Here is a 72,089-nt window from a genome sequence, read left to right on the forward strand (position 1 = left end):
TGCCTTTTTCAGTACCAAGGAAAATATGCACCGGCTAAAGAACAACACAATGCCAGGAAATCAGGTTGTGATTAAATAAAATAACCTGAATGTTATTCACATTATATCATTATTGGTTCTTAAAATATGGCCAGTCATAAAAGGCAAGGCGAAATGCCACCATGTAAAATGAAAACATGTTCGAGCCAGGAAGCAAGGGATATTTTCTTTAATGCTTACAGCTAGTGAAGCGAGTGGGGAAAAGTGCTGAAAATCAATTTGTTTGGCGAAGAACATAGTGGGCTGATTATGCGTCCCTTGGTTCCACCAACAATGTTTTTGGATGCAGTATTGATTTCAATGCATATGCACTTCATCTGTTCCAGGAGGGAAATGTAGTGTTTGCAAAAGGAAAATATTACTTCAAGTGCCAAGAACCCTGTAGCCAGTCATGAAGAGTGTATCCTGCATTTGTGAATTTTCCTCCTTATGTAACACCCCCTGTGAAATCCCTTGATAGTCATGCTATCACCGTTAGATCACTGTTATTATCTTTACTGTTACATCTCTAAAACTGTGCATGACTTGACCTCTGAGAAGGACTCATTCTGAGGCTAAAATAAAATACACATACCTGAGAGGAAAGCTGCAATCCAACCCCCACCCCCTGCACCAGCAGGGCTGTACACAGTGACAGCACCACTGCCACATCTACATCCCTGCTGCACGTGGCAGCCAGTGAGGGGGGGGGGGGAGATAAGAATGCTCAGACCTGGATTGTGAGAGATTGCAATGAAATCCACTTGGAATCCCATTCAAACCTTCCATACCCCCCTTCTGCATATTTGGCAGCCAGTGGGAGGCCATCTTAGCCAGGAGAGATGGGTGCAGAGACATTTCTGGATATTCTTGTTGAGAATTCCATTCCTCCCGTGCTGCAGATGTGTGTCATTGTTACAAGCCACATGTCTGTTTACATTCCAGCACTGATTATTGGATTCTTGTGAGTGGAAAGGGAGATACGCTGTTCCGCTCTGTATTAGCTATTGCTTTTGCCGTTCTCTCTCCAAGGAAGACAGAGAGAGAAGCCATGTTTTTCTTTGTTCTGTTACGTTTGATTTAATTTGCAATTAAACCACAGAACCTAGGGCTTGCTGATCAGAAGGTCGGCAGTTCGAATCCCCGTGACGGGGTGAGCGCCTGTTGCTCGGTCCCTGCTCCTGCCAACCTAGCAGTTCGAAAGCATGTCAAAGTGCAAGTAGATAAATAGCTACCACTCTGGCGGGAAGGTAAACGGCGTTTCCATGCGCTGCTCTGGTTCACCAGAAGCGGCTTAGTCATGCTGGCCACATGACCTGTACGCCGTACGCCGGCTGTACACTGGCTCCCTCGGCCAGTAAAGTGAGATGAGTGCCACGACCCCAGAGTCGTCTGCGACTGGACCCAATGGTCAGGGGTCCCTTTACCTTTAAGCTTAGATGTTACTCCTCAAGGCTGAGCTTCTGTTTGGACTATGGTAGTTGTGTGCTCAAGTCCTTGGATATGGGTCACATCAGTGTGACAGGAGACTGGAGTGAGGAATCCCGGGTGACGCTGTGTTGTGGGGGAGGCACCGGCCTCGGCGTTATCACCCAACAATTCCACCCCCACCACAGCTTGGTGTAAGGTAGGTAGTTTGCTTTAGAAGTCCAGTAGCACTTAGGACTTTCTTCTGAATGGACACACGTAGGATATTTTATATAATTAGAAGTGGCTCTTCAGTAAACACATTTTACCTAGGTGGTGTGCAAAAAGCATAATAAAAATAAGGTCTGTCAACATTAAAAATGCAAAACATACCAGAACAATAACTTTTTAAAAGCAGCAAAAGAACAATCAAGTTGTTTCAAATTAGCCAGTCAAGTGAGCGTAAAAACTAAACAGGGTGAGAGACCCTGGATTTAGGATTCCATCCAAAATGTCAACAGCATAGAGATGTATTATGCGCACACAGATGGAATACAAATTCCCTTTCAGATGATTTACAATTTTAAAGTGATAACACTTTGGAGGAAGAGAGATTGGGCAATATGGGTGCCGGAGTGGAGAGTAACATGATTGCTCTTAACAGGAAAGTCTGGGAAACAGAACATGGCTTTACATAGTAGCCTTAAGATAGCCACAAATTGTTTTGCATCATTTATTACTAGCCCTTACAACCAAAATATCTGAAGAAGTGTGCTTGCACACGAAAGCTCATACCAAGAACTAACTTAGTTGGTCTTAAAGGTGCTACTGGAAGGATTTTTTTATTTTAACCAAAATAAAGTTCTGCTAAATTTTGACATTCAAATTTGGCTCATGAAATTCTGCTTTAAGAAAATGTTATTCTGTTTTCATTATAAAGAGTTGTTACCTGAGGGAATATTTAAATATATGATAATTGCCCCCACTTGCAGTCCAGAATTCTAGAACCACAGCCTACCATGCTTTGAGCATCATGTAAATATTATCTTTCAAAAGGTGGCTGGGGAGCTTGTAAGGCAAGGCTCCTTTCTGCTGCCTGCTCTTAGGGACTCTTGCATGTCCGTACACCAAAGAAATAGACTCACTTTGCTTCATCTTGTGAAAAAAATTACTCAATCAATAATAGATCCAGAAATAAATGTGACTTTGAATATCTTTTCTGTGGAGGTTTCAAGGTAGATTACCCCATAAAATGTTACTGTTGTTGCACAGCAAGTTCCTAGCACATTCAGAAATCTCCAGATGAAGCTCATTGCTGCAGAGGTTTGTTTGAGGACACTGGAAATAAACTAATCACGTATTTCAAATATAATTAAGATTTTAGAGGTGGGTCTCTTCCTCATTCATTACTATCCTCAGGTAGTGGCACGTTGAGTCTACTACACATCGCATTAGCATAAGGTCAATTAGCAACATTGAGAAGGCATTTGAATGCTTTCATTCATTCTTTCATTCTTGTTATTCATTTGCATTTTGAAGAATTATATATTCTTGAACACAAAGGTGGATAAGGCTGTGAAAGTTTGGCCCCAAATTTGCTGACCTTGTAAAGTGGTACAGCGGGGTGATATCAGCCATCTGTCTTGACTTTGTGCTACAGCTGTGAGAAACAGATGCTAAGATGCTGGTTTATCAAATAATGTGGGGTAGAGCTGTTTTCCATTTTGCCTAAGGCTGAAGCAAAGTGGGGGGGGGGGGAGATGACAAAAGGGTGTGCGCTATGAAACCAAGAGCTCACTGCTGCATTTCCCTCTACACACTCAAGGACATACCTATACTGCAGACTTAATCTGCTTTCATAGCCAGTCCCTCTGCCCAGGGAATCATGGGAATTGTCTACCTGTATGGGTTTTGCATGCATAACCTTCCAGGTTCAATCTCCCAGGCATCTTCAGGTAGGGTTGGAAGAGACCCCTGCCTGATAACCCAGAGAGCTGCTGCCAGCCAGTGCATCATAGATGGATCAGTGGCCTGACTCAGTATAAAGCAACGTTCTACATTCCCATAAGGGCCAGGGGGTCACCAGAGAGAAATTCTCCACCGTCTCACCAAACCAATTCCCAGGTTTATTCCAGAAAACTATGCTACTTAACATAGTTGCAAAACAATTTAATTGTGTAGCATAGCTATAGTCTGAGAAGCAAACCAGGTGTGGGCGAATCAGTCTATTTCCGGTCTCTACGACTTTTGCAATCGTTTTGTAATTCCGTCCCCTTTCTGCATTGACAGATCCCACATATGTATATAAATACATATCTCTAAGCACATTTCTTCTCAAAATACACATGTATTATCTCTCAAAAGACACACTTACAGATGCATTTGTTCTCTCAAAATACACAGCATTTCAAAATGTATTTCATTATTTCATTTTAACAGAGAACAGTGTGGGAAGTGTGAAAGCACGAGAAGAACTGGGGTGGGCTTTGGGTTGTGGTACCCTGCTGGTGGAACTCTTTCCCTACAGAAGCCAGCCTGAATTTACATTTGTTAGGCACTAGGCAAAGACCTTTTCCTTTGTTTCCTCCATATTTTTAACCTTGGATGTATTTCTGCTATAATCAATTTTAATTCTGTATTTTACTATTTTAGCTGTTCCCCATCCCCTTCCATAAACTGTTTTACAACTGTTGGTTTTAACATCTGTCTGCGATATGTTATACCTTTAATTGTTTTATACTTATTTAACAAAACTTATATACCACTTGGTTGTAGTGAAATCTTGAAATGGTCTACAAGAAATATTAAAATTGCCCAGCAAAATATTTTAAAATAAATACTGCTTACTTTTTAAGGGAAGCAACAGTTGCAGCCTGGCAGACTCCTTTGGGTGGGGGGTGGGGCTGCCCCCAACCTCCCTTGTGGCCAGCTATTTTGCTTTGACTCCGGCCAGCCACAGAGAACGATGGAATAGGCCACCTAAAATTTAAATTTATATTGGCCAATGAAGGCCTTCCTGCAGGGCGGGGCTTCAATGGTGAACAGGAAGGAGTAAGGCTTCACTCTGGTCCACTCCTGGGATATTTAAGCTAGCTGTGCTGGGTGACAGCAACACTGTCAGCAGAGAATGGTGATATCTCAGGGTACCCTGGTCAAGGGGTCTGATTGTAAAATTCTGTCCTGCGGCACAACTAGAAAGCTGACAGGCCATAGAACTCTCAGATGGTGGACTTGGGGTCAGCTCAGTTGACCCACATCTTGAAGTGACCTTAACCCAAGCATGACTCTGTTCAACATCAGCCTTTGGACAGGAGGCTGATTTAGGATACATACACAATGCCTGAGCCTACATACATACCCTACCAACATTTGTAGTCAATAAAGTGTGTCACGGTCCAGGTTACAGGCAGTCGGAGTCCCAGCTTGGTACGTTGGGACTGGGGTAGAGGTTGGGAAGCAGCAATCAGCAGTCCAGGGGTCAGGAAGCCAAGTTTCCACGAATCAGGAAACCAAGAGTCAGGAAGCCAAGAGTCCGAGGGTCAGGAAACCAGGAGTCAGGAAACCAAGGGTCCAAGAGTCAGGAAACCAGGAGTCAGGAAGCCAAAGCACAGCTAGGTGGCTAGCACGTTGCTGTGGCAAAGAGCCAGGGGGAAATGCTGGTCTTATATACCCCTCCCGGCCCTTGCCACCAAGTGCTACAAATCTTCTGTCAGGCCTCACCTGTGCGGTCGTGCCTTGCCCTTCCAGGCCAAACTCAGGAAGGCCCCAGTCCTGCGAGGCTCTACCAGTCACAGGGCCTGGCTCCTGCACGCACTCCTGACAAAGTGGCGGTCATTTTTCAGTTCCAAAACATTGTTGTATGATTTTTCGTCCCTGTTTGCTGCTGCCACACCCCTCTCCAGGACACACCGTTCATGGGCCCACAAATAACCTTATCCATAAAGGAGATTAAAACATGTTGACACCTACATGTCTGGATAGGCTAGCTGAAAGAAAAAGTTTTAAGAAGTAGCCCAAAAAGAATACATTAAAGGTGCCTGCCTGGTGCCTGCCAGTTTACAGCATAGCTGTCAACTTTTCCCTTTTCTTGCGAGGAATCCTATTAAGAATAAGGGAATTTCCCTTTTAAAAAAGCGAAACGTTGACAGCTATGGTTTACAGTCAATGTAATTATATTATTTTGACCCACCTCCAGCTCCATTTGGGAAGAAAGGGTGGATTATACATTTGAAAACACACCAACTCAAATAAATTTATATTAATTATTTGTACTTGTAGGCTGCCCTTCACAGCAATGTCGGAGGAGGGAAGACAACCACTCAACTGAAGTTATTTTAAAGCACCGTGGAAATTTTGAACTGAAGGCTGGTATAAAAGTATTATATGGAATGTTGATAACAACAACAACTAGAAACTAGAATGGAAGCATGGGATTTTACCACTAATATTTGGAGCGACTTCACTGAACATATACAAGGGCCATCATTTCTTTAAAGCTGATAATTAAAAATACGTGATTGCTAGCATGGATGCAACCAGCATGAACCATTCTGGGAAATGTTTGGCTTCAACCCCAAGTAAACTTGGTTATCATTCCCTTTGTGGAGCTCCTGCTTGCTATGAGTTGCATTGAATTTTACAGGCTCATTATCAGTTCACGGTGCAAAAAATCTATATGTACGCTGGCAGATGGAAGGAGGGTGAGGTCGTTTACTGCTTATTAGAGAGGAAATGTAGTCTGTGTCCTACGGGATTCCATATGAGATACCTCAGTTGAAGTGCAACATTAAAATAGCAGGCTTGGAAGCGGATCACATTACATTCTTGCCTTTTATAGCAACACCTTCCTCGTGTTATTATTGTAGAAATGCTATGCTGTCTTGGTTTGTTTCACTTCCATTTCTCATTAAGCCTCTTGAGAAGCATGGGCCTCTTGCATTTGGGAAGCCTGCTACAAGCATTATTGTTTCTGCAGAGCAATCACAAAGCACCCTGAGAGTCCATTATATCTATGTCTGAGACATGACAGACCAGAGAGTTCCAAAGCCCTAGAAACAGCTTTCATGACTATGGATGATCTTGATGCACGCCTGATGCTTTCTCACAGTGGAGGAAGTTTGCATCCCATCAAACTCAGTGGCAAACTGTCTAATTTGAGGAAAGCTAGAATACACTCATGGTTTTCCCAGAGACACAACAATGTCCATTCTGTTTCTGCAAATGACACAATATCAGGAGTCGCTTAAAAATTTGCCTACCAGTCTGCACACTTTTCCTTGGGTTTTCAGTCCCAATCCTTGTTCTCTTCAGGTTGAGGGAAACTCAATATTTAATTGGACCTATACTTCTAAATGACAAATATTTATATTCAAATCTATTAATAAGGCAACTCAATACAGGTTGTAGCCAAATAGAAACATATCAACATAAAATATACACAAGAATTATAAATAAGAATAAAAAGCAAACAAATGTAAAAAACAAAACCTAAAATCTTAATTCTCAAGGGAGGCCACATGGCAATGTCTAAGTTGAGCAGTCTTCAATGTGAATTTAGCTGGCTGTATTAGACATTACACACGTATCCAAACCACACAACAGATCCTATCCATATCACTATATGCTTCTAAATTCTAAACTCTTAATCAAGATAACCAACCTCTTGCAAAGTCTATCTTTTTAAAGCATTTATATTATTTTCTGCTGCAACAATATACAAAGGTTTTGCATGATTTAAATTTTTACAGTAGACCACCCAGAGAACCTTCATTATTTAGTGGTTTGTAAATACTGGGTGGTATTCAGTGCTAGTTTTACTCACAGAAGATCAGGTAAAGTTCATAGACGTGACTCAGGTTCATTAATATCCATTTGTCCACTTAGCTGAAGCCAATTCAACAACAAACTTTTTGCACACGTACAAATACTGAACATTAATACATTAACCCACAGAACCACACTCAAGAACAAATAACACAATCCCTCTTTCCTCAACCTACTGATTTCAGCACCAGCAAATCTCCTTGTGTCAGGGTGCAGGATTGGGACTTTCACTCAGGGAAGCCAATCTGGCCCCGGAATGCAAGTTTTCCTGGTAGGCAGTCTAGAAGGGGTAGAGTCTACCTAATGTCTAAATCTTACATTTGTTGTCAATAAAGTTGTGGCCTGATTTCACCTAAATATTGCTTGTCATGTCTCTTAATCTTGGTATTGGGGATGAACAAAGGGCAGGGGTGACGCTTTGCCATGCAATTCACCCTTGCCTAAGATTTTTTAAACATGGTTCTCCAGAGGTGATAATTTCACTCCAAATGGAAGTCTTTAAACAGTATTTCAGCCATTTCTAATTAGGCAACTTATAGTACATGTCATTCAGTTCATTTCTTGATAAATTTTGGGTGGATGGGGCAGAGAAGCCCTATTTGGGTGCTTTGTTCATGTGTGAAACCCTCACAAGAGTAGGGGAGGCAGGGCAGTGAACATGTTACACTCTGCCCTTTGTTGCCATTGCCATCACCCTCTAGCCTATAAAGGGCATAGGTCTGAATGGCGGCTCCCTGTGCAATTTATAACCATGGTTATGCAGCATTCTAAATTGCACTGGAAGCCTCCACTTTAGACCTTCATAAACTGGAATGTGACAGGCACAGTGACAGGGGACAGAGTTCAGCATGCTCATTCCCATTCTTCCTGCTCACAGATTGGTTTTAACCCTTGACAAGGTTATAGTCTTGATTTGATACTGATTAGCAAGTTCAGGGGCTATAATTGAACACTGTTGAACCTTTTTGCCTTATATTTACAGGAATTATTGACTGTGTGTACAGTGGGAGGAGACTATATGTATTTATTTTGATCACTCCAGTCTAAGTATATGTATTTATTTTGACAACCGTGATCCAACTAAACCTAAGTGGATTTATTTATTCCAGTGGGAGATTTATAGTGGAATCCTATGCACACTAATCTTGGAGTAAGCTCCATTGCACATAATGAGACTTACTCCCAGGTCAGCATGCAAAAGATTTACTGCAAATCCATTTTAAGCTGAAATGCTATACCTGGGAGCTAGCCCCATTGAGCTCAACATGGCTTATTTCTGAGTAGACATATAGGTTTGCATTGTAAATCTAGTCAACTAAATATAATGAGGTAAAGGCACTTATTCAACTTTAGCTAGTGGATGCTTGCTTTAAAAAAATTCCTTCTTGAAATTGTAAGATAGCCCATAAAATATTAATATTAATAAAATATTAATTAGCAATATACATAAATTATATGAATATAACACATTGTCAGAAATTGTGTGTGTGTGTCAAACATATATAAATACTCATCTTAGGCTACAAACCTGATGCATTTATAGGATTGTTCTGTTAATCAAGGAAAAATAATTACTTTCAAGCTTTGACAAGCTGCATTTTTTTTAAAAAAAACCTTTTTATTGCACTTTACAAAAATAAAATTATCCTATTCCATTCTCTTGGCAGGTAGCAATGTTATTACCTACCTATTACGGTACTTGTTATTACTAATAAGTCCAGCTTGGAAGGCAGCTCTGGAGGTGTGCTCACAGAATTGGTAAGTCAATTTATATTGACACATTAATCAGGAAGTCCACTTTTAACCACTTAAAACAATCAAATGGGGAAATGAATTCTACAATTGAGGGGCCACTGCTAAAAAGGCCCTGCCTCTGGTACCTCCCACTCTGATATCTTTCTAATAGTCCAGTGAGCAGGGCATCCTAGACCAATCTCAAGGCCAAGACAGATTCAGGTTGTATTCTGCACTAGTTCATGTTTACAGACTAGAAAGCATTACAGTAGTCTTGTCTGTTATACCCTTGGTGTGTATCACTAAAACTGGGTTTTCTTTCTTCAGATACAGTTGCAGTGGCTGAACTAGTTTAAAAACACTCCTGGATTTGCAAGCCTTCTGTAACAGAGCGCATTGGAACCAGGAGAACATCCTGATTATGTACCAGTTATTTCAGGGGAAGTACAAACTCATTCCAAACTGCTTGCACATTGCATCTTATTTAGAGCTCACTAGCGCTCTGATCCCAGTTGAAGTGATTTCTGGGAGCTATCCAAGGTCCTGAAGAGTTTGACCTCTCCTGCTATCTAGCTCTGTCTGTCTAGATATTTATGTGACTTGATACATAATACTAACGGATGAGTCTAGCCAAGTCCTAGTCAAGTCAGTCAATTTTATTGTATGTAGCCAAAGGCCTTTGCAATTGATGACAGAAAATAAAAGGAAAACTTTAATCTAAAATCATACAACGTAACCTGCAAGTGTTTACAACATAAAATAAATTTACAGCATTTAAATTTAAGATTGGGGTGCATTCACTTAGCTGGAACAGAGTCTTGTTTGCAGCCTTATGGGCTCTCAACTTACTCAACAGGAATGCCTGTGCATCTTATAATATTATATATTGACACTACTCTTTTAAAACAACTAACCAAAAAACTTAAGCATTGACTTCCTTTATGTAGATTTACATCAGTCATAATTGCCGAATGTTGCAAGTCTGTATACACACTTGTCTGAGAGCTTGTCTCATTAAACTCATTAGCACTTACTCCTGAGTTGACTGCCCTAGGATTGCAATATATATGTTCATACATTTTTTAAAAACCATTTCAGCAGAACTCTACTTTTCTTCAAAGAATTCAAAACCCATGAAAAGAAGTTTATATGTTGATTTGCAAAAAAAATTAAAAGTTCCCACCAGCTGTATTTCACAATTATAGTTTATTTTAATTAAGGGGGAGAGAAAAATATCTTGTTGTTTCAATTAGAAAAGTAGGCCATCTATAATGAATTCAGTCAGGAAGACCATTCTAGTCAAAGTCAGTTTAGGCTCAGAGAAGGGTGAGTTGGAACTCTTTCGAAGGGCTGCTCCTGAGAAAAGAGGAAATAAATTACACGGCATAAGAGAGAGGGCTGTGCAGATGGTGAGGGACTGCTGTTATATTAGCAGTTGAGACTTGAACTTGGCAAGAAGCTGAAATAGGCAGTAAAATTGGAGCTGGGGCTTGGTTAGCAGGTAGAAAGAGATGGTGTTTGCATTAAGTTTAAGCACAGAGAGTTTGCTACAAATTGAAAATGGGACAAGATCGAAAATGGGATCCCAATAAGTAGTTGTACAGCAATCCTACAATAGTGGTAGTAGTGGAAGATTCTGTGACAGAGCAACTGTGGCCTGCTAATGGGATGTGGAGGTGCATCTCTTTCTCTTTTTGTAGGGGAGGAGAGAGAGAAATGACACTCCCTAAACAATCTATATGTGCCCACAGACCTTTAAAAAGGGTGGTGACCTTATCTACGTTCAATTACAGAATTTTCACATTCAAATTAACATAAAAATCCCAGCAAACTTAATGTCATCCTCTGGCAAAAATTTGAAATTTCAGCATTCGACTCTATTATTCATATATTCAATATCTACTATTCATCATTATTGTTTCCTGATAAGGCTATAATCTCTTTAAAAAAAAGAATCTGTGTTCTTTTAAATGGAGTCCTTTAGAAAAGGGGGGGGGGGCCTCTCAACCTGTTGGTAGATCTCAGGAGGAGATCGGCAAGGAATTCTGACTCTCAGTTCATTAACAATAAAATCAAAAGTACAATGGAAGTAACTCCAACTGGTGTTCTTGAGGTTCTAGTGAAAACCAACACAGAGCTCACAAATCTGAAGTCTGCCCACCCCTGATATACAGGTTAGAAAACACTGGAAATGATTTGGTTAGATTCAAATAGAATTATTGGGATGGCTGAAGGAAGAGATAGACAGTAAATATTTCAAATAACGCTAGTTTATAAAATTAGCACGCAGATGGAATGCAAGAGGAACCCAGATTGTGTTTTCTTATGTGGAGAAGGTATTATCTTAAGCAGAGATATTTCACAGTGGAAATATTACTGTAATATTACCCACTCCTTTTAGTAATATATGGTAATGTTCTTCCGTACCATTGTAACAATGAATTTACTAGATAATATTCATAATTCATAGAACAGAGAAGAGGACCCCATAAAAGCTTCTCCTAGTGCAAAGCTGCACAAGAATGTGCTGGCTCACTGTGGCCAACAGAGTGGATTATCATGTACAGAAGTCTCCTTCAGTGGCCTTTGTGTGGTATAACATTTTCACTGGCCCTAGCACATGGCTTGTTCTGAAGAACAGCAAAGAGATATGAAGCACTTTACACACTTAATATTCACTGTGAAAATAAGAATGCTTCACCATACAGAACCAGCTGTTGCCTTTTTGCAATTTAATCTTTATTGATTTTAAATATTGAATTCATTCATCACAAAAACAAACAAACAAATCACATCAAATACAAAGAAAATGTTACATACAAAATAAAGTTATTTCATACGTTGAGTCTTCCATCCTCCTCAGTATGGGTCCTTTGTTTCCTTGTTGACTGCATATTGTATGACCGTTAACTTATCATAAATTGTCTATAATCTTTGTAGCATATAACATTGCAGAAGTTAATCAAAACATGCCAAAGGTTTCATATGTGGACAATGGTCTTTCCATCCCAATTCAGTCTTTATTAGTTTATAAACAATACACACAAAAAAAATTAAAACATAACTTGAAAAAGAAAGAAAGACAACACTGAAACACAAAAATATTACAAACAGACTACTTTCTTCACTGACAATGTTCTCTTAAGTACAATCTATACATATCCCATTCTTTGTAAAACTTTTGGTTTGTCTGGTTCCTAATTTTTCCTGTCATCTTTGCCAATTCTACATATTCAAATAATTTCGCTTGCCACTCCATTTTAGTTGGTATTTTATCTCTCTTCCACCATTTGGCTATCAGCATTCTTGCAGTAGAGGTTGCATACATGAAAATCTCCCTCAGTTAGCTGTTGCCTTTTTGAACCTGTTGTCAGATAAGTTGCTGTCTGGAATGTTCCAGCTGAGACATCAGCAGTTCCTCATCTGACCTCAAGGTGGCATAATTCAGGGGTCCTCCACCGCAATCTACAAAGCCATGTGGTGTTGTGAGTCTGAGGTATCCATGGGTTTTTTCTTGTAGTATTGCTGTGATTCTTTAGCAAACCTCTAAAGATTTTAAAAGAATACAAATCATAAATACAACCCTCTGAAAACAGAGTCACAAATGCTTACAAGAAAAAGAGATTTTCCCCTGTAATGACAGCAATGACAAATGTTCAGTCAGAACTCAGGGCATAATTTAATGATTCCTCTGCATTTTATCTAATTAAATTTTTTTTTGAGGGGCAGGTAGGAAACATTCTAGAATTCAGTTTAAGACACTTAATATGCTTCCAGTAAAAAATGTTGAAAATTATTGAAAAAGAATGAAACTGCATTGCCTCTGTCAAAATATTGAAGCCGAAAGAAGTAATTGGAATAGGCATTTGAAAGTGGGTGAATAAAAGAATGTCAGAAATACTCCTCCACCTTTTATGCCATTTGGTTAAATATAGTTCAGATCTATAGCCATTTGCTTAATTAAAGTGGAAGCAAAAAGCTAGAGGCTCCAAGTGATGAAAATAGAATAAATCACCAGAAGTTGGAAAGGACTTCAATTCAGAGAGAATGTGACTGCACGAAACATTTTTTGATAAGCCATGTGGTTGTATATGACTTTAAAAAAAAAAGTGTTCAGGCAAAAATCCAATGGATTGTAATTCCTTTCCAAAACAGGCTCATTAAAGTGCCACTGTTATCTCTGCTAGCCTCTACAAGCCCCACAAAAAGCATAGGGCCCTTCCCTTTTCTCTTTCCTATGGGAAGTTTAAAGAAGTGAGTAGCATTTGGGATTTGGGGAGCAAATCCCAGTGCTTCTCCTTAGCAGCTGCCCTAAAAAGAACCCCCTCTCTCATCAGTCACTGGACTTTACTATCCAGCATGCTTCTTTTCAGCATAGTGATGGATAAGGAAGAAAAGTGGGAGCGAATTAAGTGCATTAAAACAGTATTTATTGACAAGACAGGGAGGAATGAGAAATGCAAAACATTTTATCCAATTGATCATCTTTAAGCCTTGCTAGTGGGTTTTCACTCAAGTAGAGTTGCAGCTTTGCTCTGTGTAACACATGTCAGAAAAATGTGGTCTCATAGATTCAGAAAGATTAATGGTACTCCTTCTGCAGAAAATGCTGTTAAAACAGTTATGTTGAACACCTTCACTTTGGGTACCACTGATATTTAATTAATATGGTGAAGTTACAAGAATCCAGAAGATTCATGAGCCACAGGAATGAATCTAGCTGTAGTTGATCTCTTTATGAACTAGAAGGTTCATTGGCTGTGTGGAAAGGATTTCTCTCCATCACTAGATTGATGGGCCGATGTGGCTTACCCAGTTTAGGTGCATTTGTCATGACCGCAACATTTACCACTATGGAATATATTTGCAGAAAAAGAAGCAATGCTTCCTGAGGCTGCAGTTTAGAATGCCACTAATATATCCTAAATTGTTTTTCCTGCTCACAAAAATGATTATTCAAGGTCCGATTCAATTAAATCTGTTTTTATTTGCTTTCTCATAAATGACAATTCCTGCCTTCCTCTGAGAGTTAAATGATCTCCATAGATGAGAACTGTTTGCTTTGAACATATAAAGGGAGACCTGGTTCAAATCCCCACTTATCCATGAGTGTACTGGGTGACCTTGTGCCAGTTACTATTTCTCAGCATGGTGTATCTCATTGTTGCTGTGATGATGAAATGGAGGCGGATGACACAAACCACCCTGAGCTCACTGGAGGAAGCACAGGACAACAATAGCATCAACATTCTGCAAGCCAGGAAGGATATGAGAAGATATTTTCCCATTTATTCGTCTACTATCAGAACTCTTGGGTTACTTGCTATTATTGGCAACCATTTTCACAACTGCTCATGGAGCAATAAAGAAAAGAAACCCAAGAAAAACCATAATCATGAGCCAATCTGCCCACTTGAAGATGGTTTCTAAGCATCTGCAGAGAACCTTTAGACTCAACTTCTAGATTATTGCAGCCAGACTTCATCTTCCTACTGACATTACTGAAGTAAGCCCAAGATATAACAACCAGGATTTCACCAAACTGTTGTACAAGCTATTGCAGAAGGGAGCCTTTTTGCCCAAGAAACAATAGCTCTGTGTTTGACAGTGCAAGGCATCATAGGGTGCTGCTGTCACTTCAATCCTGCTGGAGAGTGAGAAGTCATTTTCAGATTTGCTTTGTCCAGGCTTGTCGAGTATTGGCAAATCCTCCTTGATTAAAAACTTGAAAGGGCATGACTGCCAGCTGTGCCTTTTGAGCAACATCTGTATTAGAATTAAACAGCATGGGGAAGGGACAGTAATAGATTTAATGGAGGGGTAGCACACCAACTCCTTCCAGATTTAAGAGCTAGCCTGGCAAATAAATTCTATTTTCTCTTATTGCTTTTTGACAAAATTTTAGTACCAATTGTGTGGAGAGCCTGATATTCATCTCTTGAAATATATATATCTTTTAAAAATGTATTTGCCCGACTTCCGGGGTGGCACCATCGGTAATGGCGGATTCCCTCTGACTCGGAGGGAACCGGCTCTGTGGAAATCGGGTCTGCACCGCTACGGCGAAGCGGGGACCCTTCAAAAATCACAGGCGGGTGAAGTCTGTGACCGTGGGACTTGGCGGGCACCTTTTGCACCCCCCCAACTTGCAAAGGAGCCCGTTTATGGGTTCCAGAGCAGAGCGGGGAAGTGGCGCGGTGCTGTGAGTCAACTGCTTATTCCGTGGAGCGAAGCAACACAGCCGTTACCGGAGGGTTCTGCCTTTTTCCTGGGACAATTTGGCTGCAAAACAACGATCCGTGAGTAGGCTAATTTCGGAAACAAAGGAACTAAGAAATAATTTGGCACCGAAGCGGAGAGGCATAAACAGGAAGTCTGCCTTCCGTTCTTTGTAAATGGAGTAAAGCAATGAACTTGTAAGCGGAAACCTTGAAAGACGTTGGAAAAGGATTATAATTCGAACATCAAATAAGCGACTTTCCCTCCTTGATTGCAGGGGAGGAGGGGGGAAAGGTCTGAACTATATTTCCCCGCAAAAAGAGAGAGAAAGAAGCTAAAATCCACCGCTCAAAAACCTGGGAACGGGTTGCCAGTGAACAGTAAGAATGCCGTATTGTGAAATGTGCTGCTGCTGAAAGTACTCTTTGACAGTTAACTCTGCATCTGAGATACAAGTAAGATACAATATTTCTGACTGGCTTCTCCTGGTTTTAAAGTAACAGAAAACAATTGAGATTGAAACTGTTGTCCTTTCTGTGAATTGGGGGGCTAAAGGAAAAAAAGTTAATTACTTTAAGACATTTTTGACTGTTACTGTGTCCCCCTAGAGGAAGTTTGAAATTGTTACAATAGCAGCTGGGCCAGGGGAATTTTCCACTTCAAAACAAATTCTGATCGTGAGACTGACCTTGGACCTTATCTAGAGTGTTATGGCAGATGGAAAGGAGAAAATAGATTTGCTACAGGAAAAAGCAACAAGGTCTGGCAGACTATTTCGTACAGACGGTGGGCTGCAGCGAAGAGCATCGACATCTGGCCCTTCTGGATTACCAACAGCAGCCTCATCGGCACAACCTAAACCCAAAGGAATGGCAGCTGAAGATGCTTTGGCTCAGGCACTTGGTAAAATTAATGAATCTTTGGAAAAAATAAGTAAACAAGTAGCCGAAGCATCGGGCAAAATTGACCAGAATACCACAAGTATTAATAATTTGGGACAGAAGGTAAATACCAACACAGAAACTATTCAGAAATTACTACAGGAATCTACCTCGACACGAAAGACAGCTGAAGAGGCAAAGGATATAGCAACTGCTGTAGAAGAGAAGATACCACCGATACACAAACAACTTGAAGATCACAGGTTAATATTGTCTATGATTGAATTGAAGGAGAAGCAAACCAATTTAAGAATCAGGGCTGTACCTGAACTTGAGAAAGACAACTTGATTGATTTTCTTACGCAGGAATTTGCAGACTTTTGGAACTCAGATTTGGAGAAGGACAACTTCAAGATAGTGAGTGCTTTTAGGCTTGGAAGAGGAGGGAAGAAGAACAGGGTGAGAGACTGTTTGATCACCCTCCAAACAAAAGAGGAGAGAGACAAAATCTTGAGTCTGCATTTCCAGAAGACTTTGGAAATTCATCAGTCAAAAGTAGAGATATTTAAGGACATTCCAAAATATCTTTTGGACCTTAGGTCCAACTATAGAGATTTGGTTGCCCTGTTGAGAAGCAACGGAATCATTTTTAGGTGGGAATTCCCCCAAGGCCTATCCTTTAGTTACAAAGGGAAGAAGATAAAAATAAGATCAGAGGACGACAAAGATAGATTTTGGAGAGACCACGGAGAAGACTTGCAGAAGGAAGCTGCAGAAGAGTTAAGAGCACTAGTAAGTGAAACTTTAGACATACCAAGATTACCTCCTGAACTAAAAGACCGCCTGGAGAAGGTGATACCACCGACAGATCAGGAACAGGCACTGGGTGCAGTTGGAGGAGAAGCAAAGTAACTACATCATGGCTCTGCAACTATTAAACTGGAATTGTAATGGTTTGAACTCCCCTCAGAAAAGGAAATCTGTGTTTCATTTATTAAAAAAGGAACAATTGGACTTGATTTGTTTACAGGAAACACATGTAACAAGGCTACACAGGAAAGTACTGATTAATAAAAGACTGGGTCAGGAGTTTATTTCTTCGGACAAGGTTAAAAAAAGAGGGGTAGTGATTTATGCAAAGGAGAGACTATTACCGAAATTTATCTTTAAAGATGACCAATGAAGATTCGTGGCAATTGAAATTCAAACACAAGGAGAGAAATTTTTGATAGTAGGAGTTTATGCACCAAATGAGGGGAAATCTGAATTTTTTAAAAAGTTGCATGAGACCTTGATGGACTATTTGGACTATAATGTGATTTTGATGGGAGACATGAATGGAGTGGTATCTACACATATGGATAAAGCACAAAGACAGGTAGTCACTAAGGACGGCAGATTACCGAAAACTTTTTTTGAGATGACAGACAACTTGGACTTAGTTGATATTTGGAGAACAAAGAATCCCTTGACCAGAGAGGGAACCTTCTTCTCTGAAGCCAAACTGACATGGACAAGAATTGACCAAATATGGGTAACTAGAGGAATGGCACCAAAGATAAGAAAAGTGGAAATCTGCTCAAAAACCTGCTCCGACCATAATGCTGTAAAGATGGAGATGAAGCTAACACCAACTGGTTCCTTCAGATGGAGGATGAATGACACCTTATTCAGAGATGAAGAAGTGTATAAAAAGGCCCAAAAAACCTTGAGAGACTATTTTGAGATAAATATGAACATCAGTGTGGAAAAAAGAGTAATCTGGGACGCTAGCAAAGCTGTTATGAGAGGGTTCTTGATACAACAGAATGCATTAAAGAAGAGAATTCAAAATGAGAAGAAGGATAAAATTTTGGAGAAAATAAAAGAAGGTGAAAAGAAATTGAGAGCAAAACCTAAGTCGCAAGAGTTTTTGATAGAAATAAAATTATATCAAGTACAATATATGAAAATGATCAATCAGGAGAAAGAATGGAAAATTAAACAAATGAGACAAAAAACATTTGAGTCGGCTAATAAATGTGGGAAATTGTTGGCTTGGCAAATGAAAAAAAGACAAAAATTAAATACAGTTACAAATTTAGAAGTGGAAGGAAGGAATATACAGAACCCAGCTGAGATTAGAAATTGTTTCCAGAGGTACTTCAAACAACTATATACACAAGGACCACAGAAAGAAATTGATCTAGATCGATTTTTGAAAACAAATGAATTACAAAAAATCTCTCAGGAAAGTAAATCAATGTTGAACTATAAAATAACTGAACAGGAGATAGAAGGTGCCATTCAGAATATGCAACTAGGTAAATCTCCGGGACCGGATGGACTGACCCCTAAATATTACAGATCCTTAAAAGAATGGTTGGTACAACCTTTGAAGGAAGTCTGTAACGAAATAATGGATGCGAAAAGGGCACCAGAGTCGTGGAAAGATGCGTATATTACACTTGTACCGAAAACAGAGACTGAAAAGACACAACTTAAGAACTACCGTCCCATCTCATTGCTTAATGTGGATTATAAAATTTTTGCAGACATTCTGGCTAAAAGACTAAAAAAAGTGTTAGTGGAAGAGATTCATAAAGACCAAGCAGGCTTTCTCCCGGGTAGACACTTATCAGATAATGTGAGAAACATAATTAACATTTTAGAAAAATTACAAGTGAACATAAATACTAAAGTAGTTTTGATATTTGTGGACGCGGAGAAAGCTTTTGACAATATTTCCTGGAGCTTTATGAAGAAGAACCTACAGGGGATGGGGGTAGGCCAAGGCTTTGAAAACGGTATAAGTGCAATTTATTCAGAACAAAAGGCTAAACTAATTGTAAATAATGTGGTGACGGAAGAATTTAAGATAGAAAAAGGGACACGACAAGGTTGCCCAATCTCCCCATTGCTTTTTATATCGGTCCTGGAGGTTTTGCTGAATATGATTAGAAGGGACCAGTTGGTTAAAGCTATACAAGTCGGAGCCAAACAGTACAAATTGAGAGCATTTGCAGATGACAATTAGTATTGACGTTACAGGAGCCAGAATCTAGTACCAAAAGGGTTTTAGAACTGATTCAAGAATTTGGTCAGGTTGCAGGATTCAAACTGAATAAGTTAAAAACCAAGGTTTTAGAGAAAAATTTAACACCGATTGAGAGAGAGAGGTTTCAGAATGAGACAGGCTTAACAGTGGTTAAGAAAGTGAAATACCTGGGGATTAACATGACAGCAAAAAATGGGAATTTATTTAAAGACAACTATGAAAAATGCTGGGCTGAAGTGAAAAAAGATTTAGAAATTTGGTCAAATTTGAAGCTTTCACTGCTGGGTCGTATTGCTGCAATAAAAATGAATGTATTGCCTAGAATGTTGTTTTTGTTTCAAACATTGCAAATTGTGGACAAAATGGACTGTTTCAAGAAGTGGCAGAGAGATATTTCTAGATTTGTCTGGCAGGGCAAGAAGCCTATAATAAAATTTAAAATACTAACAGATGCAAAGGAAAGAGGTGGATTTGCCCTGCCAGTCCTTAAACTTTATTATGAATCAGCAGCTTTTTGCTGGTTGACAGAATGGCTGCTTCTGGAAAACGCAGACATTTTGGACTTAGAAGGTTTTAACAATGTATTTGGGTGGCATGCATACTTGTGGTATGATAAGGTCAAAGCACATAAAGCATTTAAAAACCATATTGTCAGGAAAGCATTGTTTAATGTTTGGATAAGATATAAGGATCTACTTGAAAATAAAACTCCAAGATGGCTGTCACCGATGGAAGCGAAGGCTCTGAAAAAGCTCAATATGGAGGCCAAATGGCTGAAATATTGGGAAATTTTGGAACAAGGTGGAGATAGATTGAAACTGCAGAGTTTTGAGAAATTAAAAAACAAAGTGCGAGACTGGCTTCATTATTATCAGATAATGGAGGCATATAATTTGGATAAGAAAATTGGCTTCCAGGTGGAAAAATCAAAATTAGAAACAGAACTGTTAGAACCCAAAACTAAGATTTTGTCAAAAATGTATAACTTGCTGTTGAAATGGAATACTCAGGATGAAACGGTGAAATCTGCTATGATTAAATGGGCTCAGGATGTTGGACATAACATAATGATGGCTGACTGGGAACAGTTATGGACCACAGGTATGAAGTTTACGGCATGCAATGCCTTAAGAGAGAATATTATGAAAATGATATACAGGTGGTACATGACACCAGTCAAGCTTGCAAAAATCTATCATTTGCCCGACAATAAATGTTGGAAATGTAAAGAAACTGAAGGTACATTCTTTCACCTTTGGTGGACGTGCCCAAGGATTAAGGCTTTCTGGGAGATGATATATAATGAATTGAAAAAGGTATTTAAATATACCTTCTTGAAGAAACCAGAGGCCTTTCTCCTGGGCATAGTGGGCCAATTGGTGTTAAAGAAGGATAGAACTTTCTTTATGTATGCCACAACAGCAGCAAGAATACTTATTGCAAAGTATTGGAAGACACAAGAACTACCCACTCTGGAAGAATGGCAGATGAAGCTGATGGACTACATGGAATTGGCGGAAATGACCGGCAGAATCCGAGACCAGGGAGAAGAGTTGGTGGAAGAAGATTGGAAGAAATTTAAAGACTATCTGCAGAAATATTGCAAAATTAATGAATGTTAGAATGATGTTAGAAAGAAGTTAGGTGGTTTAAGCAGTAATGCTATAAAGGTGTATGTAAAAATGGATCGATAACAGGTGAAAATTTAATGTTATAGTACATTAAGTTAAAGGATTAAGAGAAAATAAAGAGGGAAAGAAATTGCTGAATTAACTAATTGAATTGGAATACAAAAAAGGGAGGTATGAGGAGGTCAGGGAAACAAGGATATGAATGTAAGGCATGGAAAGATTGATCTATTTTTTTTAAGTGTTTTTTTATTCTTTTATTCTGTATTTTGTATTTTTCTTGTATTTTTACTTCTGTCTTTTGTTTTTGCTTTTCTTGTTTTTATGTAACTCTTTTTTCTGAAATTTTAATAAATATCATTTTTTTTTTTAAAAAGTATTTGCCCATCCAATGAGTGGTGGGGATAGGGAAGAGAATGCTTGGCTTTTCCTATGAAAAGCCAGCAGACCTTGGGATGTTGTGGATTGTAAAGGATAATCAGATACCTGCCTGAAAAGGCCTTTGCCGTTTGTTGGCTTTCAGCAAGATCACCTGAACGACAGGCACCCACACTGCTTTTTGTCAAAGCGGACTGAAGATTTGGAGGACAATGACAAAAAAGGAAGGTCAGTCAAGTTCAAATGAATTCTGAGTAGGTATTGTAACTTTAGTCCCTGCTGTCGCCTCATTGAAGGTAATGAATAAAAGGCTGCTGGCCATTATAAGGGATGGGGTGGCTGAACCTGGCATGGGGGGAAATGGACTGAAGTCCAAACTAATCCTCTTTTTCTGGTTTAGTTGTTCCTGAGTCACTCATGTGGTGTGAGAGGGGCTGACGTGTGGCATGAAAAGTTCACCCACCATCCTGAGGTTGGAACACCCGCTGACAATTGCATTTGAGGACTTCAATAGCTACATAAAAACAGTCTTATCAGGGTCAGATCAGTGTTTCATGGTCTCCATGGCAACCCCAAAGACCGTCTCAATAGATATTTGGGCCAAGACATATTATAAGTCATACCCTGTTTTTTTGCCAGAGTGGCCCTGTAGTTGAGGATGCTCTTATATCTTTGTCATGGATGGGCAATTTCCTGGTGAGGGTTGATTTGATGATAGCAGTCCTCCTCTGTCGTCCTCCTCCTCAATTGTTCATCCCCAGAGACTTAGGAAATCTTAAGAATTCAGTGATGCTCTCGCATGGCTGGTGCTCTTATTGAGGCTCTGGTATACAATGGCAAGATAGAAAGTTCCATCAACTGAATTGCCCCTAGCTGCTTTCCTTGATGCTGTAGAGCTTGGAGTGCTGCAAGCTTCAGACAACAGAACAGTTCAGACAATGGATGGGATGCAAGTGATGCAAATTGAACTTAGCAAATATAGTCATGCCAATCATGTGGTGGTGATGGCAGTTAAGAAAAATTACTTCTCTACCACCATTGCATCCATATATAGTCCTCTAGCAGAGCTCTTCATAGTGGTTAGGGGGACTAAGGAACTCTTGTTCACTGACCTATAAACACCTGAACCATCTGTAGCCTGCTGTGACATACCTGCTAGGCAGCTTAAGGGACAGACTACTCATCTCCACTCCAACTTTGACACTGCTATAAGTACAGTGGTACCTCAGGTTACATACACTTCAGGTTACATACGCTTCAGGTTACAGACTCCGTATAACCCAGAAATAGTACCTCAGGTTAATAACTTTGCTTCAGGATGAGAACAGAAATCATGCGGTGGCAGCCCAGCAGAAGCGGGAGGCCCCAGTAGCTAAAGTGGTCTTCAGGTTAAGAACAGTTTCAGGTTAAGAAAGGACCTCTTGGAACGAATTAAGTATGTAACGAGGGGTACCACTGTATAGGCATCCAAGTAACTGTCTAATCTTGTTATTTGGGATCAGATTCTATTAATGAGGTCTGAGTACGTGGATAAGATGCTTGAAGGAATGTGAGCAACTACTTGCTCTCTCAACACCTGCCTGTCATAGCTTAATAGAGCTAGCCACTATCTAATGCCCTTAAAAGCTTGGGACTTAGGTATCTGTTGGAGCATCTCTACCCTTACCAGCATGCCCAGACCTTGAAGTTGGCAGAAGGATCCCAGAAATGGTTGTGCATTGTGTAGGGATTTGGGGAGAGTGTTCTCAGCAGTAATACCCCAGCTACATAAATTCATTTACCTGGAGGCATGGATGGCTCCCTCCACAATGAGCTCCTGTTGCCTAATAAAAGCATATCCATTCACCCAGGTTCTTGGTGATTAAGTTCTTAAGTACGTCCACACTAGATCATGGGAGAGTATTGTGACGTAGTTCTGAAACCACAGTATTATTGTCACGTTGATTTTATGACATTTTATTTGCTTTACTGTATAAATGTGATGCTGTTTTAACTGGCTGGGTTTACTGCATTGCCAAAAAATCCAGTGTGGCAAAAAGCAGCAGACAGTATATAAATGTTGAAAACAAACAAGTTGGGCGGGCAGCAAGGTGACTAAGTAAGTAAATCAATATACCCAGAAAATGGCTTCAGTTTAATGGAACTGTGTCTTAACTGAGATTTTTGAAATATTAAATTGTAATGTACAAACATACTGTATTAGATGGCTTGAATACCATTCCTGTTCAGGGGAAAGGCTTCAGTAGTCCTCTAATGATATAGTTTCCACAAGGCATCTAATTTGGGCATAGAACAATCAAAGCACCCTATAGATGTGAGCTATTTCAGCCTGTTCTCAAAGTAATTAATATCTGAGCATGACTGGAAGGTGCATCATATTTATCTCTCCATCAGCAGAAGAATTTTTTTAGATATGCCTTTTATCAACTATCAGTCACAGTCATCAGACACAGAAAGGAGGAGGAGGAGGAGGAGAAGAAAAAGAAGAAGAAGAAGAAGAAGAATAGATGGTTTATGCAGAAATGTCAACATTTTTATATGCTTTGAGGCTTGGAGAAATATTGAAAAATGTTTGAAACCTTTCTGTTTGTTTGAACATTAACCTGAAATGTCAAGTTTGAAATGATGAAAGTCAAAAGTGAAACAAATCGACAATGTTCCAGTGAAATCTGTAAGTTCAAATGGGGGAACCATATTTGAGTCTAACTTCTCATTACACTCAAATATGTTTAAAGAGAGCCCCTGTTCCCAGGCAAAAGCAGCACCAGAAAGAGGTGCTTTGCAATCGAGTGGGGTGGGTCTTAACCCTTCTCCACCTGCTGCTTCTTGGCTCTTAGTTGTCCTTCCCAAAGGCATTTTTTGATCACAAATACTGGCATTTAACATGTAGTAATGACTTCAACTACATCTTTTCACCTTGTTTGAATTGAAGGTGGACAGTAAGACACTTCCCTAAAGGCAAGAAACACACCTTTTCCTAGTGGTTCACAGTGTCCAGTGTCCATCATCCTGGAACAATGCAGATTCTCAGTGCTTGTGGTGACATCCTCTGGCTGGTGAGGTGTTATATTTTTCCTTAATATTTTAAAATGTTTCTATTTCGATTTTTTTTTTTAGAAATGTTTAGAATCAAGAGGAACAAACAAGATGCATTGCATCCAATAATCAGCCTAAGGTTGGTCGGATTCTCTGCCCTGCTTCAGGGTCAGAGAAAGGGTGGGGACCCTCCTTGGAGAGTTTTACACAAGATGACTTTCTGCATCCCAAAGCATCTCTGCGACTCAGCACAACAGGGACAAATTCCCTCCCTTTTCAGCATGCAGGAGGAAAGTATAGGGCTTGCCCCCACATTTGTGTTTGCATTTAGAGGTGACTGGAGGGCCTTTAAAGCCTGGGATGACAAGACAATCAAGACCACATCTTCTCCCTTAGGGAAAGGCGGTGGACCCCTAGTGCCTAATCTGTGCCTGCTTCTTTGGAGCTTAATTCATATATTTGTATTTCTATCCCATTGCTAGCATTCTTCTCTGCAATATCACTGGAAGAATGCCATTTAGCTCTGTCTAGAAAATTGCTTCCTTTTCACATATGGATCAACAGAATAATAAAATTAGATCATCCCTCGGCATTTTTATAATCAAAATGTAGAAATCATATAATTGTTCTTTTAGTATAATTACTTCTATGTTATGTAACGAATACGTGCGTAATGAGATCTGTCTTTTAATGAATTAAATTTGAATGGAATATATTGAAATATTTAACAGGAGCATCCTGGAGCATTAAAATAAGCATAGCAAATGAGGTGCACATCAAAATGCAGCTCTTCTTGCTGCTTCGGAAGATATAGCCTTGTTTGCATGTGTGTTTTTACTGCAGACCTACAACCATTAGGCCAGTTAATTCAAGTCTACATTTAAAAATCAACACTTCCTTCCTTCCCAGTTACCCCCAAACCTTAAGCTTTAAAAGGCTAAAATATGTTTTAAAATGATACAAGAGAAGTAGGTGATGGCTTAGAAAGGAGTACCAAATAACTCTCTGTAAAGTTGGTACTCACTTAGTGATGTGCAAACTGTTTCATATATGCTTAGGGTTGCCATATTTCATACCCAACAAACAAGAAGTCATCTGAAGAAGTGTGCATGCACACGAAAGCTTATACCCAGAACAAACTTAGTTGGTCTCTAAGGTGCTACTGAACAATTTTTAAATTTTAATTTATTTATTTCGACCGCGTTAGACCAACACGACTACCTACCTGAAGGAAGTCATCCCTTAGTGATACATCAATACCATTTTATGGGGCTGTTCCATGCACCACACAAGACTTCTCATACAGAGATCTTGGGTAGTATCCAGCAAAGTAGTTCTGCAAAGCAATGGAACTTCCCCTGCCTTTCCTAGCACTGTATGCCCCTATTGCCTTCCTCAGAGGCTTTAGACCATTCCCAGAACAGATTTAGGAGGCATTTGGGGAATTTGCAAATAGAGAGGCAGTGGAAGTTTTACTGAGCTAAAAAGCTGCTGCACATTAGAAGAGCATTGCAAATGAGACTTTGGATCCTGGGGTTTTGAGCAAGATCCACCAAAATTAAGCACATTTAAATGCCATTGATTTTAATGGGAAAGTTGATGATGTGCTTACTTTTCCCCATTTGAAATCAATGGGACTTAATAGTGCTGAACTATGGAAGGGTTGGACCCTTCATCTTACATACATTGATGTTTCATATATTATTATACAACCTTTTAAACTCCCATTCCTCCTACTGTTCTTTCTTTTCTTTTGCATACCCACAATTCCTTTCTTAGCATATTAGGGAAGAAGAAGAAAACATAAAAGATTTTCCTGACAGCCATTAAAAGAAACCCTAATGATCAGTAGAAAAAAAGAGCTATTTGGGGAAATTACAAATAAATGAAACAGTGTTTTGAAATGTTAAATTCTTGATTAATCATAAAACTCTATGAACACAGTCTGAATTTCTTCAAAGTACTTGGCATTCTCTGTTATAAAGAAAAGGTCTGATAGGTTTTCTGGATCATACATAACTTAGGATGTAATTGGGTTTTCTGTTCTTCCACCCAATAATTAATTTACCAGCTCCAGCTTATACCAAATTTGCTTACAAAAAAAACCCCCATTTGTATATTCTAATAATTTAAGGGTGTTTTTCCCCCCTGAAAGTGTAGTCTCATTTTGTAAGGAACCAGAATTAACTTTTTAAAGATATATATGGAAATGTTTGAAACTCAGATTGTCAATGACCTTGCCAAATGTAACTGAATGCTGAATCTATGTAAAATCTCTCTTCGGTTCTAATTCAGATGAGTTCATCATGTAATGATAACTGAAATGGCATGTTATGACTTGGTTGTGTGGAATGGCTCCCACAGATCTGTTATTGCATGTTGAACTTTTTATTATTTGACTTGAGAAATCACCCCCTTAATTCTTTATGTCAGTTGGTCCTGTAGCTATTTAAAGGCTGCAGTTTAAAGCATACAGTTAATAGAAAGTGTTGAAAAGCATGGTATATATATATATATATATATATATATATATGGAAAAGCTAATGTGCAAATGGAAAAAGCTCTGTGGTTTTCACTCAAAATTTTCTTTTCAGTAGTTGCCAGTGCAGTAGAACAGAGCCACCCTCCTCTCATCAGCAGCATCTCTTCAGCTTATTTGAACAGGACAGGCCTGGGTGGAGAAAGGGCAGCAGTGAGGACATGGCTTTACAGATGTACAGATGGACTGGCTCCACTAGTTTGTCTGTGCAGCCTTGTCATTGGTACTGTCCTACCCTTCCAGCTATGTGATGCCTGTGATGTGAGGGTGGCTGTGCCCCACCACAATATGCACTTTGCATGGTAGAACATCGCTGTGTGATGGACTAGAAGCCCCTTCCCCCTAAAGCTGACTCCCTAAATCCAGAATGCCTCTGATGAAGAAAACACTCAGTGCTCCTAAGAACACAGGACGTTTCACTGAGAAGAGCATGGAGAATAGAGGCAGAAGGTGGTACCCAATCCATTCATTCTCTCCCCCTCAAGCCAGTCCTACATCATTGCCAAATCTGCTCAGGAACCCCCAGAGCATTTTGGGTGTGCACGGTGAGAGAAGAGGAGGAAAATGTTCTATTGAACAAGAAGAAATGCTCATAGTGGTGGAATGTTCATGTTAGCACTACTTTGGATGCAACCCAGAATTAATGATCAGACCTTTGGATCCTTTTTCAGCTTATGACAACATGGGTGGGACCTGTCAGTAAATGCTGCAATGTATCCTCAACTTCTAGTAAGTGTAAACACCTGTTCAGAGTTCCTGCCAGCCAAGAAGACCCTCCTGCAGATAGTATAAGCTGTAGGAACATAAGGAAGGCATTCCAGCCTCTGGTTTTCACTTTCCCCACTGATATTTAATATCCCATAGCTACTGCTCAGTCCTCAGTGGACTGTTTTGATCCCCTCACCCACTTAAGATTGCTTGTACTTTTGCATATCTCAGGTTTCAGTATGCTATTACCTCGCTCTTGTTTCTCAGTGTTTCCCTTTGGGCTCTGCTTCTCTCAGCACTCACCCCCTGTGTTCACTATTAGAGCATATGACAGCATGTGCCTCACACTGAGTTCAGACAAGCAAGAAACCAATTGCTGCTCATATAAAATTGTCTTGTATTTGGTCCCCTTACAGCTTTATTGTTGAAACAGGGACATCATCTGAAATAGTTCACCAGTTTCATTGAACCCAAATAACATGTGCTTGTTACAGAACAGTTTCGATGGGCAAATATATGCCTCAGTATGAAATTCAAGTCTCTCCCCCCACACCCTGCATCTTCTGGCTACTCTTTGAAAGTTAAATAAGTCATTGCACTTTATAAATAACTATTGATATTTCACATAAGACACTCTAAACATACTTCAGGGCACAGGCCCTATCGATTTAGTCATTACTTTCAGCATTTTCTTATTTACCTCATCCAAGATTTGCTGCATGCTGCGTTTTGAGATAATTCAACAGCTGAATTTTAAATAGAAGAACCAGTCATATAAGCTACCCAGTGAAATGAGCACATTAAGTATTTTTATACCTAATGTTACTGTGATTTTTTGCAGAATCACAGCTAAGCAAATGTGTATCTTTACTGGACCTCTGTACAGTAGTCCAGTAGCAGATGGAGAAGAAAACTTAATTTATATTTTAGTTTTTATGGGTTACTTTTACTGCTATCTCAGCTGCTTTCAAAAATCACAATTACCTTCTGTCAACATGATCACAAATCACTTTTTTATATACTAATGAAATCATATTTTTATTAATGTAAGCATATATACAAAGTCAGACCACTGTGTATCTATCTAGTGCAGCAGGGGTTGCTAACCTCTGGCCCAGATGTCAGAGGAATCCAACTCCCATCAGTTCCAACCAGCTTGAAAAATGCTCAGGGATGATGCAAATATAGTCCATGCCATCTGACCCCAGGCACATGGTTTAGCTCTCTCCAGACAACCACGACCTATAGCCAACATTTGTTTCAATATGTTTTAACCAATTTTAAATCTGAATTTTAAATTGTTATCTGCCCTGGGAAATGCTGGTGAAAGGGGTTGTAATAAATTTAACTAGCAACAAATAATCCTATGGTTTGCAGTTTGCGGTTAGTCCAGGAAGTTAAACCATAAGCCCAAGTTCTGGTGACATGGTAAGCCACACCACAGCTTGGCTTAGCACAGTGCAGCAACAGAACAAGCAAGGAGGAGCCAAGTGGTCGCACTAAGCTATGGTTGCATGTGAAGCTTGGTGGCTAGGAGTGCCTTTTCATCTCCAGCTGGTTTGCCAGCTACTCCCTGTTTGCACCCAAATGACTTAGCCACTATGTTCCATGCTCTGGTAACTTTCAGACTGGGTTACTGCAATGTGCTCTGCATGAGGCTGCCCTTGAAGAAGACTCAGAAACTTCATCTGGTTCAAAATGAATCAGCTAGATTACTGGCTGGGACTCCATCACATATATCAACTGGTGTTTTTTGTTGTTGGTTTTTTAAAAAAAAACTTCATTTGTTGCCAGTTTATTTCTGGGCCCAATTCAATATCCTCACATTTGTGTTTAATGCCCTAAACTGCCTAGGTCCCAAATATCTGAAAAACCATTTCCTTCCTACAGACTTTCTCCAGTGCTAAGATTGGCAGAAGAGACTTTTAAGTTATTCTGCTGCCCTCAGAAGCTCAGGTGGCAGTGGCCTGGGAGAGGACATTCTTTGTCGTGAAACTCCCTCCCCACAAATGTGCATATGGAAATGTTATTATACAGTTTTTGGTGAAGGCTAGAGACAGACCTCTTTACCCTGGCCTTTGACACCCCACTTGTAATTGTGTTTTTTAATTGTAAGTTCTTAAACTGTCTTTTAAAAATGTTGTAACCCACCCTGGGACATTAGAGGTTGGGAAAATCCTTCTCCTAATCATCACCATCGCCATCATCATCAGGCCATTGAATGCCATCTTCAAATATTTGATGGGCTGTCACATAGACTGAGGATGGAAGCCAAACCAATGTCTGCAAATAAGATAAAAGGGATTTGTGGTTCGAGGACCTGACCCCCGCGATGTGAAATGAATACACAAGGACACGTGATATAAGGTTAATGGGCATGGAAAGGCCACAACTTTATTGATTACAGCAGTGAAAAGGTATTGGCTTAGGCATTGGATCTCTAAAACACGTGGGTTTATTCACCAGTAGGTGGAGCCTGTTGATGCTAATCCAACTATAGGCTCCCCCCTGATGTCACCGAGGGTCGTGCCATGGCCTCCCGCCAAGCAGGCATCGGACAGAACACACGACCGCCAGATTCCTTTAACGGAATACCCAAAAATTGAAGGCATAGGCGATGGCCACACCTAGCCCTTCGACACACCACAACACATTATTCCAATGCCTAACCTACCCACCAATACCACAAAAGTTGTGACGATTGCTACGAGGTAGGCGAAAAAACCAAAAAGCCTAATGCCAAATGGAAAAACTCCTACCAGGCCCCCTGGACAACCAGGGCGACCAACCTAAGGTCCATAGCAAGGCCAATGACCTAAGCCCTAACTCTAAGGGAGTGGAGGGTGGGTGACTCGCGACGAGACGACGGCGAAGAATGAGGCCAGGGAGAGGCTGGCACCGCAGCATAAGGCTGCTGAACACGCCCCCTCCGAGGCACCTGGTTGGATGCCTGCAGAGGGGGCGTGGGCGCCAGCCAGGTGAGGTGGAGGCAGGGGGCAACCGCCCCCTGCTAGGGGCGGTGCTCGGGCTCCCGCCCACAACCACTCCCCTCTCTTCCAGGGAGGAGAGTCTTTCTGCTAAACATTAAGTGAGCTGTGAAGCAGGCTACTATGGAAGATGATAGACTTTCCTTCCTAAGATCTATTTAAGCAGAATCTGGAAGGCCACCTAACCAAAATGCCTTTGTGCTCCCTTCTAAGTCAGGTTCTGTAATATGCTTGCTGGTATTTTAGTCTATGATAGCATTGTGGTTGTGCCCAGTGTAGCTCCCTCAGAAAGAGCATTTCCAGGAGAATATGCTTTTTAAAACTTCTAGTGACTTCTGAGAAATTCTTCTGATGCCAAAGAGTTGGCAATTTTAACTTTATAAACTTCCCATTTCAAATCTAAACACGGCCTTCGATATCTATCACCCATGGTCCACATGAACCCATGGCACATCCCTAGAGCTATCAGCTTGCAAACTGCTTCTGTAGTGACTAAAATAAATATGTGAGTTTACAAGAAACAACAACACCCCACCAAAAATATATGAGCAGAACTAGCTCATTTTTTTTAGTCCTTTCCTCCCCGCAAAGAGAGGTCAGCAGCACCTTTGCTTTCTTGCTTCTTTTTCTCACCAGCGATGCATTTTCAGCCTGCTTTGAGTGCAAGAAGCATGAGATTAGACAAATGTGTAATTACTTCTTGACCTGCTCTCCTCTGTTATACATTTTCATGAGATGCCATGATTCATTATTTGCATTGATATGTACAGAAGGCTGGGGCTGCTTCGTTGATATTCATTTATTCAACAGTCTGTAATCTATATTTAATGGAGTACCAGACTGTGGCATAATAAACCGTTTAAAAAAGATAGCTGCTGCTTACACGGAGGTTATTGCTTGCATAACCTGTACTTATTTTTCATTACAAACCTAAAAGAGGGGAGCATAATTCATACAAGAAAATGAAGTTAACATTTAATGGTTTAAAAATGATAGTGTGCTATAACACCGTGCAGTACGCTGAGTGCTTATAAAACAAAGCAGAAAAAGACCAAAAGGAGAGATAGAATAAATACAAATAAAAGGAGCATTTATACAGTATCATGGCTGCTTACCCTGAGCAATATGTTGCATTTTGTGAGTGGACAGCTTTTCTTTGGAAACAGGTAGGTCCACAAGTTTTTGCTTGCTTCTCTCATTGTTCAGACCACGTGTTTCCCCTCCTTCATTTCTTACAATGACTTCCATGGCATTTCAGGATCCTGGAGGGATGAGGAGGACTTGCTTCCCTTCAAATCTCTCCATGCCTGTGTCTCCCTACTTCTCTCTCAGCTGTCATTAGGGATGTCGAAGAATTCTGACAAACCAGAATATGAAATGGCCAATGTTTGCTTATTTATCCCATGTCCGGAATAGAAATCAATCCAGTGAATATGTTTGTTATTTGCTGTTGTTGCTGCTTCCAGCCCTCAAATGATTTGTAATTGATTGTGTGTCCCCCCCCCCTTTGTGTTGTGTTTCCTTTGCATTGGAATGTAAGTTTTGTAATTTCCCCCCGACAGACAGTGCAATGAGTACCATAGTTTTTTAGTATAACACAAACTGCAGTGGAAAGGAGACAGTGCTGCAAGCGATGAAAATAGTGTGCAATGGAAAATGATGCCTTCTTACACCCCCAGCTCTGTTCATGACCTATGGTCATCATTCTCTACCACTCTCAAGTATCCAAAGTCTCTTTCTCTTTTAAATGGCTCCTCGCTGTCTGCCGTGCCAATTACCCTCACCTATGTCCTCTCTCCCCTTCATGGATCACTGCCTTGACGTGGCGAAGGGGCTTGAATAACTCAGAGAAGCTATGAACTATGCCAAGCAGGGCACCCAAGATGGACAGGTTATAGTGGAGAGTTTGGACCAAACGTGATCCAACTGGAGCAGGAACCACTCCAGTATCCCTGCCAAGAAAACTCCATGGACAAAGACAACTTTGACCAAACTGTGGGAGGCAGTGGAAGACAGGAGTGCCTGGCGTGTTCTGGTCCATGGGGTCACGAAGAGTCGGACACGACTAAATGACTAAACAACAACAACAACAACAACAACATGACCTCTCTTCCTTCTTATACCACCTCAAAATTCACATGCCAAGTCACTGAAGACTTTGACACCCAACCATTCAGTGCCAAACTGCATAAAGCCTTGGTGGATCTGGCTAGTGGCCCATCTAGTTTACCATCCTGTTCTCAAAGTTGACAACCAGATGCCCATAGAAAGCCAGCAAGCAGGACCTGAGCAAAACAGCTTTCCCCTCCTGTGGTTTCCAGTAACTGGCATTCAGAAACATATTGCCTCTGACCATGGAGGCAGAGTGTAGCCATTCTGTCCATCCTAGCTAGTAGCCATTGATAGCCTTGATGTTAGATTGCTTGCTTGAATGCAATCAAGATGCAACAATATGGCTTCAAGGTACATTCGGTCCTGGGGAAGCAGACTCATCTCAGATGCAGGCATCAGGTAGAAGGAGTAAGGAGAGGGAGAGGGAGAGAAGGGGATGAGGGAGAAGGAGAGAAAGTGGAAGCAAGGTAGTTGAGGCCTGGCTCTCCAACCTCATATCTTTTTTAAATCTAACTCAGGTTTATCATTCCAAAGTCTCCAGTCTGCCTTGTCCCTCTTTGATTTCACTTTCAAGCAGTAACACTTGCCATCAATACAAATGACAGGACAGTATTGATGCTCCAAGGGCCTTTCAATGATTAGCTGCCAGGTTTGTCCAATTCAAAGAGCTTTGCTGAATGGAACGATGAAGAGTGAAGATGAAATCACCAGCCACGTCCAGTATCATCAATCTCCTGGGATTGACAGCCACAAATAGCAATAGATGTCATGGACAGGTATTGTTGTTCAGGGTCCCCCTTTGAAAGACAAAGTACATTGGGATTAAGGCAGCCTTTCCCCCTTTGCCTTCCTCACTGTTCCATCCCAGACCAGGGCATTTTCCTCCTGACTGGCTTTTTAAAAAAATATCACTCGCTGAACCTATGTATTATTCATGAACATTGCAATGAACCTAACCAGATTTTTTGCAACATACTGAGCATCTGCATAAATATCCCTGAAAGCACAGATCAGATCACAAGTGTTTATTAACAATCACTTTTGTCATAGTAAGAGAAATTAGGCTTTATGGATCATGTTATTTATGGATAAATGAACTCCATAGACTTCCCATGTTCTCTTGTTAATGTGATAAAACCTCAGATTTATGGGCAGAAATGTTCAAGAAAGAATTCATTTTACAAAGCTATTGTCTAGGCAAGATTTCTGGAGGCAGTGAAACTACAATTCACGGTGGTGATGTGTTTGGCCACCTTGATCACTATGAATGGGCAACAAATGTGTTGTTCACAACCACAGAGTTGTTTTTCTGGATTGTTGGGAAGCCCTTTTTCGCTTTTGGAATTCAATACTTATTTACTGTACTTTAGAAAAGGTGACACTCCACAGAGCTAACCTCTTTAAATAATATGGGATTGCAGGGGCTCTTTCTAAGGTGAGCATATTGCCTGCCTGCTGTAGGAGTGTCTGTTTCCAATATGCCTCACTTGTATATTTCTAAATAGAACTAATATTCTATTTATTAGTTAGCACCTTCAATCCCCAATGTTTGACATGAGTAAAGGAATTTGAAACCTTGACCATTGCTCATAGACTTCTCATAGACCAGGCAGGGGACCTTCTCTGTAGTGGCACCCGCCCTGTGGAATGCCCTCCCATCAGATGTCAAGGAAGTAAACAACTATCTGGCTTTTAGTAGACAACTGAAGGCAGCCCTATTTAGGGAAGCTTTTAATGTTTGATGTTTTATCACATTATTATTATTATTATTATTATTATTATTATTATTATTATTATTGCTATTGTGAGCCACCCAGAGTTGCTGGGGAAACCCAGCCAGATGGGTGGGGTACAAATACTATTACTACTACTACTACTACTAATAATAATAATAATAATACTGCTCTGGAAAGTGGGGTGCACATGGGCAAATTGTCTTCCAGGGATACTCATCTGCCATTATATCTTATCATGGATGGAAAGGATGCCTTATAAAGTTCTGAATAATTCCAGGATTTTGGAGCTTGAAAACTACTGAAATGGGGAATTGCAGGATAGAACCAGAAGAAACATGCAGCACAAAATTGGTATCTTAAGATAGCAGGAGCACAACATGTAGAGATATCACCCATCCTCTCTGAATGAGTACACAAGAAGAGCCCCTAGGGATCAGACCCAAGCCCCATCTGGTCCAGCATCCTGTGGGCAATCAGATGGGAAGCCCACAAGCAAGACCTGAATACAGCAGCATTCTCCCAACTTGTGATTCACAGCAACTGGTATTCAGAAACCTCCTGCCTTTCTTAGGGGGTGCCTAAGAGAACTTTTAAGAAGTGCCACACAGGACCTTTCTTTGGATTGAGGCTATGGACTTTCACACACACTGTGGTCAGGATGCAGACTGAGGGCCATGCATGGCAGTTACAATTAGAAAACGTCCCTGTTGGTGCTATTCATTCACATCATTCTCCACCAAGGATTCCCAGACACACCTGTGCTGCCTCCCCTCCCCTCCCCTCCCCTCCCCTCCCCGGCTGCTTGATGTCAGCATGCTGTGTGTGCATGCCTTGCACCAAGTACACATGATGTCATCACGTCCCATGGTGTGCTTGTGCCATGTGACATGTTTCAGGGCATGCTGATGTTACTCACACATGTTGCGGGGCATGCTGGGATGTCGTGCATATACCCTGTAGCTTGCATAGATGATGGAAGCACACCCCACAGCATGCGTGCATGGCCGCCACAGAACTTTGAGTGGGCCCAGACCCTTCACTGAATTTTTTCAGGTGGTCCTTGCCCATAGTCCTTGCCCTAGTTGATGCACCTGCCCGTATACCTTCCTGGCAAGGGAAAAATGTGCCAGACCTTAAACTTTACTATGAATCAGCTGCTTTTTGTTGGCTGAGAGAATGGCTGCTTCTTGAAAACACTGACGTGTTGGACCTAGAAGGCTTCAATAATGCATTTGGTTGGCATGCATATTTGTGGTACAATAAGGTAAAAGTATATAAAGCGTTTAAAAATCATATCATTAGAAAAGCATTGTTTAATGTCTGGATAAGATATAAAGATTTGCTAGAAAAGAAAACCCCAAGATGGTTGTCACCAATGGAAGCGAAGGCACAGAAAAAGCTCAATATGGAGGCCAAATGGCCGAAATATTGGGAAATTCTGGAACAAGAGGGAGACAGACTAAAATTGCAGAGCTTTGAAAAATTGAAAAATAAAGTGTGAGATTGGCTCCATTATTATCAAATAATGGAGGCATACAATCTGGACAAAAAAGTTGGTTTCCAGGTGGAAAAATCAAAATTGGAAACAGAACTGTTAGATCCAAAAATCAAGAATTTGTCAAGAATGTATAACTTGCTGTTGAAATGGAACACTCAGGATGAAACGGTGAAATCAGCTATGATTAAATGGGCACAAGATGTTGGACATAATATAATGATGGCTGACTGGGAACAGTTATGGACCACAGGTGTGAAATTCATGGCATGTAATGCCTTAAGATAAAATTTAATGAAAATGATTTATAGGTGGTACATGACACCAGTCAAGCTTGCAAAAACTTACCATTTGCCCGACAATAAATGTTGGAAATGTAATGAGACTGAAGGCACATTCTTTCACCTTTGGTGGACATGCCCAAGGATTAAGACATACTGGGAGATGATTTATAATGAAATGAAAAAGGTATTTAAATATACCTTCCTGAAGAAACCAGAGGCCTTTCTCCTGGGCATGGTCGGCCAATTGGTGCTAAAGAAGGATAGAACTTTTTTTATGTATGCAACAACAGCAGCAAGAATACTCATCGCGAAGTATTGGAAGACACAAGATTTACCCACCCGGGAAGAATGGCAGATGAAGTTGATGGACTATATGGAATTGGCGGAAATGACTGGCAGAATCCGAGACCAGGGAGAAGAGTTGGTGGAAGAAGACTGGAAAAAGTTTAAAGACTATTTACAGAAATACTGTAAAATTAATGAATGTTAGAAAAATGTTGGAATGAAATTATATGGCTTTAGTAGAAATGTTATAAGGAAATAAGTATAAATAGATTAATAGAGTATTAAAGGAAAAATAAGGTTAGAATGTGTTAAGATAATTATAGGATAGAAAACAGAGGAAGATGGAAAGGAATTGCTGAAACAATTAACAGAAGTAGAATACAAAAAGGGAGGTGTGAGGAGGTCATGGAAATAAGTGAATGAAAGATAAGATATTGAAATTGTTTGATTTATTTTAAACTGTTTTTGTTTTGTTTTGTTAGTTTAATGTGTTTAATGTGTTTAATGTGTCAATGTTATGTAGTGTTTTTGTATTGTAATGTATTGTATTGTATTGTTTTGGTAGTGTTTAAATCGTTGGAATAGCAGTAAATATTAATTTTTTTAAAAAAGGAAAAAATGTTCTATCAGGGCTATGAGAGCATCTACTTCCACCTCTTCCACCTTCCCCTTCTCTATCTCCATAGCCCTTCTCCAGCTCTTGGACTTTCAAGCGAGGGAAGTGGAAGAAGGTGTCTCACAAAAAGAGCTATCCTTTGGGGATCAAACAATGAGATGCTCATGAAATCCATGGTAGTAGCAAGATTGTAGAAGCTGTGCCATTAATGAAAAAAAGGATTCTGAAACTGAAGAGTAACTGTCAAGGAATAAGTTCTGTTTTCAGTGAAAGGTTTTCTTTTAGCCATAGCGCCGTGACAAAGAAATCAGGGTTGGCGAGAATGTCATCCTTTTCCATATGCCACCTTCCAGATTATCTGCAGACCAACAACACCGAGGACAGCTATCGCTTGCAAATAGTTATTTGGCTTTATGATAAGTGAAGAATGGAGATGGACCAACACATGCTATTTTTGTGTTAGTTGGTGACAGGACTGTTTGCAAAGTGACAGGCCCAGAGCGCCGGGAGCAGTATACACAAGACAGCAACTGTCACACGGGCTTTGCTCTGAGTAAACATACTGGGACTTCAAAGGCTTATGTCCTCCAAAGGCTCCTCCAGTTCTTTGCTTTGAGTCCTTCTTTCCTTCCTTGCTGCTTTTGATTCTCACTTTCTTCTGATACTCGCCTTTGATTCTTCCCTTCATTTCTCTGTCTTTCCATCACATATTACTGAAGTCAATGACACCTCTTAGATCGGAAGCCATTAATCTAAGTGCATTGTTTCTCACCAATTTTTTAAAAAATCAGTTTCATCACCATTATTTTGTTATACCTCTGGATTGCATTGTAGGAGTAAAAACTTTTTTTGCCACTGCCTGAATTCCTTTCCTACCGAATTGCCTTCCATTCTTCATTTCCTTATCTCAGTGTTCATTTTTCTCCCATCCCTATGACCTCTGTCTTCTTTCCTTATTCCTTTCATTTCTTCTTCTCTTAAAATTAAAATGAAAGAACTCTGTTTATATTGAGGCTGGAATTCTACCAATACCTTTAAAGGCAGAAGTGACAGGCAAATTTCAATACTGAAAGGTACATATCGCAGCCAATGCCTGCTCCAATTGAGGCCAGAGCTGTGTGTTCTGAACCCTTAAAAAATTAAAAACAAATTATTCTCCAAAGGTGATTATATTCTATGTCAACAAAAGCCACATTCTTTAATTTAAATTATGCATATTTAGCATATTTACATATATAGGCTCATTTTGCATAATTTATGCTGCTTCTGCTAGTCAAGGGGAAGAGGGAAAAGAACTGAACTAAAAAGTATTGGAAGTTTTGCTTACTTCTGGAGCCACTGCTGTTGCTTGAGGCTTAGGTGGTCTCATTGGTGCAGAGTGCCTTCAGCTAGTCGTCCAGCTGTGCCATCATCTGGACAGGACTAGCCTAACTTCTGCCACCTAGGCACAGGTAACCTCTAGGAATAGGCAACTATTCTAAAGCAACTACTCTATTCCAAATTTAAAAATGGAAAGCTTCATGCTGGTGGTCAACAGAAGAGGTTCAAAGACTCTCTCAAGGCAAATCTTAAAAAAATGTAGTATAAACACCGACAACTGGGAAACACTGGCCTGCGAACGCTCCAATTGGAGAACAGTCTTTACCAAAGGTGTCATGGGCTTTGAAGACACTTGAACTCAGGACGAAAGGGAGAAACGTGCTAAGAGGAAGACATGCTTGGCAAACCCTCACTGTGATCAACTCCTGCCTGGAAACCTATGTCCCCACTGTGGAAGAATGTGTGAATTCAGAATTGGTCTCCACAGTCACAGTTGTTGTTTGTTATCATCATATGCATTTTTTGTTTTTATATTGTAAGCCACCCTGTGATTGTCAGATGAATTTAATAGAATTTAACCAATCAACCAATCAATTACAACAAACACAACGGCTATTCAAGAGGTCCTGGTGACATTCCTGTACCTAATAGTTTATTGCAATGGACCAGTCAGCTGTGTGGTGTTTCTTTCTCTGTATATTGGTACTGCTCTGAAAGCTGATCCCCTGAAAGGTGCTGAGAGCCAGAAGAGGTTCTGCTCAACTGTTCAACTCCCTTAGGGGTGCCTTGGTTTTGTCGTGAATCAGAATGTGTCCAAATAAGGGAATGAATGACTATTTATTCAGACTAGTCATGCAAGAGTCTTCATGTTTTGAAAGGAGGGGGGATACTAAGCGGAGAGGGGATGAATTCTCAACAAACCAAGGGGGGAAAAACAGGTGTGTGACTGCAGCTAAGTTATCAAGATGCCCTCCTGTTTCCATTTCTTAAATTACATTTCTCCTGACAAATCCATTTTCAGTCATGGTAATGAGCAGATAAGCAAGGGATAGCGCAGGAGAGGTTCAGAAAGGAACCTTTCCCCATCCTCCTTCCTTTGGGAATATTTCAGTTGTTAAAAATGTATGCCTTTAGCCTTGAGATACGCAAGCCATATGCATAAATAAATAAGTGCCTGACTTGAATGTGTGGCACAGATCTCTGCAGTGCTGAAGAGATTGGGGGGGGGGGGGGCAGAGGAAATCAATTGCTCCTGACTATTGAAGATGTGCAATTATTGGGTGTTGTAATTAGATAATGAAAGACCTGCTCCTAATAAATCTGTCTTATAGGTTTCATGGCCATGCCTAACCAAGTGTGTGAGTGTTTCTCTGAGCACAGGGCTAATAAATAAATAAAGTTATTTGGCTCTTTTATTTTTGCAAATGGAGACCTCTGTTCTTGCTACTAAATAACCTTACAAAATGCAAGCTTGGATTTGTGTGAGAATCCCACTTCTCACTGACCTAGAATTAGGGCTTTTTTTCCAGCTGGAACTTGCCAAAACTCAGTTCTGGCACCTCTCTGTTGGGTGCCATTGCCATTATAAGAGAACAAGGAAGGTGTTCATGAAGTGTTCCAGCACCTCTTTTTCTAGAAAAATAGCACTACCTAGAATCCTTAGCTATTGAAATGCAGGCAAGCTGGGGAGGTGAAGGACAGACCCAAAAGCTATTAGGGAGGCATAGGAGTGGAGGGTCCAGATAAATGTATTATTTCTATATAGGCTCTTTTGGTACAGAATTCCAATGGAACGGCAACCATAGTGCTACAAACCTCTTGTGGGAGACACACATCATGCATCAGAACACCAGTGTTTTCTAGAAAGATAGTAAACAACAGTCCCATTGTTGATTACATTGCTATTTTTGAAAATCATGTTGTCAGAAACTCACTGGCCAATCCTAATTGCCAAGCTCAATTGCCTCTCCAGTTGCACTGATCTCAGGCAACTCACTGCACTGAGGCTCTGGTGCCGTTGAGTCCTTTCTGTGACATTAATGGTCTAATTCCATCCATTTCCTTTTCCCCGGGGACTTGATCTGACAGTGAGCTGGGAGGAGTTGCAAAACTGCCACCAGTGCCAGATTTATGTATATGGTACGCAGGCTGAAGCCTAGGCCTCTAAATCTAGGGGGCCTCGCCAGCCTGCCCGCTCCCCAGTGCCGCAGTCTCCCCTATCCCAAAATTGCAAACCCAAGACTTCATGCAATGGCAGGCAACTCAGGCCCAGCAACAATGAGACTCAGGGCTAGCCAGTGGGGCCCAATGTGAAGCAGTGGGGCACAACTTGAATATTTTTTTTGTAGGGCCCCAGTTCACAGCCAAAGTCTGCAAAATCTTATAGATATAAATAAAAGCCATCTAGATTGCCCTGGAGCGGGGGGGGGGGGTCCCAATTTGGCCAAATTCCTCCAATTGCCTTAAGATCAGCCCTGATGAGACTGTGCAAGGGTTGGACTGACAAGCCCTGCACCTTCTAGGTCCCTGGTGTTACTGTTCAGAGCACAGACTCAAGGACTTGTTACGGAAATAAAGGGGGCACTTATTGGAAATCAGTTTTGTCACCTCTGCCCCCCCCAAACCCCGAGACAATGAGCCCAGCCACCTTTTATTCACAGTCACATAAGCACTACAGCATGGCCATAAACCTGTATGTTCAACCGCTGAAATACACACTCAATATGTAGCAATGGAGATTTATGTTACTGCTTTATGAATGAACGCTGTGTTTTATGAATGGACTCTGTATTTTGTGAATTACCTAAGAGCTACCAATAGGGAGCTCTAGAATCTGACTGCTAACCAATTGGGTACTACCAAACAGCAATCCCTATTCTGAAAGCAGGGAATGCTTCAGCTCAGCCTGAAACATTCCAAAATACAGGCCAAAAGAGAACAGGTCTGGAAAGAGCGAGGCATACAATGGGCACCACCAGTGAAAAGGCCCTGTTCCATGTAGCTCCTGCCCTGTCATTTGATTGGGTGCCCACTTGCCCTCCCTCTTGATATGGAATGCTCTCTATTGAAGTCTCCAGGTCCAGTACAAAGACCATAAGAAGGGAGAGCAGGGACCTTGAAGTTCCCAACAGCTGTTAATCAAGCAAGCACACAGGTCACCTTTATCACAGTCAGGACGCCTATGTCCTGGCCAGGCCTGCATCCAATCTTGTTTTTGTACAATCTTGTTTGTCTTCAGTAACCAAAATTATATTATCAACACATACGAGCAGAAAAGTTGTTTTCCTTCATTTGCAAGGAATCGTACAAAACAAAGTAGTACTAATAAAGAAAAGTTCAGGGTGGCAACAGAAAGAAAACTAAAAATGCTTTTGCAGTTCATCAAAACTATCCAGCAATCTCAAGTTATAGGAAAACAGGTGCTATTAACAGGAATCCTTCTAGTTGGTTAATTGGTTCTGCAACTTCCATGCACATGACGTGTGATGCTAATTATTTTCCCCAAGAGTTAAATGATAAGTAATCAGAGGCAGTTACAGTTGCAAATGGCAACAAAATAGCTGGGAAAGGAAGAGGAGCAGGTTTGTTCAAGTGGGTTGCAGGTAGAAATACTGTTTGTAATGAAGTTAGAGCAGTAGTTTACTTGCTCAAATTAACAAATAAGAAAGTTTTGAGAATTTAAATTCTAGATTAAAATTGATTACTTAATTGAGAAGGGGATTGTAACAAAAACACTGGGGCCTAATTAGAATAGTAGAGTGCCTGGTATCTGGTGGGCAGACCAAAGCACTCGTCAGGAGAGCTATGAGATTCAAGTGAGGGTCAGACACCTTGTCAATCCCAGCAGGTATATAACAGGAAGACCCGGCCTGCCCAGGCCTGCGGCTGGGAAGGGGCCTCGCAAGTGGAGTAGCCTAGGGGCTCTCTTCATCTAAATCCAGCCCTGACTGCTGCTGAACATTTCAATTCCATCCCTTCCTTCTCAACAGTCTAATTCACTCCTTGATGTTTGCTTTAGTAATTTTGAAGTTACCCATTTATGCATTTGCGTCCTAATCCTTTGTTTCTCATCAGTATGGCTGATGGCTGATTTGAATGTTATGACCTACTCCCTGCGGAGACAGCCACAATGCACTTATCCGTGTTTGCACTTCTCACAGTCAGCATAACTTTTAAATCCCACTTACCCTGTATGTTGTCCCATACTCATGCAGTGTCTGTATACCCCTAGGAGTGCCTGCACTGATAAGCACAGGCATCTATGGACCAATGTACAAGCAGCAAGTATTTTTCATTAAACAACAACAACAACAAATGCTCTAATGTATAGAGTGCCAACAAAGACATACATTTTTTAAAAAAAAACAGCATCTGCATGAAAGCATAAGATGGGCCTTAGATAATGTCAGCGTTAAGCAAATGAGAATATTTTTCATTTGTAAAGGAATAAGAAAGAGGGGTGCTACCATGAGGCAGACTGAGACAGCTGCTAGCTGGTAGATGCCGGGGGTGCTGAAGCGTTGGAGGACAGAGCGATGTGTGCCATTCAACCTACCCTGCAAGTCCTTAGCTAGGTTGCATAATAATAATAATAATAATAATAATAATAATAATAATAATATATTTATGCCCTGCCACTCTGGGCAGCTCCCAACAGAATATTAAAATTGTGATAAAACATCAAACATTAAACACTTCCCTAAACAGGGCTGTCTTCTAAATGTCAGATTGTTGTTTATTTCCTTGACATCTGATGGGAGGGCGTTCCACAGAGCGGGCGCCACTACCGAGAAGGCCCTCTGCCTGGTTCCCTGTAACCTCACTTCTCGCAATGAGGGAACCACCAGAAGGCCCTGGGAGCTGGACTTCCGAGCTTTACTCGCAGCAGAGCATTGAAGGAGCCTTTACTTAGAAGGGGATTCTTTTCTCCAGTAACTTCTGGAAGGACATTGCTGAAATAGGTTCTCCCAAAATCCAGGGGATTTGGACCATAAAAGAAATACTTGCCCTTTAATGGAAGGGGGGGGAGAGGAAATCTCACATTCTCACTTCTGCTAAATACCAGGGAGCAAAAGGCATATAAACTTTTAAATGTTAAAAGTCAGGATTTTAAAATCAATGGGGTATTTAATAGAATCCAGCTCAACACGTACAAAAGCAGGGGGACGTGACTGCTGAATTTAGAATAAAAGAGTATAAAAGGCTAGACATAGACCTAATTAAAAAGAGGCCAGCAAAAGGGGAATTAAAATAATGTGGCTGATGATGGCTCCCATAATTATGGATCAAGTCTCAGTGTCGGAGAAATTCATGGATGAAAATGCAAGCAATTTTCTAAGTATACCATACAGATCTTTAAACACACACACAAATGTGGACTCAACATTGGTAATTAGACCAGCTGTGGAAATGTTAATGGAGGGAAATTGGAAGAGGGTCAAAGTAAACAAACAAACAGCTTCACAACCAAGTCCTACACACATTTACTTAGAAGTAAGTGACAGATTAGTTTTTGTTATAAATTTCTGGTAATATTTTGCTTTTATATTTTGAAGACGTTTATCATTTCTACAAGACATCTGTTTTTGAAAACTGAAGTTAGCTATTTAGGGTGTGGGTGTGCAAGTACTTAGCCTTGCCTAGGGCACCAAGTAGCCCGGCACCAACACTGAATCTGCCTATGCATGGATCACAACAGAAGCAGACTATTGGTACTGCTTCCAACCATGCTTTGTGTGTTTGTGTGGAGAGTGAGGTGGGAAGCCATCAATTTTACTATGTGATCTTGGGCCAGTCACCAGCTCTCAGGGAAGGCCAAACTACAGTGGTTGCAACACAGCTGAAGTTCCTCTTCTGAAGCTATCAGAGAACAGGGACCCAAATATTAAAATAAAAAAGTGACATTGGCAAGCCTACGCTTTTGAAAAATACAAGATCAAAATATATTTTCTTACATAAATTATATTATTCAGCTTCACAACAACCATAAATGCCCTGGGAGGGGAACCCTTCTTTTCCCCATGATTTCCAAAGCCTTAGTGTTCTGGATGTTGTGGCTATGTCATTCACCAGAATCAGAGAGGAAGGGACAGATGCCATAGGTATTTAAGTGCCTGCCATGAGTTAGCAACATTTTCTCTGTAAAAGAAATAAAATGAAAAGGGGTCCTTTCTGCGCCAAAGTAGACTATGCATGAGTGTAGATAAAGATTTCAAAGAAATAAATACTGGAACTGAGAAAAAGGAGGTGCATATTATTATTTAGGCAAATATTGAGGCAAATTATATCTGTGGGTAAATAGATATAAATGTAGAGTTAGTTGGAAGGGGCCATGCGGATCGTCTAGTCCAAGCCACTAAATTACAGGAATCTTTCACCCAATGTGGGGCTTGAACCCACAACCCTGGGATTAAGAGTCTCATGCTCTGCTGACTGAACAATCCAGCCACTGATGTTGACATTTAGGAGGGGAACAAACCTCTATCTCTTTTGTCAGGGGTAAACTTGCACTCTTACATTTTCCACTTCTTAAAATGGAGTCTGCAGGAGACAGCTTAAAATGGAAGTTAAAATATGCTTAACAGAACTGTCATAAATAGGTGAGAACACCACAGTCTGTCCAGAAGGAAATTTTGACAGCCTGTGCGTTGCCTAGAGCTGTCATCTATCTGTCAGCATCCCCTACCTGTTGGAGAACATATGGTAGGGAGAGCACATAGCTATCTACCAGTACCACTTCTGAGTTTCCTTGGAAGGCCCTCGTCTGTCTTATTTGATCAAAAGTGTATTACCTGATGGCAATGAAAATAAAATTCACAGATATAATGTGCTGCTGTGCAATAGGTTTGATTTCCCTAACATTTGACAGTTTTGCGGGACAGATTCTCAAAGTTTTCCTATTGTACAAATGAATCTCAAGAGCATCAGACTGTAACTCAGATATGGGAAAGGATTGTTTTGTTTTGTTTCCTGCAGTGAGAAGCAAATATGCTAGGGATTAGACTTAGTGGTTTTGAAGGATCAGGCCCAGCCATCCTTCTAAATGCAGAAGGCTTTGCAGAATAGCATCTCTAGGTAGTGGGTGAAGTGAGAGACTTTTGCCTAAGAACCTTGATGCTCTGCAGACTGATGTAACAGTGAGTCAAAAAAAAAAAAAAGTTTTACACACACACATGGGTGCCACACAAAATTGACCAAGAATCAGCCAACTCTGTTTTCCAGAGTTGGTTACCACCCAATTCCATATATCATAACACTAGTGAATGCTCCATAGGCATAGTAGCAATTTTTAAAATAAACTTTAACTGAGCACAGTATGCTCTTCCCTTAATTGTTGGCCACCTGGATTCAGTACAAAGAAGAGCCGCTGGCATTCCTGATGGTACAAAATATAGCTACTGCACTTAAATGGAGTTTGAATCAGAGCCCCAAATTTCAATGCCATAGAACATTTGAGTAAGCATTTTGCTACCAAAGATCTTCAGGGCCTTTCCTTATTGTAATAGAACTTCACCAATGCCCCTATGGTTTTCTGTGCTTTGACTTTCACTGCCTCCATATGACACTTCCAAGAGAGGATTCATTAAAGAGTACACCCAGATATCTAAATAAATGAGTTTGTTCTATAGCAGGCATAGGCAGACTTGGCCCTCCAGATGTTTTGAAGAAGAAGAAGTGTTTGGATTTGATATCCCGCTTTATCACTACCCGAAGGAGTCTCAAAGCAGCTAACATTCTCCTCTCCCTTCCTCCCCCACAACAAACACTCTGTGAGGTGAGTTGGGCTGAGAGACTTCAGAGAAGTTTGACTAGCCCAAGGTCACCCAGCAGCTGCATGTGGGGGAGCGGAGACGCGAACCTGGTTCGTTCCCCAGATTATGAGTCTATCGCTCTTAACCACTACACCACACTGGCTCTTGTTTTGGGACTACAACTCCCATCATCCCTAGCTAACAGGACCAGTGATCAGGGATGATGGGAATTGTAGTCTCAAAACATCTGGAGCGCAGAGTTTACCTATGCCTGTTCTATAGCTTACTGATCCAAGCACCATCTATACCTAGAACTGTATCTACCAAAAGTCACAATATTGATTCTTACAGTAATTTATACATAGGCTTTCCTGTTTACAGTATGCTGAACACCTCCAAGAGATTAGTGAGGCCCTATCCAGAAAGAGAGATGAGCACTAAATCATCTGCATACATTAAGATTAGTATCTTTCTGTTCCTAATTACTGGAAGTGTGAGTTTGCATTGGCTAAATATGGCACTCTATCATTAATGTAGAAGATTAATATTTTCTGTGTCCTTGTATAGTTCTTGGACCAATAGCAGAAGTCTTCAGTTGATGTTGGCAATCTGAAGTTTCTTCCACAGCCTATTTCAAATAATAGAGTCAAATGCAGCAGAAAGGTCAATAAAGGCTACATAAAGGCTTATTGTTCTTAGTATAAAGGTAAAGGGACCCCTGACCATTAAGTCCAGTTGTGGCTGACTCTGGGGTTGTGGCGCTCATCTCGCTTTGTTGGCCGAGGGAGCCGGCGTACAGCTTCCGGGTCATGTGGCCAGCATGACTAAGCCGCTTCTGGCGAACCAGAGCAGCGCACAGAAACGCCGTTTACCGCCGGAGCAGTACCTGTTTATCTACTTGCACCTTGAAGAGTAAAAAACTGTTCAATGTTACTGTGTCCTCCTCTGAACCCCACTTGTTCTTCATGAACAATGTGGAAGGCGATACCATGAAAATAGCTTTGAGGCGATATCTAGCATGTTAATTGGCTGGCAGTTTTGTGGATCATTCTTATATATTTTCTTATAAATCAGGAAAATGATACCCATTTTCCATCCAGAGGGCATTTGGCGCTTGTTGTTTATGGTGGTAAATAAGCCAGCCAGGATAGGCATCCATCATTCTATGTATTCATTATAGAGCACAAGGTGGGAGCATATCTTCTCCAGGAGCTTTATTTGATTTCAGGCAAGAAATAAGGGCCTTTGTGTCATTACAGGAGAATGGTTGCCATTCAGTCAGGTTTCAGAAATCTTTATACACTGCTGGGACATGTGGTTGCTCAGTTTGACCACCAAATATATTGGAGAAAGATTTAACCCAATCAGAGGCAGGAACTGAGGCTTCCTGTGATGACCTCACATCATTAAAACCCTGGGCCACCAGTTCCCAGAATTTGTCCTCCCTCTGTTCCATTACTGCTAGTCCCAATTCCTGCCCCTGCATTTTCGTTTATTCAGCTTCTTAGTTTATAAGAACTTTGCCAAATGTATTCCTACCTTCTGTTGCCAATGCTATAGAAAGTTGGACAAATTCAGCTTGCTTCTTCGTGTTTCCTTGGTGAAAAATGTTCTACAGTATTGGGCTGGACAAGGCAGTCTCGCCTCGTGCCCAAGCTCATCTCAACCCCTGTTAATCAGTAATTAACGTTCCTTGCTTGCGTACACATGCAGAAAGAATCAGACTTTTAATTACAGCCCCTGTCTTAAGCAACCAGTTGCTGGCTTTCGCTGTTTATTTCTAATGGTTCAGATAGAAGAAAAACAGTAATTGTCTGACAGTTGATTCATAACATTAAGTGCACACATTTCACCTTGCTTCCACTGCCTTAGGTTTGCAACACAGAAAGAGAAGCCATTTCCATTGGGTTCTCATCATGCTTCTTTGACATCTACTAAAATGTTTAGGATTTTAACATTCAGAGTATATTAATAACTCTAGAATCTGGTACCAAAGTATGACAGCTGGCACTGCAGGTACCTGGAATCTAGGTCAAATTTAGCAAATTAGGATGGGGCCCCAATTTATTTAGGTCACTCCCATTGTATTTTAAGCTGGCTTGCTGGGAATCCTATCAGAGTCAGGGACGACTCAAATTTCTATTCCTTTTCAACATACTAACATTGTGATTCTTTTAAAAAGCATAATGTGTACCCTTGATTTGTCACTGAAGAAGTAACATCATCCCCAGCTACATGTTTTTAAGCTAAATATTATCCTACTTTAAAACTGTAGGCCATTAGATAGACTAACAATGTAGTTGTGTATCTACTTACCTAGGAGTAAACGCCAAACAAATCAATGAGATTTGCTTCCAAGTGGACAGTCCTTGAAAAACCATGACAGTTACTTCTAATAAACATACTTAGGAATGGGCTATAAAATACATATGAGTCTGAGTTCATTATCCATGTGTTGATCATGGTCAAGGTCTTGTGAAGTATACAGTCCTTTTTTTAGTGGAAAACAGCTCTTGCTGCAAAATGTCAAACAATAGAGCCCAAGGACAGCTCCAGAAGCCCCATATAATTGAAAGCCTAGTCATTCAATTTGCACAAACATAAGATCAATTTTACTAAATGGTGTTAGTCTATTTAATTTAATCTGATTCCGTATTCATAACACTTTTAGACAACCCACTTCTTTCTTGGCACTATCACAAAAGCATTTGTACAATTTTACTTTTGTTGCCCACTTAGCATTGCTAATGAAAATATTGAAACAGCCTGAGTTTCAAAGTTCTGGGGACCCAGTGGTTTATTTTCTACCATGTGAAAGTTGTCTTTCAGTTCAACTCTTTATCTTGTTTCCTTTAAATTTCCCCTTATCAATTTTGTGATACCTGTATGGATGCTTACTGATGTAACAGGTGCTAGTCTAGACTTTTAACATAGTTTATTTCTATAGATCATGGCATTAGAATAGCTGATAGTTAATATAAAATATACCCCTTATGAGCCATTGGTCACCTGGTACAAGCTGCTACCTCCCACAAGATCTGTAAAGAACAGCTAGCATCATGACCCTAATTGTTAAATAAGAGATCAGAGTAGGAATTCACATATTTGCCAAGGAGTTAACTGTTTGTTAACTGTAAGCAGGAACCATACTCCAAACAGATAGTGAAGATCACTTTTAAGGTAAATTTATGATTCAGATATTACAGAGATAAAGATGTTCTCTTTCCTAAATTAAGGCCATGTCCTATTTACTTCAAACTTATCTCACAAAGCATAATAGTAAACCAGAAGGAACAGAAAAAAGTTCAAAGGATTTGGGGCCATGTTATTCCCTCACTAAACAAGCCCCCCCCCCCTTCTCCTTAGTCAGCATCAAAAATATACTTAAATGAGACTTCTGGGTTAGCGCCATCGGCGAATGGTGGAGTTCCTCCGACCGGAGGAACTGGCTCCATGGAAACTGGGTCTTCCCGCCGCGGCAAAGGTGGGGACCCGCTAGAAATCCCAGGCGGAGGAAGCCTGGGAACGTGGGGTTTGGCAGGGCACCAGGAGCGCCCCCTACTCACGGGGAACCCCTTTTTGGGATTCCGGAGTGAAGTGGGGTGAGCGGCATGGTGCTGCGAACTGACTGCTACTTTCACGGAGTGAAGCCGCACAGCCATCGCCGGAGAGCGCTGACTTTTTCCTGTGGACAATTGGATTTAAAACAAGTACCCGTGAGTAGAAACGGAAAATTGGATCAAGAAATATCTTAATTTGACATCGAAGCGGGAAGGTTCAAAACAGGAAGTCCGCCTTCCGCTTTTTGTATATAGACTGAAGCAAAAACCTTGTAAGCTAAAGCCTGGAAAGTCGTTAAAAAAGCCTAAATTTCCTTCATTTATAACTACTGAAACCCCCTTGGAAGCAGGAGAAAAGGGGGGGGGGGACTTTGTGTAACGCCTGCAGGAGAGGGAGTGAAGAAAGATAAGTTTCCACCGTCTCTAACCTGGGAACGGGGTGTCAGAGACAGAAATTGTTGGAGAGGTTCATTGACTGTGAATGGAATACTTTGAAAGATAGCTAAAGAAGAGAAATAAACTGATTCCAATGTTGCCTTTTGCATTCTAAAGAAACAAAATATCTGAAAAATGAAAGTAATTTTCCTTTGTTGGACTTCCCTTAAAAAGATGGATACAAATAGAAATTGTCTCCTCTAGAGGGAGCTTGCTAAATTGTTGCTGCAGTCTACTTGAGGACTCCACAGCTGTGAGATTAAGATTAGTCCTTTTGACCTTGACTAAATATGAGCTGGAAGGAAGTTTTGGTGCTTGCTTTATGCAAGACAAGTGCTTTGTTGGAACAGATGCATGAGAAGATGGATTTGATGAATGAGAAAATGGATTTGATGACTGTTGTGGCCAATAACTGTGGACAAATAGTGAATAGTGATACAGAAACCATCCAGGGTCCAACTCAGGAACCTGTATTGATTGGGCAAGTGCAGAAGATAATGGAGGAGGCTGCGGTTGCACCTCAAATAATACAAATGGAGAGGCCCAAGGCCCTACAGGAGTATAAGCCGCTGTTTTTGAAGATTGAAGTTGGAGTGGGCCAGGGGGAGTCTGGAGCTGAGGAGGCTCTTAACTTTGGAGAGACTTCGAAATATTCTCGTAAATATTTTTTTGGATTATATTGATGACTGTGGGGAGTGGGACTGTGGGGAATGGGCTGGTTTGATGAAGGAAGACGGAGATAATTTTGGGTTGGAACCCCCCAGAGACCTACTCCTCAATGAGAAAGGAAAGAAATTAAGAAAGAGACCAACAAAAGACAAGGAAAAGTGCAAGTATAAACAAGAAGAAGATCTGCAGAAGGGACATGGAAGAGACCTAAGGGCCTCGGACATAAGACTTCCAGGTTGATGGACTAGATGGAATGGACAGTAAGGACTGACACGACCCGAGACCAGGAAGAAGAGACGTTGGATGAAGATTGGAAGAAAATTTATAAAGAATTTTTTTTATTTAGGGAATTAGCCTAAAATTAATGAATATTAGGGAAAATGTTGGGATGAAACTATATGACTCTAGTAGAAATGATATCAGGAGTTATGTATAACTGAGTATTAAGTTTCAAGCTTTAAGGTATTTTATGGTAAGATAAGGTTAAATAAATTAAGGTAATTTGAATAACAGAATATGGGGAAAGATGGAAAGGATCTGTCAAGTTAATTCATAGGTTAAATTGTTAAGATAAATTATTTAATAAAAATTGAGAAAGATGGAAAGAATTTGCTGAAATAACTAACTAAACTAAAATACAAAAAGGGAGGTGTGAGGAGGTCAACGAAACAAGCAAATGGAAGTTAAAGATATGTAATATGGGATTTGTGTCTTTTCCCCCCTTTTTAAATTTTTTTTTGCTGTATTGTTGTTTTGGTTTTTATGTTTTGCGTTTTTTCTTCTTTTTATGTATTGTAGTGTTATTTTTTATTTTTTATTTTTTTTCTGTAACTCTGAAATTATTAATAAATATTATTTTTTTAAAAAACACAAAAATATACTTAAATGTCAGGTTTTCAATGATTAGGTGGCTCACAGCTCACGCAAAAAGTTCTGTTCCTCTCAGTAGTATATATTGGGTCTATACACATGGTGGTGTCATGGACTGGTTGAACGTAGAGGAATGTGGGGAGGAACCAGCTGAGGAACCACCAAGGAAAGAAGGCTCAGAGCCTGGGGAGTAGTGGCAGGACAATGATGAGTGATCAGAGGGAGAAGAGGAAGAAGACTGAGAAGAAGAAGTGTTGGAAGCTGAAGAAATAATGGGACTTAGTGAGCTGGGAGACTCTGAGGCAGAAAGAAGTCCAGAATAAAGCAAGTGGGAGGAGAGAGGGCAAGAGGCAGAGATGAGTCGGGCTGGTGAAGAGTCATGGGTATTTTCCCTTCGTATTGTGACAACTGCCCACCCACCCCGTCTACCAGAACCAAAAGAGGGCTGAAAGGGGTGGAACAGTGCTAGGCTGCACACAGGTGCAGTCTCTGATTGCTGGAACAAGCCCTGGAGATGAGGGGACGCAGATGACTGTGGGGAGGTGGGGACTTTCAGTATTGGCAACTAAGACCTACCGGGGATGAGCTGCTGTGCTAATTAGGCCTAATACTCAACCAAGTCTGTGAAGATTATGTTTATGATAATGAAGAATTAACTCCAACTTTGAATGGTGTGATTTACTGCCAGCTGGAACGACAGAAGACGAGATGGTTGGACAGTGTTCTCGAAGCCACCAACATGACTTTGGCCAAGCTGTGGGAGGCAGTGGAGGACAGGAGTGCCTGGTGTGCTCTGGTCCATGGGGTCATGAAGAGTCGGACATGACTAAACGACTAAAAAACAACAGTTGCAATCCTATGCACACTAACTTGGGAGTAAGTCCCATTTAATCCAATGATACTTAATTTTAACATGAGCATGCATTAGATTAGGCCATAAATTCAAAAGGAAGGAGCAGCGTTCTTTGGGTTCCAGGTCCTGTAGCCAAATAAATGTTCACCCAGCCCACTCTGCTTAGCAAGTAAAGCACTTTGCTCTTCATTTTGCTGCCTGCCATCCGAGGGCAGAACCCATTTGCAGAGGAAGATCACAAATTGGTGTTCTTGTCCATTTTACTGAGAATATTGCTACATTTCCTGGATGACAATTTGCATAATATAGCTCATCATGCCACCTCATACTTATAAATAAACATTGCTCATTATTCTCTTTATGAATAAACATTATTTCCGAAGTGGAGTCACTGGGTTAAGGGCTTCACTTGAAGTGATAATCTTTCTGACAAGTGTTCTGAATAGAAATGGGAACGATTTCTAAAGGATTCCAAGAAAAGAGTTCAGGAACCAACATAGGAAGGGTAATGCAGATGGAGTTCCCTTCCTCCACTGATTATGGCAATCACCATGCTACATAGCCACACAAAATTAGATTGTGTGGCTATGTAGCAGAAGACATTATTTTCTCAACAATGCAATTATAACATGTTTTTGATCGTGGATGGGAAACCAGTTTGAACTCCAACTCCAATGAATCCTGATCATTGGCCATGCTGGCTGGGGATGATAGGACTTGGAGTGCAACAATATTTGGAGAGCCACAGATTATGCACTGCTGTTTTAGATGCATTCTGTAATATAATTTATTGGTAAGGTGCACTCTCTCTCTTGTAATTTAAAGGCAAAAGCTGGTATTCTGGGACAAGGTCATCTTCAATAACTAACTAAAGGCCTGTTTAATAATACTGGTAATGAATACTGAATTTTTGAATTATGGTGCTGGAGGAGACTCTTGAGAGTCCCATGGACTGCAAGAAGATCAAACCTATCCATTCTTAAGGAAATCAGCCCTGAGTTCTCACTGGAAGGACAGATCGTGAAGCTGAGGCTCTAATACTTTGGCCACCTCATGAGAAGAGAAGACTCCCTGGAAAAGACCCTCATGTTGGGAAAGATGGAGGGCACAAGGAGAAGGGGACGACAGAGGACGAGATGGTTGGTTAGTGTTCTCGAAGCTACCAGCATGAGTTTGACCAAACTGTGGGAGGCAGTGGAAGACAGGAGTGCCTGGCATGCTCTGGTCCATGGGATCATGAAGAGTCAGATACGACTAAACGACTAAACAACAACAATTAATACTGATAATCATTGTGCATGGTGCTTTAAAATATAGGTGGATAGGTCTCTGTTCTGTCTAAAATTGGACACAGAGGGACAAAAGAAGAAAGTAGAAAGATGGAAACAAAGATAGGTGAGGGTAAAATATGAGTTTATTTCACATATGTATACTTATGCGGGAGGCAGTGGAAGACAGGAGTGCCTGGCGTGCTCTGGTGCATGGGGTCACGAAGAGTCGGACACGGCTAAACGACTAAACAACAACAAATACTTATGCTTAGTTATGGTAGGGCAGGCCAATGTGGTGCCTTCCAGATCTTGTTGGACCCCAACACCCATGAGCCCCAGTAAGCATTGACAATGGCCAGGAATGATGAGAGCTGGAGTCCAACAGCATTTGAAGGCCACCACATTGGCTGCCTCTGTGGTAGGGTACTGGATCTAAGTGTTGTGCCAAAAACGTCACAGTACAGGTGAGTTTTGAGGAGAGATGAATTAAAGGAAGTGACTTCACACATATGGTTTCATATACGTAAAATATTAAACTTGAATGTGAAGAATTGAAATTTGTTATGCCCCCAAAACACCTAAAAATGTGATTTGTCAATGAGGGAAACATACTGTGAGTGATATGGATACTTAGCAGAAAGCCAGGATTGAGTGTAGCTCTCTGTCAGGTATACACTCAGTTGCAAACTGGGGTTATCTGCCATGTAATATGTATAGAATGGCTGTGGTCCAATGACTTGAGGCTCCACACTTCTGTCCTAGATCCATTGCAAAGAGTTCAGCAAGTGACTGTGTCTCAGTTCCCTATCTAATTGAAATAACACTGTCCTATTATCAAGGGCCATTTAGAAGATGAATTTAGAAGATGTGGTTGTAAAGCACATTGCCGCTATATATGAAAAAAGAAATCAATGGTACCACAGTCCTTTGTTTCACCATGACCAAGAAGAGATAAAATTATGAACTTGGAAGCACCACCTTGTTATGCAAAAAAGCCCACAGTGTGGAGATAATATTGACCATAACTATGTGAAATCATCTGGAGGATAATGTAAAGTCCTACAGAAATGCTGGATAGCAGTAAGAGATGTCAGAAAATGTATCTCTCTACTACTGTGATTTCTAGAAGCTGAGCCTAATGTACACAGTGTAGTAGTGTACATGACCAGGCAAAAGGCAATAGATATGTACCAGCACCTCAGATCTTCAGTTCCGGTATGAATGCCAGTTGCTCAAATTTACATTAAGATCTCATTATATATCACATCTTGCTTCTTTAGCCAAGTAGGATTATTTCATGCAACTAGGCATGGTATTCATGACAGTGAGCTATCCACATTAAGAAGCTCTTAATCCCTTATCTTGTCAGCATGAGAAATGAAAATTGTTAAAGCTCAAGCATCATCCCCAATTTTAGACTGACTGCCCCATGTTGCTAATTGTACTGTAATGAAATGGGCTGCCATCAGACTGAATTAATCAAGTCCCAAGGGAGCAACTTTAAAAAGAGATCAGTCCATGAGAATAAATTTTACATTCTACTCAGTAAATAGGAAATGTGCATTATTGGCTAAAGACTAGAGGCCAAGGCCATTTAACCAATCTGCATCTAAACGTCCATAGGGTAAATCAGGGAGGGGGAACCTGTGGCCCTCCAGATGATTCTGGATTCCAACTTCTATCAGCACCAGCCAGGGGACGGGAATGATGGGACCTGTAATTCAGCAACATATGGAGGGATACACAGGCTCCTCTTCCATAATTTAAATAAACTGCAGATCTGTGTTACTGCAAAGTTCCGATTTCAGAATTCAGAATCCAAGCTTATAAACCAACAGCCCTACTCAAAGATTCCAAAATCCTGACAGATAAGCTGTAGGCAGTATTGTGATACTTGGTGCCTACATTAGGTTCTCCAGTGCCATACTTATATAAAGGATTAATTTGTTGAAAGAAGTGGACCCCTGATTCTGTGACATCAGAGCAAAACAGCCAATACAATCAAAGCAGAGAAATAAAAGTTAAGTAAGGATAAATGGAACTCCAGGCCCTTTGGACTGAAGGTTATCTTGTATCAGTTTTTAATACAAATGAGAAAGTCTTCTCAAAGTTTCTAGTGGAAGGAGTCAACCCTCAATATAAGGGACTAGAAATTGGGGGAGGGACTATTTTACCTTTGGACAATTAAATAATCTATGGCCTTTTAAACTGTGGGGAGTGGTTATTTTGTTTGACGGTATGTATTTTTTGAGATTTTTTATTGCAAACCAGCCGGTGATCTTCGAATGAAGGGCAGTATAGAAATTTAATAAATAAAAATAAAATTGTGTTTTTTGTTGTTGTGTGGAATCCAACTGATTCCAACTTGGGGCACCAGGCTTGGCCCAATCCATCTTCTTCCCCCACCAAGTTCTATTATGCGCCACCTGTTGCTCTGAGCCCACAGTGAGACCATTCAAATGTAAATAAGTATATTTCCCTCATGCACAATCATGCCAATAGAGAATATTTTGGTCCAGCTGTCATTGACAAGCATCCCACCAGAAGGAGCTGAGGGTGGGGGCAAGCTCTGTTCTGAAAAGTATATTTCAGGTACCCAGGGACCAGGCCATATTGAAAAGGGCACGCTTTTAAAAGCAGGTGTTTTAAAAAGGACATACCAAATGTGCAGAACTTAAATGCAAACCTTGCACTAACTTTCAAAAGATCTGTACAAAGGGACAAAATAGACCTATGATTGAGCATCAGAGAGACTGAAATGGTATGGAGTTAGCTACCCATCCCTCGTCAAGAGAAATGGCACCTCAAGAGTCATAAGAATGTTTTCATTGCCACCAGAGTATCTATAAAGTTTTGGGCTCTCCTACTTTTGCCTCATGCACCTCTGCCTATGACGCCGTGCTATGAAATGCCATCTCCCATATACAGAGCAGAATAGCAGCAGGAGTCCGAAAAGGGATGGCTTCCAGGGTGGCCATAAAGAAGGAGCCAAAAATAGGTGCACAACAAATAAAGTCCATAGGCAAGGAGGTAAGGAAAATAAATAGCTTGACAGGAAAATAGGTATCGCAGGGATGACAGAGCTGTCCCTATTAAAAATGAAAATGGACCATTGTGAGTGGAATGGATTGCTACATTAATATTGCATTGAGAGCACCGCTAGAGCCCTGTTAATGCTGTCTGAAGAGACAGAGGCCAGGTATCTGAATGAGGTCCGCAAATCTATATTTCAACAGGCTTGACCCCAGTGTGTCAAAGCACAATGGGAACACTGAAGCTATGGGTCTCTCAGCAACAAACATAGATGTGATGCATCTGTTTTTGTGCATATGTATGTGTCTGTGTCTCTCTGTGTGTGTGTCTCTCTCTCTCTCACACACACATACACACAAAACTTCCCAGATTCATTGTTTCTTTATAACCTCTATTCTGTACTGTTATTGCACATAATATTCCCCTCATCAGCACTAACTGCACACATCTAGAAGTAATTTACAAGAGAAGTAGGGGAAACGATATGCTTTGTTTCCACACTTAACAAATAAATAGCTGTGAGGGAAATAACAAACCTGTTAGCAATGTGCCACCTGTATTGTGCATTTAATAGCTTGCCTGTTGAGTAGTCAAGTGTGAGTCACAGGAGGAATTCTATGACCAGTTGTTTTCCTGGCTTTAGGTAGGGAAAACTCACTGTTTTCAATGTGTCCACTCTGCCTCTGCAGACACATTTGTCTCCCACCTTTTCATTGTAACCAGGGCTGAAGCTCGTTATGCTGCTTTGTGGGGGGGGGGGGGAGAGGGGGGATCATGGTCAAATTGCATCATGGATGATGCATGTGGTCCTTCCCTCCTCAATCTATATTTTATCAAATATTGCATTGTATCATAGTGATACACTCTCAGGCAAGTTTATGTTCCTTTGACACTAAGGACAATATAGTAGGATGGGATGATGTAGAAGAGATGGCTTAGCACAGGGTTAGAGAAACATTTATCAGAGTACAGGGATACAGTCCAGGTCAATGAAACTGTGAGGAAAGGCTTGGGGAGATTTCCAAGAACCAGTTAAAGAAGCCTGGGGGCACATTTTGACATGTGTTATGAGAATCCAGATGGTTTGTTGCAAAGAGGTATCACAATAATTTGTGAGAACACATAATGCTGGGGAGGGCATGGGGCATGCACAGAGAGAGGAGGGGGAGAGGTTCCATTGCATAAACAGAAATCCTTGCAACCCAAAGCTACAACCCTATACATCCTCTTATTCCCATTGAACTACGTGGGGCTTATCTATGAGTAGAGACAGATAAATAAATAGACAGGATTGCATTGTGAAGCTGCAATAACAGAATCATAGAATTGTCCAGTTGGAAGGGACCCTGAGGTTCATATAGTCCAACCCCCTACAATGCAGCAATATGCAACTGTCTCATATGGGGATCAAAACTGCAACCTTGGTGTTATCAGCACCACACTTTAACCAACTGAGCTATCCATATTAAGGGGGTCAAAGGCCCTTTAACCTCTATATTTGGCACCCATGGCTATCCTTAAACATGCTTACTAGGAAGAAATTAGGAAGAAACAATGGAACTTACGTCCGAAGCTTCCTGCTCTACAACTTTGCCCTGCAGCTTGTGGACAGATGGCAAAAAGGAGATGGGAACATGCTGGAAAGGGAGGAGCTTAGAAGAGCCCTCCCACTCTCCCTTATACAATTGTCATCATGGATAGACACTGAACATTCTAGCAGGGCTACATTTATTGAACAAAAAATGTGTGACCATGTAGAATCTTAAGTGTAGGAAAGGCAATTATTATGACTCCCTGATTCACAGTTTCTACGTGCAAATTTGCCAGGAGGCTGGCAGATTTCTGTACAGCCATTAGAATGTGTAGGAGCTCATATCTGGGAGCAATTATTACTAGCACATTCATCTGTGAGTGTTTACTATAAATTTGTTACTTAAAAGTTGCTTAACCTCTAGTAGCAGCTAGGTATAGAATTCCATTATCACCTAGCCATTTATCTATGATTTGTGTCAAACCAAGTACGCCAGTGTTCAACCTTCCCCGTTGCTCTTATAATGAAAGTTAGCAAGAAGCGCCTATTACAGTTCATTAACTCCTTTAGTATTTGTTGCTTGTATTGTTTGCTCTTTAGTTCACTGTTACAATTAATATTTAACTTTCATTACGCAAAGGCCACTTATCTGTGTTAAAATTCTATTTGCAGGGTTTCTGTGTCAGAGCTCTTGCCTTGCTGGTTTCATCAGGCACTACTGGCATCTGAAACCCAATTTCCTTTGCTTATCATGTTAATATCACAGGCAAATTTCTGAAAGGTGGCTTGTTATTCTTTCATCTATGTAATTGATAGAGATAGAAAACCAAGAAACCCCACTATTTGCCTCTATAAGCCATTACCCATTGCAATTTTATTTCCAATTTCCAGCCAATTTTCCACTCAGCTTGCTGTTTCTCTTTGGTGCTTTTTTATTTATTTACTTTTAATCTGATTCAGCCTTGCCTGTAACTATTTGAAATTAAAGTACAGTGAACACAGTGTGAATAATATTATTTCCATTGGCATTTCTAAGGCACTTGGGTAATGTTATCTGCTCACAAATATCCACATGACAAAATATAACATGGAGCTGGCATTCTGACATCGTTTACTCCCAGTTAACTAATTCATAAAATTATTGAACTAACTCCTGTTCTTCTGTCTAGCATGCCATGCTTGTGAATAGGACCCCTGCATAACATCAAGGCAGATGGTTACTATAAGGATATTTCAAGGGTTTGGATCAGATATATTTTAGATGTTAGCAACAATGTAGAATGCTTCCTCCTTTTTACTCAAACATTTCTTCTTATACGTTCTTCTTCACTATCACAAAACACAGTATTCTTAAGGAAGCACACTCATCTTGGTCCTTCTGCCTAGGCACAAATGGGGACATTTTGTTCCAGAAAGCAGACACTCCAAGTGTCCCTGTTTTCCAAGGACAGTCCCAGAGGCCATCCTGGTTTCTGATTTGATTCAAGAATGCCGTGCTTTTCCTTCGGAAGTCCCTATTTTCATTGAAGAAATGTTGGAAGGTATGGAATGGGACGTCCCTGTTTTCATCAGAGAAATGTTTGAGGATATGAGAAAGCAGACTAAGCTGAGAGTTAACCACCCAGGGCAAGAAAGCGGCAGCCAAGTTTCCCCTGGCCTCATTTCATGTGGTCAGTATCTCAGGTAAAATCCAGAACTCAACTATGCAAAATGGGCTGGGGTGCACTGGATTTTACACATCAAGACCCTCTTTGAATATGGCACCCCTAAGTAGGCATTTGGGGTTGTCAAAGGCAGGGCAGGTGGGATGTGTCTGATACAGCTGCTGATACAACTCAGAGTATCACAGCTGAAGCAAGCAGAACATAGTTAAAAAAATTTTTTTTGGGGGGGGGATGTCCAGTAGCACCTTAGAGACCAACTAAGTTTGTTCTTGGCATGCACACAAAAGCTTATACCAAGAACAAAGTTAGTTGGTCTCTAAGGTGCTACTGGACAATTTTTTTAAAAAAATTAAAATATATTTCGACTGCTTCAGACCAACACGGCTACCTACCTGAATAGTTAAATTTGTAAAGTCATCCCTTGCCTGGTACCCTACTGCAGACCATATGCTAATGAATGTTGTTGTGCTCCTACCTTGCTTCTGGGCTTCCCATGGACATTTGATTGGCTGCCGTGAGAACATGATGCTGGACTAGATGGGCCTTTTGTCTGATCCAGCAGGGCTCTTTCTATGTTCTTAGGATCCTCTGCTGGAGGAATTCATTCACTGCGAATTCCATTATGAACTGACCTGATTCACACTATCTGGGTTAATGTGTGAATCGTAATATTGTTATGCACTGGGTGTTCACACTTCCTTATTCATTTCAAAATCTATATTTCTAGGGATAATATGTACATTTAAAATGTGATTGTAAGAGAAAATGTTTAAATATGCATGTGAATGCATTTTTTTTTTTGCATGGGTTTATGAATTTAAAAAGCACATTGCAGATTAATGCAGAAATGGGCTAGAGTGAACTGATGGATAAATACCTGCAGAAGGGTGGAAACTGACTGATGCCCCTCACATAAATAAGCCATACCACCTTCAACTGAACACAACCAACCACGCTCGGGAACCCCTAACCTCTCGCAACATCAACATCAATAAAAATAAATAAATATGCAAACAAAGGACCTACCCATGTGATGCTGACACAAACCCCCACACTAAAAATAGGCAATAAAATGAAAGAAGATCCCCATTTCTCTCCCCGTTCCTCTGCTCCAACTGCAAGATGTCTATGACAGAAGTGTCTCTCACCAAATGCAAATGAACTGTGAAAAAGAATATGAATTGAAAATGGAGACAATAGATGTACTGCTTCCTGTTTATCTGTTTGCTTTGTAACACAAAAAACCTTTAAAAACTATTTTTTTAAAAAAGAAAGAAAGAAAGAAACAGACTGATGCACTTGTCCCTAGGATAAAGTCACATTTGGAAGTAATTGATATGGGAATGCTGATAATGTGGGTTGTATTTGGCATGGAAGAATCTCATTGTCATCCATGTGCAGAACTATATTTCCCCATGAGATGCTATGTGGTTTATATCTCAGACTCCCAAGAATGAGATATCTATGTCACTGTTCATCGAATCATTGAATTGAATGGGACCCGGCGGTCTCCCAAGTCCAAGTGTACACTGAGATGAGATATCTTGTACAAAAATGCAGTCCTCCTAACAAACATCTGCCCAGCCTTTGAAGGAAATTTCTACAACCATCAACAATAAAAATATGTGAGGCAGGGTTGCACTGTCATTTTGGCTCTTGTTGTTGCTATTAAGAAACATATTTTATGGATATGGTAACCATTCAGAGCCATTTTGTTTTCTCTCAGGCACACTGTGGACTGTGGGAAATGTGTTAATTTAACCAGACCATCTGCTCTTGGCCGCCATCCAGGCATGCCCAGATATAGGACCCAAGAGGAGATCCAAGCTAATCTTTCCTTTTAAAAAAGATATAATACAAATGCAGGAGCAATACAGGCTGAGCATTCTTATATCTGCTTTAGAGATCTGTCTGGTGATTTCCTGTTGCAGGTGGAATCCAAAACCCAAAGCCCTTCGTCGCCTACGCACTATTGCAATTAGCCATTATATATAACGCAGTTCATGGACACATTCTATTTATAATTTGTGGAACATGTCTTTCTTATTCTTATTTCATTTCTCTTAATAAGAAACCTGTGAGGCAAGTTTTCATTATTCCATTAAAGGTAAGAGACAGCAATATGCTGAAGACCTTCCAAGGAGAAGCAAATTGCTCTGCTTTAGGTCTCTTACAATCAAAGGTTTATATTTACACTAAAAGATTTTTATCGCTGCCATTTTTAAAATGGATATCTTGCTCAGTCCAGCAAACTGCACCAAAGTGCCACCCTACAATCCATTCTACCATGCTAGCATATACCGTATTTTTTGCACCATAACACTCACTTTTTTCCTCCTAAAAAGTAAGGGGAAATGTCTGTGTGTGTTATGGAGGGAATGCCTACGGGTGGCATGCCTACGGATTTTCCTCCTCTAAAAACTACGTGCGTGTTATGGTCGGGTGCGTGTTATAGAGCGAAAAATACGGTAGTTTCCTTGGAGGACTATCTGTGTCCAACCATCCATCCATTCATTCATCCACCCACCCATCCACCCCATATTTTAAACTTCTATCACACTTCCAGAAGCTATGTAGATAGGGCGGTCTTGGTTCTCAGTGGCTACCTTTTAGGTCTATGGACAGAAGAAAACAGCTGTAGTCTGTAGTACCATTGCGACTGGTCATTGAGTCAAGAGCTTACTAGATAGGCAAATTTTGCTTCCACACAGTGTTGGTCCCATTTTCCTTTCCCCCATATAAACAAATGACTGCTATTTATTCCTTTTAGAAACAGTAAACTGCAATATGAAGGCCATTGTGTGCATGTGGAATATTCAGATATGCACTGAGGCATTGGATTACAGTGGTACCTCAGGTTACATACGCTTCAGGTTACATACGCTTCAGGTTACATACGCTTCAGGTTACAGACTCTGCTAACCCAGAAATAGTGCTTCAGGTTAAGAACTTTGCTTCAGGATGAGAACAGAAATCATGCTCCGACGGTGCGGCAGCAGCAGGAGGCCCCATTAACTAAAGTGGTGCTTCAGGTTAAGAACAGTTTCAGGTTAAGTACGGAGCTCCGGAACAAATTAAGTATTTAACCTGAGGTACCACTGTAATGGGATGCTACTGAGGTAGACCATTGTTCCATTGATCTCAGTTATTGTCTACTAAACCAACTGGTCACAGCTTCCAGGGTTTCAGGCAGGGATCTTTCTCAGTCCTGCCTGCAGATGACAGGTGTGACAGGTGGTGGGAATGGGGGGGGGGTCCGTATGCAGCACATATGCTCTGCCACTGCAACTCTTTCTCACCTTCTCTGCAGCAGAGGCTGTTACACTCAGGACTTGCTTAAGGGATTATTATAGGCATCTGGTTGGCTACTGTAAAAACAGGATGTTGAACTAGATGGGTCTTGGCCTGATCTAGCAGAGGTTTCCCTACGTTCTTAAGACACGAGCCTTCCTTCCATTTGTTATTTCCTTCCATCTGTTTACAACCAAATATGCCACAAGTTGTGTGGCATGCTAATATAAGCAAAGCTGCATTAATGACACCATTAATCCATCAAAACCAGTTCTTAGTCCTCTTGCCCAGCCCTGTTGCCTGGAATCTTCCAGCTGAGAAGAACTAAACCATTTTGGAACTTTCTGCATGGGAATATGTGCTCTGCCTCTGTGCTACAGCCCCATCCGTGCAGGTTGTGCGTGTTCACCTGCAATCTATCTCTGGCAAATGGCTGCCAGATTCAAGTGTGCATGACAGCATTCTGAGTTTCTCCTTCCTAATCGCCTGTGGAAAGTGGCATGCTGATTCAGCAGCTGTCCTAATAGGAGATCCTATGCTGCCACTTTTCTCTTCTTAAAAGCATCCTTGAGAGCATCAGTTGCAAAAACCGAGCCCTAAATTAACAAGAGGCTGCCAGATGTCTTGCAGGCAGCACTCACAGAAACTGTGGGGAGGCTGCATCAACTTAGGTTATGCCCAGTTGCTCCTGCCCTAGAGAGGGACTGTGATGGCGGTGAGGCAGTGCTGCATTCACAGACCCATCAGAGCTTCTTTGCTGGTGAGATCTCTCTGCAGGACACTTGCTGCACATTGAAAATTCATCCTATGGGACTGCTGCCATCCTTACCTTAATTGACTCCTTTGGCTCAAATCCTCCAGTCCTGTCTTACCTTGCTGTGCAGGAAAGGTTTTCCTTTCACTGCATTATTTAGTAACAAAGTAGCAGGCTTTGAGATTTGAGATGCTCTGAAGTCTTTGAGCTAGATTATTTTGTACCTTGGCTTATTTAAAAGGAGACGGAAATTTCTGCAAGGAGACAGTGATTTCTATGAAGTCCAAGGCAGCAGGAGCACGAGGAGCTATACTTTTTATATATAAAGAAAACTTATCTTGTGTTCATAAAAAGGTGCCAAGCTGACAACAGCTGGAGACTGAAATCCTTTGCTTGTGCTCAAGGCAGGCAGAGAATATCTAATACTTAACTCCCCACAGGGGAATTCTTAGCTCCTGTATTTACCCACTGGAACAATGCAATTCAAATTTCACTGGAAGCCTATGGACAGAAAGGGGGAGAGGTTTTTGAACAGCATGTGCTGCCTGCATTGGTGTCATCCCAAAGTGAAAATGAGTATTTGTTTTCAACGTGATCTATTTGTGTGAAATCAAACCACAAAGATATATCACCTCAGGCTTATATCTTGCATTCATTTACTGATGTTCTTACATCCATTTGTTTTCTTATATTTATGTCCCACTTTTCTTGGAATCCGAAGCCACATACATGTGATTTACAGGCAGTTACCCATCCAGAATCTGACCAGACTCAGACCTGCTTAGCTTCAGCAAGAAGGCACAGATTGTGTGTGCCTTCTGACCAGGGTTTCTCAAACAACCTCCCATTCCACAGACCACTTGAAAATTGCTCAGGGTCTTGGTGGGCTGCTTAATGATATTTCTGCCTCTTGTTTATCTATTGTAGTGCACTGTGCTAGACAATAAAGTGTTTTTTTAAAAAAATGGAATCCCAATTTTAACACAGTAAAATACAATAAGAATAAAAGAAACGATTAAAATACAATTAAAATCAATATGATTTGGCAACACATTTAAGTACAATATGCACAGACTACTTCAATCAAGCACTTTGTTATCTTACAATGAAAAGCGCTGTCTGAATTTATTGTTTTTGTATTTCATTAACCACAATACAGAATTCTGATAGGAACTGTTTTCTTTTGTAACTTTATTTATACAGGGGCAGACTTTGGTGTTTCAAATTTCAGTGGCACCCTTTGTGAGGTTAATTCCACCCCACCCATCCCCACTCTCACCTCCCGTTCTGTTCAATGAATTACGTTATAGTTGCGGCACCCTGTGGCACCCCCTAGGATCAGCTCCCAGTGTTGCAGAACCGTTCATACTGCCCAAAATATACCTCTGCATTTAAAATAGATTGATTAGAAGATGTGGAGAGAAACGCAGACAGAGACACAAATATCTCCAGCAAAGGAGAGCCCAACCCATCATGAGGCAGGTTGTTCCACAGTCAAAGAGCTCTTCCCTTCATCTGAAATTGTGATAAAGTCTCAAGCGTGCTGTGTCACACAGTTTTCTCAGTCAACCACCAGCTACAATGAAATATCCTGCCTGCCAGCTGTTGGAATTTAGCTACTGTTATTTTCAGCTTTAGGAAGGGTTGCAGGAAAAGAAGACACCCCCACTTTTTTGAGTCCATATATGTTTCCCAGTACTGATACTGAATACTATTACCACTCATCCAGCTATCTTGTTTCCTATTGCCCATTCTTCAGGGCAGATTTTTTTTTTTTTTTAAAAGAAATTTTTTGCTGCATGCCTTGCAGGTTTAATTTAGTGGGTGGACAGCAATCCAAGCGAAATGTCTTATTACTAGTCACATCATAATAGATACCCAGGGGCAGGAGTTAGAACGAAACAGGAAGTGAATGTATTCTGACAAGGTCTTGTTAATGCTGGAGACTTGTGTTTGAATATGTTAACGGGAATCAATAAGTGGCAATGGATATACTGGAAAGACAAAAGGATAAAATCAATTAAAGATGTCATCTCTTTGTAAATTAGAAACATCAGCCATATCCAATGGCTTAAAAATGGAAGACAACAAGAATATTAACAAGCAGCAAGCATCTTGACATGACTTCTAAAAGCTTTCTCTTTGCCTTTTTTAAGGCAGACCTTTGTGTGGTGGGAAAATGAAGTACAAAGGCATGACTGGCTGAGCATCAGGCTCCATAGGAATCTGGCAAAGGGTCAGGTGGGGCCTTAAGCCATTTCATTGATCCTAATGAAGTGCTCCAAAAATATTAAAACAAAAGAAATAATAAGGCAAAAGGAAGTACGGCTTAGGTCAATCAATGTCTATAGGTCATAATGGCTTCATGTCAGTTCTGGCAGTGGCACCATCTTACCAGGCAACTGTCCCAATATTCCCAGGACATTCTGGAATTACAGAAGGCACCCAGGTTTCTGATTGGATCCTGGAATGTTCCATTTTCTCCTTCCAGCATGCCACTGATCTTGGGGGAGGATGAGCTTGCAGCCAGCACTGCTGCCTGCAGTGCTGCTGCACTCTCACGCAAGTCAGCTGGCTCCCACAAGAGCTCAGCACTGAAAGATGCACCATCTGACTAGCACGAGTGCACAGCACTAAAAGACATGTGTCCCAATTTTCTTCAGAGGAATATTGGAGGGTATGCACCATCAGGGCAGGACTCTGGGGCAGACATCTAAGGGCCTCATCCAGAAGAATGAGCAGAGGGGCCTCTAATTGCAACAGGGCTGGCTTGCCACACTTTGAAGAAGGGCACATTAACTCCAGAGTCTAAAATCTAACTCTAACACTGTAGACAGCATGCAGCTGAACATCTCTTGTTGGAGACCAACAAGAGCAGAAGGCTTCCCTTCTTATGGGTTTCCTGGAAACAGGAAACCCACCATGGGAAGCAGGAATATGGATTTATATTGGCCTTAAGAGTCTCCATATAGTATTAATTCATCCCTCACTGGGCCAGCATTTCAAAAACAGTAGCAAAACAACAGCTGTAGGCTTGATTTGTAGACTTCTGTCCAACTGTTACGATCTGAAATTGGGACATTCATCCCATTCAGTGGAACTGCAACATTCTTGAGTAAAGGTTAGACACAAGGGCAAAGAAATTCAGGCCTGGATGTACCCCAGGCCTCTCTATTTATCCCTTGGGACAATCCTCAAGTGAAACTCTCTCCTCAGATACAAACCCGTCTTCCCATACCACACTTCTCCCCTGTCCTGCTTTGCCCACTCTCAAATGTTTTTACCTGACTGGAATGTGTTCTTAAACTCTGATAATGCCTCTTGCTGAAAAGGGATTTGCGAGTGTTTGTAGAAAGTAGCCTACCATAAAAGGATAGAATTTACATTCATTGCCTCCCTTTACCTAATGGCATAGCCAGCACTGAGTCCCATTCACACCATTGTGACAATAATCCACCTGCTGCATCTCTTTTGCTCCCAAACAGACAAATTTTCATCTTTTCAGAGCTACTTTTAACAGTCACTCCGCTTCCTTTCTAATGCATCTGTAGCTTGACAGCATGACATGCATAAACTTGCTGAATCCTGATTCATTTTGACAGGATGTGTAGGGCGGTTGCCTGGGGAAAAAGCCTGGGAAAATCTGAACTCGAGAGCCTGGTGGCAGCCTCAGAATTGATGTGTCCTTTTCTCAGGAGTGATTTGAAAATGCTTTGCTCCTGTGGGTTACATCTTTCCTATGTCTGTAAAATAAATTATACAAGTATCTCTGGCACACTTCTGGCATGTGTTTTCAGCCTTATGCAAACGCAACCATCCCCTGACCCTCCAAAGTATACCAATAGTTTGTTCAACGCTTCCTGTATTTTATTCAGAATACTTGGAGGAGGGTGTTGTCATAGATAGATAGATAGATGATAGATAGAGTGTGTAATCCCTCCAAGGCTGAGTCTCAGATGGCTTTCAGTAACACTTAATATTTGGTAAGGCCCTTTGGAAGAAGGGGCTTTGCATCACTAGTAGATGGGGATACTTGAAGAACTCAAGTGGGAAATATCAGGCCTGGGGGCCACAAGTGGCCCTCCAGGTCCCTCTATCTGGTCCTCAGGACTCTGCTACACTTCCCACTCAGCCACACTCTCTTTCCTGAGGCCACACTCCTCCCTGACTGCACTCTGTGCCTTCTTTAAGTGTTTTTGCCCCACTCCAGTGTGTCACTGAACTCTGATGAAGCCTCTCGCTTGCCTGGAGGGAGGATAGAGAGGGTGCCCTTTGCCCTTTTCCCCATGAAACCCAACTCTTTGAAGCTGAATCAGAGCAAATATCAATCTGTGAAAAAACTGAATTGATGTTTGCTCTAAATAATAATTAAAAAAATGCTTGGACACTGAACTTTTAAGTGGGAATCTGTGCCTGAAAAGAGTGGGGCAAAAGGTAAGTGTGGATAACAGAGAGACTACTTAGGGTGTAAAGTATCCCATTGTCTCTGCATTTCTGTAATGGTGATCGTCAAGCACGGCAGATGCAGGTGGGAGCATTAAATGGGGATGCCTTTCAAGAAACAATCATTCTTCCACTTAAAGACTCAGAGAGAAATGTGCAGCTAACTCAGTCTTCTTGATTGTATTAGTCTCAGTGCAAAATGAAATCCCACTAGGTAATAATAACTTTTTACTCTGGGAGACAGCAATCCTAAGCAAAGTATGTCAAGTGCTGGCAAAACTAATATGGCTTGACACCAATAATAAATTGTGCAAATTCAGGCAAACTTCATCATTCTTATTTTGTATTAAATGTCATCTTATTAGATGATGCATGAATAAATGGAGCAACAGGATAGTTGTGAATTATTGTCCACTAATAGATGGTGTTCCAGCATGTCTCCTGTCTTTCAGTTAGTCCTTGACAAATAAGCCCAGAAATATGTCTGGTCTGCTCTATTGCCAAATGGTTAAGGACATTTTTTATTCTATAGTCCAGGGGTGGGAAGTATGATGCAGGATGCTGTTAGACTCCAGTTCCCATCAGCCCAAGCCAGCATGACCAGTGGTAAGGGATGATAGGAGCTGTAGTCTAGCAACATGTGCAGGGTACCCTACCATTTCTATAAGCTCATTGAATTTCTTTTGGACTTTTTCACTTAGGTGGCACACAAGGACATATTAGCCAGGATATATGTTGGTTTTGGCAGAGTCTGATCTGTTGTCTTGCTAGGGATGTCAGAGAATTCTGACGAAAACAGAAGCAAAAATGCAGAGCTTTACTTATTTGTCCCATGTCCAGAACACAATTGTAATACTGATTTCACATTTTTTCACATTCCGAAAACAATGTGTAATTGATTAATCCCCTCCCCCAACAATTTAAATTGTATTTCCTTTGCACTGAAATGAACAATGTGGAGTAATTACATCATTAAGTTAAATGTGTAACTTGCATAAATTATGTAAATTATGACATACTTTTTTGTAGCTCACTGTCCACTTCCTCAGATGCATGAAGTATTATCCTGAGTTACAGGAATATTCACACATGATTGGTGAAATGGGGATTGTAAATAAGGAGATAAAAGGGAAATGAAATACAGAGAGTGTGGAGTCAGTGATAATTACGTTATGGAAAACAGTGGTAATTCACAGAACAGTTATTGTTGATAACACAGGCATCTAAACATTGGTAAGGGGCTACCCCTTGGGGAAATGGTAGAATATTAAACTTTCTGAATGGTTTTGCAGCTCACTAATAATCCGTGAACCAACGATTTGGAAAACAGTGCTGCCCCATTTTATAAAATATGAAGATGGTACATTGACAAACTGTCACCAGTCTAACGTGACGGTTATTAATACAGTGAATATTTCCATATTATCTTCGGGATGCATTGGATAATTATTGTTAAAGGCCCTGCAATTTACAGGCCTGTAAGTAACACTGGTGTCACTAGGGCTTACAGGCTTATAAATGGTTTCACAATCACAGTCTTCAAGTGCCTCATAAAATCATACATTGGTTAGGGTGGTTGAAACATCAGGCATTTTCTATAGTTCATTGGTTTTCATCCATCTGCTGGTTCATGGATCAGAGTCAACTGGAGACCAATGGTCTCCTGCTCTGCAGCAAAGATACCACTCAACACCATATTGTACTATAAAAGCATCAATATTCACTTTCCTGCTGATATACAGATGGCAGGAGAGCAGTGCAGTTGGACCTCCAAAAGTGATTTGATGGTTTGGAATCATGATGTGGTCCAGGTCTCATGGGATAGTAATGAAGCAATGCTAATGCTCAGTCTCCCAGCACCACACACACACACACACACACACACACACACAGAGAGAGAGAGAGAGAGAGAGGCCAAGATGAAGTGACAGTGTGTGTAAGTTCTTGAAAATATGTAGATTGACAGGAGAATGCTATTGCCCTAAATAGAGCTACAATAGGAGAAACCCCAAGCATTATAGAACTGCTTGCCTATAATTACAAATGTAACCCCCCTGTGGTTATAGACATGCATGAAGCAAATATCCACATATTCCACATGCACTTAAAACATGCCTTTCTGAAAGGATTTTGGCTCTTTAAGCATTTGATCTAAACTCCTTATTTTGTCTGAGAGAGGTGAAACTGATATTCTCAGTCTCTCTCATATTTGGCCAAGGACTATTTCTTATGCAGGTACCCTGAATATTTGCAATCTATTTTTCCTTCATTATGTCAACACTGATTACAGATTAAAAATTTAAATATTAAGTAGAATCAAATCAGAGAATGGTGCTGTCGTTCCACTTGGTGCAAGCTGCCTCTACCAATTTTGGTGATTCCTGCCTTCACACCACAGACCCCTGCATCATATCCCAGGTCTTTCTTGAGAAACCCTGGTTTTCCAGGTGTGATTTTTTTCCAAGGCTCAGGTATGGATTATTCAACATGTATGCCCTGGATATGGATACACCGCACTGGATATACAAAAATCGGAAGGCATGCATAGCTTACCTGAAATGTGCAAGCATGTTTGGGGTAAACTATCCAAGCCTTCAGACTTTCTCGCTTCCAACTCTACAATTCTATGATTCTAATGCTTCCCCTAATTACTTTATGGCAGAAAACAGAAGCTTTTAGGGGTGAAATCAGGGATGGAAGCTGAAAGCTTTCTGCATGGGAGCTAATGACCATATAGTTCCTTTGAGAATGGAAAATAGATTCCTGAAGTTTTGGACTCACTCAAAACAATTACTTTTCCATTTTGGGGGAGGGGGCTTGGATAAATAATGAGTCAATTCAAGAAGAGCTTTGGAAAACTGCCCCATTTGTCTGTTCTTCATCAAAGAATTAAAAATTCCACTGAAAATTCTTCTCCAATTTGGTGTTTCAGTACAAAATAAAAATATTTTGAGTCATTATAGCACCCCCTCTGGAAAAGAATTATCAAAGTGTATAACTTATAAGAAGTTATGTGAGATGTGTTACAACATGCCTCTGTTCTTAATAGCACAACCTGTTTATACCAACTTTGCATAACCATTGTGGATGTTTTCCAGCTAGTTATAAAAATCTTTGCATTGGGCAAAAGGAAAGGAAAGGAAAGGAAAGGAAAGGAAAGGAAAGGAAAGGAAAGGAAAGGAAAGAGTACTAGCTAGTGAAGCCCATTACTCATACCAGGTCTGCGAACCACCATAGAGCTGAATAGCTGCTTTAATGTTAATTCATAACAAATAAAGTGCTCCCTGACATTTTGTAGAAATTTAGGATTATTTAGCCTCAGAAGAAGTGACTCAACTGAGGTGCTGAATCTCTTGAAAGCCACAGTAAAAAATAAAATAAAATCAAAAAACCCAGCCAGCCTTTGCATTTTACAGTCTCCTCCTAATTAGAGAACAAGAGGTCACTCCAAGTTAATGGCAGGCAAATTTAAAACAAATGAAATGAAATACTTCTTCATTGAGCATTTATTCACACTGCAGAGGAGGTCAAGGTGTCAAATACCATACCTGCATTTTAAAGGTGCTGGGTAATTTTATGATCATCCGTAACATTTATAGCTTTACCCACAGAGACACTGAGTTACTGCATTTTCATGCCTCTGGGCATTATCTGATCATTGAAAAGGACAAGAGGATTTTTCTTCTTCTTTCCATTATGAGCCAGTGTTCAACTGGACAAG

At 40.7% G+C, this 72,089-nt stretch overlaps 1 long non-coding RNA gene across 2 annotated transcripts; it reads right to left on the minus strand.

Annotated features, from left to right (window-relative positions):
• Positions 1–11,699: 11,699 nt before the first annotated feature.
• Positions 11,700–58,318, minus strand: LOC308479283. 2 transcript variants are annotated; one of them, XR_013987593.1, is made up of 3 exons: positions 58,251–58,288; positions 31,511–31,752; positions 11,700–12,528 (listed from the first exon to the last, which is right to left on the minus strand). It is a non-coding gene; the product is annotated as an uncharacterized lncRNA (long non-coding RNA). The 2 variants fall into 2 exon arrangements; XR_013987592.1 differs by lacking the exon at positions 31,511–31,752 and having other exon boundaries at positions 58,251–58,318.
• Positions 58,319–72,089: the final 13,771 nt, after the last annotated feature.

Source organism: Podarcis pityusensis (assembly GCF_964106645.2).
Source record: "Podarcis pityusensis genome assembly, chromosome: 1".
NCBI classification, from domain to species: Eukaryota; Metazoa; Chordata; class Lepidosauria; order Squamata; family Lacertidae; genus Podarcis; species Podarcis pityusensis.